The following is a 69,178-nucleotide window of genomic DNA, read 5'->3' as shown; positions in this document are numbered from 1 at the left end:
CGAACACCGGCTGCGTGGTCGATCTCAACGGCCTTTGCCCTTCCGAGCTCAAGGTCACCAGCGCCGACGGCAGAGAAGGCGTGGCCTGCAAGAGCGCGTGCGAGGCGTTTCAACAGCCGCAGTACTGTTGCAGCGGCGCGTATGGTACTCCGGACACTTGCAAGCCGTCATCCTACTCTCAGATATTCAAGAACGCGTGTCCACATGCTTACAGTTACGCATACGACGATAGGACCAGCACCTTCACATGTGCTGCTGCGGATTACACCATCACTTTCTGCCCCTCGCCTAGCACCAGGTATTTTTATTCATATTACTCATTTCTCCTTCACGTTCCCTTCCCCGCCTCTTTCGTTTTCTAACGTTGTGAGGGGTAAATAAGTTCGTACGAAGCCTGTCAATATGAACGTTGGGGGTTGGGGTTGTCTATTTTTTACTTTTTACTTTAATAACTTTTGTCCGTTAACTTATGGGCCAACTGAGCACAACGGAATATCGGTCATTAGTCAGTGTCAGGCTGTCAGTGATGGGGGATTGATGAACGGGCGTTTGGTTTGATAGAACAGCCACCACTACGCACGGCATCCTACCACCCGACCCCCTTTTTTTGGTAGGCAAAAGTCAAAACTAGCCTTGTTAAATTTTATTAAATAACTGAAGGTAAAAAGAGTCTTTTAGAATTCCATATGCGGTCAGTCTCCAATTCGAATGCAGAAGGAAAGCACCTCTCTGAATCTGGAGAAATAACAAAGATGCATTTCTACGCCAAAAAGCGTAGATCCCGACGCTCTTCAAAACCTAGAGATTCGATTCGATTCCTTTTGTTTAGTTAATAAATACTCGCAATCACATCGCACGCACTCCAAACTTGTCTCCTTTTTTACTTTTGCAACGGTCCATAATTTGGGAATTTGCATTTTAATTTTTCTTTAGTGGGTAAATTAAATTTACTGACGGTAAGTATTATTAATTGCAGCGAGAAAGCGTCTCAGGGACAGAACACACAGCCACAGCCTACAAATACTACTACAGGTACAGGTACACCGTCGTCTACAAGCAGCTCACCGGAGCCGATAAACAACACAATGGAATACGAAGGTGCCTCGTACGATCAAAGCGAAGCATCGTCGTCCACGCGTACTACATCACATGCAATTGCGGGTTTGGTTACCGTCGCGCTGGCCATTCAGCTGCTGTCGCAGCTCTTCTTCTAACTTCTTCCGTGAGGGTGGCCCATAACTTGGGCCCTCAATTGGGGACGTGGACCCTACAACTTTTTTGCACCAATTTTATTTTCATTATTTTTTATAGTTTTATATGGCATGGGCCATGTGAAATTGTTTAGTGGGGCCCATGTGACGTGGATTTGAGTCATTGATTGAAAAGCCCACCACCCGTCTGCTTAACCTTGTTCAGGAATTGAAGTTGCTTTCTTTAAGGAACAAGTTGTTTTGTAGGGGCACCCAATTGGATTGGATTGGATTAGATTAGATATATAGAAATGCAAAAAATTGTGGTAGTGGAAATGAAGCTAGAGCTCTTGGTTGGAAGGAAGGAATATTTTAGATTATTTTTTAATTTTTGGTCATCCAATTCTTTATGTTAAATGGAGGGTCGAAATTGGTTTGTTTGTATTTTTGGGGAATGTTGCTATACAAATATAGAGTTTATTATTATTATTATAATGTTAATTGCCCAATTTGGTAGGAAGAAAATGAAGCTTTTCTCTTTCCATTTGATGTCACTTGGTCACCAAGCATTGAAGCTCCCATGTTATTATTTGAATTTGACATTATGTATATGAAGCAATAATAATAAAGCTTGGATTGTTGGATGATGATGCTTTAGTTGAGATCACCTTAATTTCACAACAAATAATGAACCAGTCTGCAACTGCAAACCTATAATGAGAATACCTACGTGATGATGCCCTATTTAGCCTTGGTTCCAACTTAATTACTCGAAGATTAGAAGCAAAGGTGTAATGATTGAATTACTTTTTCTGTTGTGTCTCAGTCTCATCAATAAATAAATCCAACGACAAAAGAATATCACAAAAACAACACCATGCTGTCACAATTTCTCTCATCCACACCTTACCTCCTTGTCTTACTGTTTAAAAATGCTTCTCTGAAATTGACGCAGGCAGCTTTGGGTTTTGTGGATTCAATTCTAACAAGTGGCACCATTAAAAAAAAAAACTTTATTTCTTGATAAGAATATGAATATGTGTTAGCAACTTGAGCTTCTTCTGTTCTGTATATAACCCAGGTAGAGAGATTAAACAAAGACATCACTTTCCAAATTTTCTTTTAATTACGTATGCAAATGCAAAGATTTTGACATTCACTAGCTTGGAGCTAGCTCGGTGATTGTGTGTGTGTGTGTGTATTCAAGCAAAGATTCTTATGCGGCTGTTAGAGGTTTCGAAGAGGCCGCAAAAGGTCAGCATCAAACACATATATATTGTTCATTCATTCGTTCCTTGATGCTTTTGTCTTGTGTTGGTCGCGCATGGCAGCTTCCGTCAATCCACCACCAGCAGACAACAAGAATGAGAGTGCACCGTTCGTTCATGCATTATCTGCCTTTATTTTATTTTATTTAATGTCCATCCATGACTCATTGGAGGAGGATTTCATTAAAAACAAGGCTTATATTATATGCATATCTGTGCTGCTGATGTGCACAGTGCAAGACTCATGAAAAATGAGCGCCGCATATTCATTGATTTACAGTCTTCTTCACTTATCCTTATTTTCTGGTTCAGCTGCTGCTCATATACTCATTGTGGATATCATATGTAACCAATCCAACCAAATTGGCTTTATATATGTTGTTTGCTAATTCTATCCAACCAAACTCTACGTCTACTAGATTGTAGATTGTAGATTGTAGATTGTAGATTGTAGATTGTAGATTGTAGCTGTAGGCGCTCTCACAGATGATGGAAAAGCCATCTAATCCAATCCATTAATTACTGCTCTTTCACCATCAAGTTGGGGTTGGGGTTGGGCTGCAATTCCATGACACTTGCGCACTGCTGCACTGCATGCCAAATTGATTTGATCCTTACATGTATGAACCAACGTATTGTTTTATATATCAAGTTGAAAAAGGAGTTGGCTTAATTGAATTCCTAGTCATGATGAATGGGATGTTGGACCAAAGGGCAGGACAGCTACCACGCTTGGAAGTTGTAGGGGCTCAGTTTTGACTCATACAAAACAAAACTAGCCTTCTACTTAACTACTATCTCCTCCTGCCTCTCTTTTTTAATCTTCTTATATATATATATATATATATATATATATCCACAAATTAAAACTTTGATATAACTATATATAATTGGTTTCTGTTCCGGCATCAGTGTCATTAATAATGGAAACAGATAGAGCCTGAAATTTGCAGTGTGCATAATAGCCGCCCGAATATATGGAAATTAACAAATTGACGCAATTGAAGTGAGTGAGTGTGTACGCAGAACAGATGATCCTTCATTTTCAGCCCAATCTCTCTCTCTCTCTCTCTCTCTCACTACGAGTACGATTTGCTTACTTTATATTCGCCAGTGCCACACCCAATCATTTCAATGCGAAACTTGCGTCCATTCTTGACCAACATGTAACCTGTTGTTGGAAGGAAAACACCTTTTTTTTGTTCTTTTTTCTTTTTGGTGCGTGTATGTGTGGTAATCGCTACCTGAATCAGTGAATCTGCCTCGTATAAAGAAGCTTTACAATATAGGGGAAGAAAAAACAAGGGACTATGAGTGATTGATCAGAGAAAGTTGGTGGTCGTTTCGTATGCTAAATTGCTAAATGCTACTAATAAAATAAGCATGCATGTGTTATAAATTTTGATCATGACAATTGTGAAACAATATGCTACCTACTTTAGTGCGTTTATGGATAAGGTATTGGACTACGATTCCATTCCAACCAACAACAAAATCATTACTTTCTGTTTTTAATTTTAATTTGGTTTTTTCCTTCATATTTGCAAAACTATCAAATTGTATCCTTAAAAATTTTTTTTAATCACTCATGGTCTCTAACGTTAATATAGGTGCTCTTAAATAGTCCATCTGTCAACAGTTAAATCCAATGATATAATCGTTAAATCAATCAAAAATTATAAAATATATATATAGAAGCTTGTAACCAGGATTGGGGAAATACAAAAAATCAGGAAATTTGGAACATCCGTCGCAATTGGGCAGAGCCCAAGGCATATATAAGTCTAAAGTTGATCTGGAAATTTGACTTTTAGTGACAAAAAATATGAAGAACACCGTCGCAGAAAATGTTTAGCCATGAAAAATCTTCAAATTTCTGAGCAAAACAGCAGTTGGGTTTTTTGGGTTTTAGGTCCTTTTTTGAGCTTTAAATCATCTTAAAACATAATGTAGGCCACTTGAGACCCCCAAACCTAGTCCAAATCATCATAATAAGCATTATAAACCTGTCGGTGAAACAGAAGGTGAGAATTTATTTATGTTGGATGACTGCCAAAACCTTTGAAAGTAATAATATGTTGCACTTTGAAGTATGAAATTTTGCCACTACAAAATGATATGATGCTATTTTTATTTTTCTAGTATGATATTTTATTTGGTAGTCATGCTCTGCTTTTGATTTGATATATGTTTTCTTTTTATATACATCTTAGGTATCCATTGATGCAATCAAAGAGGTTAATGGTCTTAGGGGATACAATCTATGCTGGCAAGAAACTTATCATTCCATGAATACGTTCTGTCTGTGTCGTTTTCGCATAACTCATTTTAAGAAATTTTAGAGAAGCAATGCAGTTTCCCTTGCAATCTCGAGTCTCTTCACTTAAAAGCAAAGAGCAGGCATGGCCTTCTAGTTTCAACACTTCTTGTTTTGATTATTGGTTTGGCTGTACTGGAGTTGTAAGCAGTTTTCAGAATGACACATTGTGTTGGATATCCAAATATAATAGATTTGACGATTATATCCCTGGATTTAACAGTTATTTTGACATAGAGACTATTTAAGAGCACCCATATTAACGTTAGGGATCATGAGTGATACAAAAAAACTTTAAGAATGCATAATTTCATAAACATTAGGGACGTTTTGTGATAAAAAGCATTTGAATTTTAAAACTTTCTGTTTGACTAAACTAATAATTCCTATGTAATAATGGGCTCATGTAAACAGTCTACAAAACTAAGCCCATGAGCCCAAACTAAACTAGCTCATGAGCAATTTGTCTTATCTGCCCCAAAAGACTTGGGCCACTCCCTCAACCCAGTCAAATAATCCTCCAGGACCTAATTAAAAACCCAAGCTCAACTCTCAGTCTCCGCCAAATTCAGATCCACTATCAAGTATTTCAAATTCAGATCCACTATCAAGTATTTCATACTGTTGAGTTGAGACAAAAAGGCCATTCTGTTGTGAGTCAAACACATGGGCGGATGCAACAAGGGACAAGAGGGGTCAATTGACCCCTTGGCATGCCGGCGTTTGCTGTGGAGGTCGCAGGAGAACAGTTGCAGACCCCTTGGCCAGCAGCTTGTTGACCCTTTGGATGCACTGAACGTGCTCGATGAAAGTCCCCAAAGACAGAGAGAGAGGTTGGTTGATGGGTTACCGCGATGGTAACGGGTGTGTGAGTTTTAATTTTGGATAGAGAGAGAAAGAAAAGGAAAGACAAGGTAGAGCAGATCAAAAGGAATTTGTGTTGCAAACCAGAGGAGTAAAATAGTCACTGGAAGAAAGCCACAGACAGAGAGTTCGACATAAACAAAAGTGCCTAAAATTATTAAAAAATAAATGATTTATGAAACTATAATACAAAGTTTTTAATAAAGAACTCATCGTGTACAATTGAAATTTGAATGGAAACTATTTTTCTGTTTTTCTAGTGTTATTTTCTTCTAAAAAAATTTCGAAGTTTTTACGCAGTGACCCCTTGGCTCGAGAATCCTGGATCCGCCACTGGTCAAACATGCGTGTATATCTGTATATATAGCTTTTTCAAAGTTAGTCTTCTTTGATTGTTTTCTTCATTGTATTTTAAATAGAAAGAGATGATGGCAAAAGCACAGTTGCTTAGGGGAGAAGATATGTACGTACAAGGCCATTTCATATGTATGTTTGTATAAAGCTAGATATCTTGAAGAGGTTTTCAGACCCCCGAAAACAAAACAACAAAAGTTTTACGGGGGTTAGTCCTGCATTCCATACCATACCATCGCTTTGTCATCACACAGACAGCTGCCTTTTATTTTATTTCCACAAATATGCATGCAGCAAAGTAAAAAGAAAAGCAGAGAGAAAAGTATATTAGCAAAAAAGATACCGTATCTATCTGCATGCAGATGCATACCTACTTGCAGTATTAGTACAATGACTTATCAGCAAAAAGTCAGAAAGAAAAATGAAGCAAACCATGTAAGTTTGAGCAACATGAGGAAAAAGCCATGTCCCCGTCCAAAGTGTGGTGTGAGATTGTTGTGACCCCAATCTTCAATAAAGAAAGAAAGAAAGAAATGAAAAGGAAACAACTGCAACTGCGTCAAGTTGCTTAAAAGTACCAACAAATGAAACGACAGTCGTTGGTTAACACCCTGTGCACAATATGGGGTTGCGAATTCTTATCCCAAAATATAAAGGATATTAATTTGGTCCAAGATAAGATAACTTTCTGCTGTTAGTTCTTGCACATGCTGCAAATTATATATATATGAAGGATGGAGCGCAAACACCTTTTGCATTTGCAGCGTAGACATTCCACTTTTGCATGTCATCATGTTGGGTTTCTCCAATAACTTGATAACCTATATGTATAGGATTTCATCACTTTCGCATTTGCATGCATATACGGTCAAAAGATTTCAAAACCAATAGTTTTGTTTTTGTTTTTGTTTTTAACCACTAGTTTTGGTGTGCTAGGGATTGGATTATTATCAGCCCCAAATTAATATCTTACCCTTAGACAACATACTTTAAGCAACTTAAACTCTTTTACTTTATCCTCAACAGTTCTGATTATGAGTTAATAGGATGATTAATCAGCATTCTGTCATAATGTCCTTCTATTGAGAAATTTTTCAAATAATTTTACTTGAGAGACACCCTTTAGGGTTTCTTATGAATTTTTTTTTTCAACGATCTAAACTATCTATTTTTTAAGTCTACATGCATAGATCATTCTTGCAAAATATTAGAAAAATCGAAAACCGTTTTGACATCCAACAAAATCAATGAATACGGTGCTTCAAGAAAGTACTAAACCTTCAATAATTTAAGTGAGTGGTCAAATGATATCGGATTCAAGTGATTTTTAGTATAGATAATTTTTTAATAAATATCTACAAAATAAACGGTTTGGATTAGTAAAATACAATATAAAGTGGGTCCTACAAGGGTGTCCCTCAAAAAAGTTTATTTGAAGAATCCCTTCAATGGATCTATATATATATATATATATATATATATATGTTGAAGTTAAAAAGAAGGGAGATCATATTAATGCCATTCTCTGCAGCTAATTAAGCTAGCTGATCTATCATGATTCAATTTAGGGTTGGTGGTTGTGTGTTATTCTAAGTATGGTCTTTTGAGGTGGATACTAGAGATATTCTACAAATCGCAGTCATCATCAATACACACAAGCAAAGCAAAGCTAGGCAACAACATGTACGTCATTGCCCGAAAAGTGGTAAACTTTTTCCACATGCATGCCATCTATCATGTAGCCATTACACTTTGCCGCAGAACAGAACACTGTACACATATGCTTTGTTGACTCTCTGGACACCCAATACTAATTTACCAAATTTATAAGCTTTCTTGTCATTGATGGTAACTTACATTTGGCTTTTGGTATGCTCAAATTTCAATGAACCTTATTATTTTTTAAACTCTTTTGAGGGCACGAATTTAGTGAAGTAAAAACTTAATCAAATAAAAAAATTGTCAAAAAATATGTCAGAAGTGGGATTTGAACCCACGCCCTCTCTCGAAGACCAGAACTTGAGTCTGGCGCCTTAGACCACTCGGCCATCCTGACTATGCTAACCTTGTGATTTTTATCTTTATATACTACCAAATAAATAAATAAATAATTCGTATTCGAAAATCATTAAGAAAGACGCGGTTTCCAATCCAAGTTCCAACTGTCACATTTTCCAGCCAAATAGAGAAGGGTTAAAAGACAGCAGAGTCCCACAACGGAAGTGCATTCCACGCCACCATGTATGCTGTGACGTGGAGTTGTATCAGCAATGTCGGTTACTCCAAGCTTTTGCTTTATCAGATCCTAAACCCAAAAAAATCACCCATAAGCTTAAGTTAACAATTTTGTTCATGCTGACACACGCAACATAGTTTCATTTAACGAAAAAGAATCACACAGAAATAAACATGTCTATTTTGTTTTTAAAATTGTTTTGGGCGGTTGGAGTAAATTTATGAACAAAAAACATCAACAAACAGTACACGTGGCAAGCTGGTAAACACAAACAGCTATGCTCTCACCGTCCCACGTGCTAGGTTTCCCATCCTTGTGCAAAGAGGTCCTTTTCCAATGCAATCTCACTCACTCATGGTCATGGAGTACAAAAAATAATCCAATCACGGACGATTCAGCACTATTTCTCAATTCCACTAACCCTTTAGCAAAGAAACTTCCTTTTTCTTTGGCTACATTTGCATACACTACCATAATTTCAACATTATTTATTAATAGCTGGATTTTGTAATAATGAAATTGATTCAGAATGTGCATGGCACAATGAAAAATATATATATAACTACTATCTATTTGAGAGTATGTCAATAGTTTTGAAAACTTTCAACTTTTGAGGAATTATTTGTCGTGATTCGGTTCACTATTTCACCTAATTTCGGTGAAATGAATACTTAAAAGAATGTTAGATATACATGCATATGAGATTATGAGAATCTAATTCCACCTAGTAAAGTAAAGTTGTCAACCCTATAGAAATTTTGAGGATGCTTATTGACATTATTGAATCATTGAATATGGGAAGGAACCCAAAAGCAAGATTCCTTCAACATATACAATTAATGGCCGGAACACGTTTGTTAAGTGGAGCTTGTTCATACTTGATACATGATACATATACCAAATCAAATTATAGATGCTCGAATAAAGGAGAATAGGTCAGTTCAAAGAATTAAGTGTAACCCAATATTTATATTTATTTTTGGGTTATTTCGATATAGGTTCAATTTTGAGTTTGCACTATGAATGCAGTTCACCTCTCTTTTGACGTAGAATTAGATCCAGTGACTCAATAGGACATCCAAGTATGCAAAGCATTGGTCACTGTTTTTAAAACATTTACACATATTGTCATTGTACAGTCAATCCTCTGAATTTTATTAATTACTACAATTAATAAATTAATATCAAATTTCTACAATTAATCTCAATTTATCAAAAGCTTTCAACCAGTGAATACCTTATGGTGAGGTATATATGTCTTTGGGTGGTTTGATTTACCTACTTTGCAGGTTTGTGTATACCTCATTCATAGGTAATTTCATATGATATATATCTCCTCCATAAATAATTAACATTCATATGTATACCTCCTCCATAGATAAATAGCATTCATATGTATACCTTCTCCATAGGTAATTTACCTATCCATACCTAATTAACATTCATATATATTCCTAGTCCATAGATAATTATACCTCCTCTCCATCGGATTGTAAGAAGAAAAACAAAGAAGAAGAAAGAAGAAGATGAACAAGATGAAGAAGAAAGATTATAGGAATTTTTTATTTTATTTTATTTTATTTTGTATCAGCGCATGTTTATGGAATTTTCAAAATTAAAATGGATAGACAAGAAAATATTTTATAAATTCAAATCATAATTAACTAAAAGGTCAAATATAGTAATTTTTGGCCTAAAATTAATTTCTTACCCGTTTATGAATTGCAATCAGAATCAATAGTTGTATTAACAGTCCCGATCTCTTGGACTACAGGGGTTCAAGAGATTTGTGGTCACTTACCGTTGGATGTAAATTCAACGGTTCACTCACTCTTGCACTCCTTTTAAGAAACTTTTTTTAACCGTTGGATGTTACATCAAACGGTGGGTGACCACGATCTCTTGGACCCCTGTGGTCCAAGAGATCGGGGTTGGTTGTATTAATTAGCTAATTATTATGATATGAATCAGTCGATTTAAATCATAAGTGCATAATTGGAACATGAAAATAAATTTAAAAAGAAAAAATATATATAATTACATCATAAAATTTGAAAATGAATGTAATCCTATACGGCATTGAAGTCAGAGGACTTGAATTACTAACAATATATGTGTGGATTGTACCCAAATTCTATCATAAGAATTGGACGTATACCGAATTATTTATATAATCTACTTGATACAGGTGATTAGAATTAAACGAACCTCCCCTTTAATAAAAATAAATAAATAAAGAGAAACAGATGATTAGAAAGATAAGGAACAAGGATATTGGTGAAAATAATAGTAAGGATACATATGTTTAGCATGTCCCCATAGTGGTGTTTGGATGGATTATTTGTACTATAGGTAGGGGTAGGGTCGAGTACACTCTAATAAATTCAAGCTTGATTTGCCATTGAACTAGATCTTGGCAGTACATATCAACCAAATGATCTCTCTATTTTTTGCATCTGTTGCAGCCCATGCCCATGCCCATGCCTAGAAAACTATGAGATTATACAAAAATGACGTACGATACACAATATACTATAAGAAAAATTGATATACATTTATTTGGACATTGCTCAAGGAGATTGTGATACATATGCGAAAATAATTCATTTAAAAAAAAAAAAAATCTCCACACATATCTCAAATTCTGATAGGCAAGAGAGTAAGAATTCTTACTTACAAAGAAGAATATAAGTATTTTCCCATTTATTTTTGCAGCAGCTTTCCCTTGGATTGAGTGTTTGACCTACGCTGGAAGTTTCAGACCAAAAAAAAAAAAAAACCTACGCTGGAAGTTACGGGGCTCCTATATATTTTTGTAATTATACAAAGTGTTCCATTCCACCTTATATAAATAGTGACATGCAAACCACAAACCACACCAAATGAATCCCACACGATCCTACTTACACAATTAAGCATTACATACAAGTCACAGATTTCTTCCTTCACCCTCAAAATCTGTTTTCTATTCTGCATTCATTTCCATCTCTCTCTCTCTCTCTCTCTCTCAAATTATTAATCTTCTTATTCGAGTTTATAAATCCTCTCTCTGGATATGTAGGCTAGTCAATACAAGCATTCTTTCAGTACATAATCAAATATTCTCCAAAATGGATATGAATCTGATGGCCATCTTCCATTTTTCTTCTTTGTACATCACCCTCATTTTGTTTACAATTTGCAAAGGTACGTGTGTATGCATCACTCATTTTCGATATTAATTTCCTCAAGATGTTTCAAATTTATATTATTATCACATTATTTATGTTTAAAATTAAACATAACATTTCTTTTTTGATATATATATGTAATGTTACAGGCATATCGGGAGCTACATTTACAATCATAAACAAGTGCGACTACACTATATGGCCCGGAATTCTATCCAATGCCGGCAGTAGCAGATTAGACAGCACCGGCCTCCAACTCCAACACGGCGCCTCCCGTTCATTTCAATCCCCACCCAACTGGTCAGGCCGATTCTGGGCTCGAACCGGTTGTAACTTCGACCCCACCACCGGTCAGGGCACCTGCACCACCGGAGACTGCGGCTCCAACCAAGTCGAGTGCAATGGCGCCGGCGCTAACCCACCAGCCACTCTCGCCGAGTTCACGATCGGCGGCTCCGACAACCAGGATTTCTACGACGTCAGCTTAGTGGACGGCTACAACTTACCCATGATGGTGGAGCCGAGCGGCGGGTCGGGTAGTTGTTTGTCGACTGGGTGCGCAACAGACTTGAACCAGCGGTGCCCGGCTGAGTTACGGGTCGGGGACGGCGCGGCGTGTAAGAGTGCGTGTGAGGCTTTTGGGAGCCCGGAGTATTGTTGCAACGGCGCGTTTGGTACCCCCGACACTTGTAAGCCGTCGGTTTATTCGGAGATGTTTAAAGCCGCGTGTCCTAGATCGTATAGCTACGCGTATGACGATGCCAGTAGTACATTTACTTGTACTGGAGCTGATTACACCATAACATTCTGCCCTTCCACAACAAGGTAATTTATATTTTATTCATAATTAGTGTTATCTTCTTTCCCAATATTCCCGTTTTACTTTTTCTGCAACTTTTTTCATGTACTAATTATACTAATCTTTTGTGAGCCACAAGCCAGCAGCAACTCATTACTAGGAAAGCAGATTACTATTGATTGATTTTGATTGTTCTTCAATGTTAGAGAAACAGCCATAAATAATTCTTAAAGAAATCAGCTACTTGGGTTGGGTTGGGTTGGGTGGGTCTCATTTACATTTTCTCTACTTATAATTTGATTTATATGTGGTGCATGCAGTCAAAAATCTGCAAGTACGTCTCCAACAACAAGTAATGGGTCGGGGCAGACAACAACCACAACAAATAACGGGTCTGGAGGTGGGAGTGGGACGACAGCGGAGGTCCCTGCGGTGGTGGGAAACAGTAACAGTCCTCCTCCATGGTTTCCAAACTTTTTCACTGGAGACTCAACGAAGACCCTTTCTTCTTCTGCTCTTTACACTTCATTGGTTGCTTCCTCTGCCACTTTATTTCTCTTTCTTTCTCTATCGTTGCTTCATTCTTAGTCTCATATCCTATATAATATATATGCACGCACGTGCGAGCCTTGGAGGCTAATGAGGAAGTCCAGAGGTTGTAAAGTATAGAGAGAGACGACGATATAGATTAGATATAGTTTTAGCATAGAGTAGTATATAAAGATACAGTTTTTGTTAATATTTTTTCTTCCCTTGGCTAGTTTTTGAACGATAGCAATTGGTAAGTTTGTGTACGAATGAAGTATCAAAGAAAGAGCATTTTGAGATTGAGGCATTGCCATTATTCCAATTCATTCGTCAACTTGATGCAATGTCAGTAAAAAACAGAGAACTTGATTGCAATGTCAGTAAAAAACAAAGTGTTTGCTTATCTTTGAATCCATCTAGGTAATTTGGTCGGTGAAATGTTGGGCATCAGCTGCTAAACAGAATAAACTTCGCTGGAACTACAAGCTTTGCTAGTTCTCGTATCTTTGAAGTTTTTGACCCTGCGAATCGCAATGAGTGTAATTATGGTCCATCATTTCATTTGGTATTTTTGAAAATCTGACCAGTTCCCTGCTAAACTTAGATCGGAAGAATTGTTTGTGGCCCAGGGCCAGTTCCTTAAAAGCCCTAAACCAAGATGGAGTTTTCTTTTCGGTCCTATACCAGCCAAGATAAACTTGTCTAAAATCTGCATTATAAATCAAACTCAAAGACATATCACACTATACATTAGAGAGCGTGCGCCCGCGGCCTGCTTGTATATAACGCTGCAATTACTCAACAAGGTGAGGAAAAGAAATAGACACAGACAATTGATTAATTAAACAAACATTGTATTTGCAAAGAAAGTACATGGCATAGTCTCTCTGAAACTCATTAACTAGATGCTGGAGACAAAATTCTGGTTTATACGATTACAGTAAATCTATTACCTAATGTCTTTAACTTAACCAAATTAAATCAAAAAGTGCAAAGCAGCGATTTCCCGTTTCTCCAGAAACTGAACCGTGAAAGGCCAAAGCCCATTGGACCTTAAAGTATCACCCCACCCTATCGGCTATAGGCAACCTACAACTCATCCTTCAGTGTATCTGCATCAGCCTCAGGGGTAGCTGTCGCTTCATTTGCAGCAGTTTCTGTCTCAACCTCTTCAACATCTTCTTCCTCCTCAACTGCAACATCAGGGTTTATGTTTAGGCTAGACTTCACTGAACTGTAGATGCGGGAGGCAAAATCCTTGGGGTCTGGAAGATTGAAACCGCTCTCCATGAGTGCAGTCTGGTAAATAAGCTGTGCTGTCTGCTTTACGCTCTCATCCTGAAGAGCAAGCAAAAATATTGAATAAGATAAACCGGATTCACTAACAATTCAACAAATGGTTTTTTTTTTTCCTAAGACATGCTTTTAAACCCAACCATAAGAGTAGGGGTAGGCCTTGGCTCCTTTCAATTGCTTAACAGACCTGTGATAGCAATGTGCCTATTTATTCATGTAAACCACCTAAATGACGAACCATTTTGATTTCATAACAAAGACAAAGATCAGATCCCCAAATGAGACTCAATCAGAAATGAAACAATTTTAACCAATGAGAGAAATCCAGGTTACAAAGGTCAAGATTTCTTGAAAATATTTTGCAAGGAAGACCCACCAGTCATTTATAAATGTTGGAGACCATTTAAAAGCTAACACGATCATGAATGCACATATATCTTCTTCATATATGTTTCCTCCATTCAAATTTCTGAATATGCAAGTGAAGGGGAATAAGTCTCGAACATACCTCAGCATTCTTTACTACTCTCTCCCGGAGCTCCTTGATGATTGGGTGCCTTGGGTTAATCTCAAGGATCCTCTTGCCACGCATGTATGCTTGTTTGCTAGCATCTGATAAAGTCTGAGACTGCATGATCCTCTCCATGTTTGCACTCCAACCATACTTTGATGTCACAACCACACAAGGCGTGTCAGCCAAACGGTTGGACAGCTTCACATCATCCACATTGTCACTGGCAAGAGCATTCTTCCACCATTTAGTGAGTTCCTTGTATGATTCCTTGACTTCCTTGTCTTTTGAGTCTTTACCAAGTTTCAAACCCTCCTTTGACACGTTCTGGAATTTCTTGTCTTCATAGTCCATCAAGTATTGCATCAGATATTCATCAACTGGATCTGTGAAGAAAATAACCTGCAACAATAGATATAGAAGGTAAATAGAGAGACCCAAAAAAAAGCCCTTCCTCGTGACTCAAACAAGTGGGAAAGTAACAAATATCACCTATTTAAACAAGTGCAAAGATTGAATATCTTTTATATGTACCTCATAATTTTTCTTCTTAAGCCGCTCAATGAACGGAGATTTTTCCAACTGTTCTTTGCTGGCTCCAGTAATGTAAAATATGTCCTTCTGCCCAGATTTCATCCTTGAAATGTACTGATCTAGTGAAGTCAATTTTCCATCTGACTTGGTGCTGCCAGAGAGTTCAAAGTTGGTCATTCAACCCCATGAAGGCAACTATAAGGACATTTAGTGCTGCCAATAAAACTAAACATAAATAGTACCATAAAATATGTTTACCTCTCAAATCTTAGGAGTTTTGCCAAACGATTCCTGTTAGCCGCATCTTCAATGATACCAAGCTTAATGGACTTGCCGAATTCATTCCAGAATCTAGTATATTGGCCTCTCTTCTCATCATCATCACTGGATTTCTCAAGCTCTGTTTTCGCATCAAAATTCAATACAAAGCATAAGTGAACAATTAATGCAAACTTAGTAACTCTCCCCCCTGTTAGCATCAGTAACTTTTACAAAAAAAACAGCAAAACATGAAGCTCAAGTTGTTGGTTTTCAAGGGTTGGTATTAATGCAAGTTCAACTGGGATGCAGTAAACATGACATCAATGCACCACATAACAAATCGTACGCTCTGATTGAAAACTCCCAGAATTGTACAAAGAAACTGCTTGCAAATATTAACAAGAAGCAATTTTATGTGCACCATACCTTTCTTGTCTTTGTCATTGGACTCATCAGGATCTTCCTCAGCAAGTTTACGGATCATATCAAGGGCTTTCCGGATGAGCTTCTTCTTAATTGTCTTCAAACTGCTGTGTTGTTGAAGCATTTCTCGTGATACATTGAGTGGCAAGGTATCAGAATCAACAAGACCCTGATCATAAGATCATCAATGAAAAAACCAGATTTGGTAAGCATGTAAAAACCAGTTTTGGTAAGCATGTAAAAACCAATCTCATAAACCTAATTGCAAGAACTTAAACATATCCTGCATTACCTTCAAAAAATTCAGATACTTTGGCAAAAGCTCATCAAATTCATCTGATATGAAAACCCTTCTAACATACAACTTCAAGTTGGATTTATTGGCATTATAGTAGCTCTCATATAGATCATGAGGAGCCTTAGGAGGCACAAACAGGACAGCCTTGAATTCTACGTCACCTTCAGCGGTAAAGTGGCTCCATGATAAAGGCTTCTCATCACCAAAATCCTGTTGAACAGTATAAATATGTGCAATTGATGAATACACAGAATATGAAAGGTGATTTAGTTCCCAAAAACATTCTACAAGGTCATGCAACCATAAGAACATTACCTTGGAAAGAGAGTGATAGAATTTGGTGTACTCTTCATCAGTTACTTCCTTTGGATTGCGCAACCATATAGCCTTAACATCATTTAGAAGCTCCCATTCATAAGTAGTTTCTTTTATTTTCTTTGTCTTTGGTTTTTTCTCAGAATCTTCATCTTCATCTTCACTTTTCTCAGTTTCTTCCTCGGAGGATTTGCTTTCAGCTGTTCACAATCATTGGGTAAAAGCAGGGAGGCAAGAATATGTAAGAATATGCATCCAACCAGATGAAATTTTAATGCTTAGAAATATAATTAATTTCTGCTATCAGCACTAAAAGCTTTTACAATCATATTTGAGAAAAGAAACTGAATAATGGGTGCATACGTGATTCTTCCTCATCAGAGGACTCATCCTCATCGGCAGGAACCTCCACATCAACCTCTTTGCTTGCCCAGAGGTGGATGGGGAAGTTGATAAATTCAGAATATTTCTTCACCAACTCCTGCAAAAAAAATAAAACAATCATCAAATTATTATGGCACCATAAAACAAAAATAAGAACAATGCATCCAAGTAACAGAGATGAGAGCGTTATTGGTTATATAATAGGCATAATTAAGAAGGGAGTAATAGTTTTGTACCAGCACCCAGGAAAATGGGGAACCAACGTAAGTAAAAATTGAAATGAAATAAAATGGGGAACCACTTACTTTTAGTTTGCTCTCTTCCAAATATTCCCCTGCTTCTTCTCTAAGATGCAATCTAATTTCAGTACCACGTCCCAGTGGTTCATTATATGTATCCTCAGAAACTACAAATGACCCATCAGCCCTTGACTCCCAAACATGCCTGAAACACAAGAAATTTATATGATCTTCATATAACAGTTAAGGCGTACCCCAAGAAAACTGTTAGCATAACAACATCAATGAAAGAGTAACACGTATTTTAAACACCTACTGTTTGTCATCATTGTGTTTGCTGATGACTTCCACATTATCTGCAACGAGGTATACAGAGTAGAACCCAACTCCAAATTGCCCGATAAGATTGAGATCACCACTTGTCTGCATCTTCTCTACAAAGGCTGCAAGCAAAGTAAATACGAATTAAATCAGTATAACCAACACATAATTCCGCCGGAAATTTTCAGACTCAATATATAAAGCAATATATACCTGAAGTTCCAGATTTTGCTATGGTTCCCAAGTTCTTGATTAAGTCCTCCTTTGTCATACCTATACCCCTGTCACGTATGGAGAGGATTCTCTTCTCCTTGTCTAATTTAATCTGCACAGGTTATTTTTTAGACAATCCAACAAGATTCAATATCATATATCGCTTGGTATGCTTCATAAATTCAAAGCAACGCAAGCAACATCCACTAACCTGTATTTCGAGGTTAGTGTCATCGCCTTCACCCAAAACCTCCTTGTCTGTAAGGGCAAGGAATCTAATCTTGTCGAGCGCCTGAAATCAAGAAAAGTTTTCCGTTAGCATCGAAATCATGGCAGGTCAATGATAAAACATTGTACGAGATAAATTAGTGTCAAAGGTTTACATCAGAAGCATTGGAGATCAGCTCCCTGAGGAAAATGTCTTTGTTGCTATAGAGAGAGTGGATAATAATGTCCATGAGCCGAGACACCTCTGCCTGGAACTGAAACTGTTCCGCGTTGCTGCGGAGGGATCTCTTTGAGATTGACTCGGCCTCCCTACAGTGGCAGTAAGTAATACACATCTATTCAGAAACTGCTAAAGAGGCTTCAAATTCATAAAACTCAGATATTGGTAAACCTCTCACCTCTTAGCGACGTCAGAGTCGGTGGATAGCCCATTGGGAACAGCCCCGATCTTGTCCTCAACCTTTGGTGGATCTACGAGCTCCTCAGAACTACCCTCTGCATTGGCCTGTAATTTCCGACCTGAACAAACATAGATCCCCAAAACCCTAATCAATTTCAACTTCTAAATATGAACATCAAAATTTAGAAACATTTACTTAGAGCAATGCAGCATTGACTAATCAAGATCTATAGAAATGAACAGAAACAATAGATTATGAAAACCCTAGCTTACCCTGATCCGGCAGGAGAGAGAGAAGGCACAGCAGAAGCAGAGCGGAAGGGATCGTCCACTTCCTCATCTTACTACTCCAACACACTCGAAGAAGTTGTTCTAGTAACTTCGCTCGCTGAGAAAATCCGTTTCAGTGCTTACCAACGTATCCTAGCTTCAGTTTTTATACATAGCCCTGCTGTTTAGACGGAGAGCGTCATGTTAACGGCAACTTGACATTGGATTGGCCTAGTTTTGCCAGCGTGGCGAACCAACGCTTCTTGATTTGTTTCTGGATACGTGGCTGGATTTTATTGGGCCTGCTCTGTTTCCTTGACGTGGAGACACAAGGAATTGCGGACGGGCCCACCGACGACTTGAGATCTCCGGTCTGCTTGACCTATCCGATGAAGCTTGTGCTGCCAACATGTATGATCCTACGGATAGAGTTTACTTCTTCTACGTGGCAGTTTATTATTGGATTTTGTTTCGTCCTTGACGTGGATAAAATCCAACGCTCATCGATTTTTGATTCTTCTGCTTGAATCTATCCCAATTAAAAAAAAGGAAATTCACTATTACACCTAATATAATGGCTCAAATTATAAAAAAATTATATATGAAATGAACTTTAGAAACACACTCAAAGCTCATTTACAACATAACAAAGAGACCTTTAACTTCTTATAACTTACAAAACTGTCATTAATGTCTTAAAACAAGTCAAACCCCAAAACCTCGTAAAAATACCCAAAATACTGCATCAAAGTAATTGAATAATCAAAATTAAATTCAATAGGGTCAGCTGTCATTTTTTAGATTTGTTTATATAAATTAAATGGCATAGGGTTTATCTGTATTATTAATGTTAAGAATGAATATATGACTAAATATCTCTTAAAAGAATAGGATTGAGTAATGCTATTTAGACACACAATATTGACCACCTTAGCTGACCACCTTATGTGGCAGCTGAGGTGTCTTGCCATGTCAATTAATGAATATTGCCATGTGTGTTCTATTTTTTCTTTTTCTTTTTTCAATAATCCTTAAAAAACAAAAACATTAAAAATTAAAAATCAAATTAAAAAACCCTAACGTCCCTGGCAACTGGCCTCACGCCGTTCTCAATTCTTCCTCGCGTCTCCACAGCACTCCTTTCCTCCATTGTTGCTGCACTCTGATAAGAGAATCACTAGAATGTGGCTGAGAGTTGGAGTCCCCCCGTATTCTCTACTTTGCTTCTCTCATTGCCTCCCTTCCTCCACTAAATTTATCCATCCCCATCCTCCACTGTTGTTGGTGAGAGTTAAGAGTTTTCTCAAAAAGAATGAAATTTGCAGTCCTGGGCGATTGGGTGGTTGAAGAATGGAGAGGTTCACTTGTCTATTCTTCTCCAAAAGCCTATCTGACAGAGAGGTTGAAGATTGAGGTACATACCCAATTTTTAGAGTAATTTTGTTGTAAAAATTGTTGTACATGTTCTTAGTTTTTGTTTCTTGAATCTGCAATTTGTTGTAAAAACTGATTAGTGTAATTAGTTGGGTCTTGCTAGCATGTAGTTCGTGGGTACTGGGTGGCTATAATGTCACTGAATGTGATAATATTTGAATTATAAAGATCATAACACTTGTGATTAAATGCAAATTGTGATAGTTTATATGTAGTCTTTTCTTTTTATTGGTGCTGGATTGTTGCAGGAACTTTTTGAGGGACATTATTTCTGTCAGGCACAAAGGGAGGACTTCTTTCAGCGAGCAAAGCCTTACAATGATCATCCAACAATTCTTAGGTGAAAGCATTGGGCAATAGCTTTTCAATTTTGGTTTGATCTTCCTAGCTGTCCTCATCTTGGTTTCTACATCGTGCTACTAACATACCAGGAGAACCTTTAGAAAGAAAACTGGAGGAAAAAAAAATTAGGTTCTTAATTGACTTGGGAACACTTTTTTGGCAGTAATACTTATGTATTTTATTGCTTGGTCTGTAGGATGCAAAAACTTATGTATTTTTTTGGCAGTAATACTTATGTACTTTTTTGGGTGTGGTAATACCAGTTAGTTTCTTTGAAGAGGCAAATAATGCCCATTACAACTCAGTTAGTTTCTTTCAAGTTGCATAATGTTCCTCTTATTTGATCTCATCTTTTGATTATGATAAAAGCCACTATTTTTCTGCTGCAGGCTACCAGGAAAAGTTCTACTTCAATCCAGGTGACACTGGATTCTGTAGCAGTATATTTACACACAAGGGGTCGCTCAGGTGACACTGGATTCTGAAGCAGTATATTTACATTCTGTAATCTGAACGTTGCATAGCTTGGTCTACAATGACAAGGAAATTGAGTGATTTTACAAGTCCAAATTCTGCAACCCCAAGTTTTGTTTTTTTGTTTTTTTTCCTACAATTGCAGATAGGTTTCTCTGTCTTGATTGTAAATGCTCACTGATGAATAAGTGGCTATACTCATATATTTTTGTAAGGAAATTCATTGAATTATATGTTTTGGTTCTTTGGATTAGTATTGGCGTTTCTTTGAATGTGGTTCTTTCTGACTGGATGATAACCATCCTACTCTTAGGCAACAATGCAGGGAGGCCCAAGTAACTCTTAATAGAAATGCTGGAAGTAATTAGACAACATTGATATTGGAAGAATAACTATAGAAATTAATAATGATATTTCCAATCCACGAATGGACATGATTAACAATTTTCAGATATGCGTGAAAGTGCATACCAATTTTTCAATTCAATATACTTTTGTGATGACTGACCAAAACATTTTCACTCCTCCTAGTTGAAAGCGCATTTTTTTTTTTCTTCAAGAATCCCTGGTTGAAGGATGTAAGTAGATTGTGTAGGTCGATGCTTGCGGGTTAGAGTTAGAGTTGGTATTACTCAATCTCTTTGGAGGGGTATGAATATTTCCATTTTCGATATTAGTGTGAAATGGGTTGATTTCACTTATGAGCGTCTGCCTGAATTCTGTCATGATTGTGGCTATTTGGAACATCGGACGCTGGACTACTCTCGACCTTCTCTGGATCTTCGTGTGGGTGTGGTGAAACCTTAAAATAGTACTTTACACGCTACTTTGAAGCCTTTTGGTGGTCCAAGATTCCTTGATAGACAAACTCGGGATCAGTCTAATCTCGTTTGCAGTCATGGAGGACACGACGGATGTTGGTGATCATCGCCTTATTGTTCGTTTCTCAGGCGTGGATGTGCCATCGGTTGAGACGGTTGGTATCAGTTAGTTACCAGCGGTTGTCGCGTTCTTCTTGTTAACATTAAACAATTATCAGTCACGTGGATTTCTATTGCCTAGGCAGTTTCTTCTTATATTTTGGAGGACCGGTTTTCTGAGCCCGTTGGATTGGAGTTGGGCTTTTCTACCAAGTTTAATTTTTATCCTACACATGGACTTTTGTCTTCGAGGTTTTAACTAGGGGTGGGCACGGTTCGGTTTGGACCGGTTTTTGCCTCAAATTAGAATCGATCCGATACTATTCATGCGGTTTGGTTCGGTTCGGTTTTAATTAAAAAAATTCAAAAATCGTCCGGTTCGGTTTGAACCGGTTTCGGTCCGGTTCCGGTTCCAGTTCGGTTTTGAACCGGATTATAAAAATTATTTTTTTAAATTATTTTGTAATACAATTCTCAACTGAAATATTATTTTTTTACTTGAAAATTAACAAATTATTCAATTTTATATAATTAATAAATATTAAAGTGAGAAAAGAGAGATATTTTGACATTGAACTTGGATAAATATTAGGTTTTTTTTAGTGAAATTAAAAATATAGCATTAAATATAAATATATATTGAAATTATATATTTTTTTAGTTTCATCGGTTCGGTTCGGCCTGGTTCGGTTTTTGAAGACATGGAACCGGATCCGAATCCGGTCCAAACCGGTTCGGTTCGATTTTTGACCGGTTTTTGACTTTTTGGTCAACTCGATTTTTTTCCGGTTTGGTTCGGTGTGGTTCGGCTCGGATTTCCGGTTTGCCGGTTTGAGTGCCCACCCCTAGTTTTTACCATTTTTCATTGGTTTCTTCTGTTCGTGCTGGTTTCCCAAGTCAAATTTGTCCTTCGTCTATTCCTTTTCCAAGTTTTCCAAGTGGGTTTTCTGTACCATTGGTGGTGTGCCTTTCAATTCGGTGGTGGTTAGCCAAGTATAATCTCTTCATGCTGCTCGAGGCCATTGGAAGCGATTTCCGTGACTGAATAGTGTGGTTGAATCTTCTCTTCCCTTGTCGGATGTTACCAATCATGCTGTTCCCTTGGGGGCTCAACCTTCTAAGTCATGTATGGGGTCTGTGATCTTACATATCCAAAGAAAGCTAAGGTGCTTATGTCTCAGGAATTTCAAGTTTGGCTAGAGGATGGTCATTTATGGCTTTTTGATGTTTTGGCCAATGACAAGTTATTTTTTTATGTTTAATTTTATACTGGGTGTGATGTTGTGGTACTCTTTTTCCTTGACCGGATTTTCCTCCATTTGGGGATTTTTAAAAGCAAGGTTTTAACGAGGCCACTCTAGTTGTATTACTAAAGTCCAGTTTTTACTTTTTTTACCCTGACATTATTGGTTCAATAAAGTTATCTTTCCTTGATTTAAAAAAAAAAAAAAAGATTTAAGTAGCTTCTCACTTCAGTATAGAGTGTTTTTTTAAAAAAAAAAATATATATATATATAACAAAATATAGAAAAGGAATATTCAAATTTAATATCTCTTTTCAATAAAACATAGAGGTTAATATAGGTACTCTGTTTTATGAAGCAATTAGGCATGTTTACTAATCAAGAATCAGGATAAACATGAATTAGAGCATTCAGGAATTGAAGTCAAGCATTCCAATTAAGTTATTTACTAACTGTCATGAATTAGAATGAAAACAAAACGGATTCTCATTAAAACTATTTATTATTGTTAAGAATCAGAATCAGAATCATTTTGATTACCAAAATGCCCTTGCAAAACAAATCCAATACCAAATTGTTCAACTACTCACACAAATTTTCAAATGATAAATTTTTTTGTTTTAAACCAAAAAAAAAAATACATGAGAAAAGTTCTCTATTTTTTTCATTGTTGTTCAAGTTCTCTAATTTTATTTTATTTTTGAAGCTTTGTAAAAATAATCATGTTTTATAAGTTTAATTCTTACTTCCTAGTATATCTAAATATATACAATTGAGTTAAATATATTTATGTTCAAAGAAAATGGCATAAACTTTTTTTTTTTTTTTTTTTTTAACAAACTATATGAGGGCAATTTGGGTAGAAAAATATCCATTCCGATTCATCCATGCCCAACGATACCAATTCTCCCATCTTAAATGCCATTGCCCTTATATCAGGAATCAAAGTCATGATTATATGTGGGCCTTGCATCACTTTTCATTCCCAACATGCAAGTAAACAAAAGAGTGGTCAGGAATGAGACTCTTGTTCTTCTCATTGCCTTTCCAGATAAGTAAACATGCCTTTAATGAAGCCATTTGTTGAGAGTTGGGCTGGATTGGTACTCGATATTTAATCCCATATAATCAGTGGTAGAGCCATAGTGGGGTTGCGCGACCTCTTGGAAGCCATGGAAATAGGTTTGGAGGTCCTCCTGAGCTGGTGGTGTGACCCCTTGCAGCTGCACACCAGATGCTCGACTGAATGTAACCGCAACATCAGCGTTGTGCTGCGTGCTCTACGAAATTTTTTATTATTTATTTATAACTGCATGGGCAAAACGACGTCATTTTAGCCATGTAATGTTTTGAAAATAACATGGCCAAAACAATGCACTTGCAGTTTTGGGCCATGCCTTTAAAAAAAGACCCAACATTTCCCCGTCCAACCCATACCCGATAGTTAACCCTATCGAACCTCTTCCCCTAATTAGATTACTCTCCAACCCTAACCCCAACAAATCCTCACCCAATAGTTAACCCTCCCAAACCCCATCCCTTAATTGATATATCCTTTATAATTTTAATGAAATTGATATCCTAAATTAATGTTCTAAGCCCTAGAAAATTATTAACGAATAGTTCGTCTAATTGGGGTAATTGAAGTGCAAGAGCAAGATCGATTGAGCAAGATCATATGTTTGGGCTTAAGAAATGGGCTTCAGTTTTGGTGCTCCCAAGTAGCCCAAAACTTCCACTCCTTGGACTATCAATGGGCCTCGTGAATACTCGTAACCATCCATACCACAACCCGCTCAGCAAGCCCTAAGCATTTGCGTGGCTTGAGCCCACTTAAGCTTGTAACGTGGCTTGGCGCCAAGATAAATATTTTCTGCTTGGCATTGCATGTTATTTGGCATGCTTATGCTTGAGCTTTGCCATATTGTAATGGGCTATGACAGGGCCAAATGGCACTCGACAGGATAATAAGCACGGGTTCATGGAGCTAGTGTATTTTACGGGCTTGTTACGACCTTTATGCGTGGCGTGTTGCATATTTGCTTGGCGTGGCACATGTGCAAGCACATATGACGAACTCTTGCGTACTCAAGTCTAGTTTCTTCCCAAGTTAGGTGTCGTATTGGGCTAGAAATATATTTGAGCCCATCTGTAGATTTTTTGGGCCTCAACAATGAAATATTGACAATTGTAGTTTGTATTGCTAGTTTTGCCATGAATTATGAATAGAAGTACTATATATTTTTTTTATAGTGTTATTTTCTTCTTAGAAAAATTTCGACACTTTTATACTATGACCCTATGAGGTCACAATCCTCAATCCGCCAATGCATCCGTGGTTTATCAAACAAATAAAATCGATACAATAAATGGTTCTAACCAGCCATATCTGGACGCACAGCTATTGTTTCTCAAATAGTCTAAAAGAATAGCCGTTGTTTAATGTCGCATATTTTTTATTTTCTTTTTATAGTTTGTAGGGTGGGTAGAGGAGAATAATTAAAGTAATTGCAATATAATACAAAGAATGTCGCTTATATTTCACTCTAATGTTTGTTTTACGCCTAATCTTTGTGGTCCCAAAATGAGTATGGGTTGGAGGGGGAAATTTTGTTATGGATATACATTCTATTTGATTTATTTATTTATAATCTTGGAGCAGAATGAAGTTCTGTGTAGGAACAATGATATATAGCATCTTGTTATAAAACTAGAATAATCAGAGGATGAGAAGTACCACTGTAATATTGGGAGTGGAGTTATATTTCTCTTTGTGGTGTTTACACTGACAGAATTTCTCCTCAGATAAATTCCACTCTTTCTCTTCTCCCTGACTCTGACTCTATTCTCTTCTTTCTTCCCTCTATTCTCTTCTTTCTTCCGTATATGTTTACAAGCAAATATAATGCCTATTTATAGGCAAAGCAAATGGCTTTTTAAGGGAGACATAATGATTTCTTCCCAACATCATTATCCCATCTTTTGACTAATACCTTCTAGCTTTATCTTCATCTTTTGACTAATTGCCATCTAGTTTTACATATGTGAGCTTCATTTCTTTATAACACATCTGTATTATTTCTTTTTGCTGGCTGGAGTTACCAGTCGGACGGCATGAGTTATAAATACATACAAATGCAGTGCTCCTTTTTTGATTTAATTATGAGATAATAAATCATTTTAATTTAGTTAAGGAGTTTAAATGAGGTTGTCAACTATGAGCGATAATGAACCAAGGTTTGACTTTTTTTTTTAATATAAGCGATAATTTAAACTATAAAAGAAGAGAGTTTCTTAATATGCCATGAAAATTTGATTCAGTGACCAATAATATACAAATCAAGACTTTTTTTAACTGTGCTAGACCCATTGACACCAAAGTTTGACTCTTAATAAGCATTTCACTTACTATTTTACCTGGTTAGGGGTCAGTCAGTGCCACCACACACTCCCCAACCCCATAGGCTTGGTTAATTTTATGAAACTGAATCCGATAAAGATGAAATACTTTGAACCCTGCTTCGGTCGATGCCTCCTTTGGATCTCAAATATTGCCAGCCCTTTAAGCCTTTCGAGAGTGGTACACATTCATCCATGTCCAAGCTTGAATTCGTTGCATCTGATTATGCAAGGTGTATGATCAAGTACCAGACCTTAGAAGATCAATGTACAAGATATTCAATAAACATAAAAAATAAAAATAAAGACCTTAGAAGATCAATGCACAAGATATTCGTTGCATCTCGGGGCTTATTTTCCCTTCCCTTTTTGTTGGCCCCTAGCCCTAGTAGAAGAGTTTGGTCACCACCATCCAATAGGCCTATAATATTCACCATCGCACTTATACACTTTAATCCAACTTCATAATTAAAAAAAAAGGGAGGAGGAGACTTTAAGCAAACAACAACTATCCAAGCAAAATATAATTTGGTGTGAATTGCTCCGAGCCATGTCATGCTTACATTTGAGTTTCTCATCCACCAATCTTTATTATTAAGTCCTCAATTCAATTTTACTTCCAAAACTCTCCCTCTAAAAATCAGGTGGGCCAATGTCATTGTAGCTTCGGAGAAATATACAAGAAGATTGACAAACAAGATGAGAAGCACGTTGTGCAGCCAACGACGTCGTTGTACTGCCTAACATAACTCAAAATAGATTGTTTGGCAAGTCTGGTACAAGGACAACCAAGTAAAAAGCTACCATATCTCAAAAAGAGAGAAAGAAGTTGACACGTGGTATCATCTTGTTTGATTAAAAAATAGGCGAATGTACGACAACAAAGATGATACCTTCCACTTTCCCTTGCAAGAAACGCCCAAAAACTGAAGATAAGCTCAACATTCAACATTTGCCACCATGACAGCAGATCAGATGACAGCTGAGCTGACTGATCAGATTTGAGATACATCCATACGACTGCGTTTTGATCCTTTTAAATAAACTCCCAACATTCCCAAGAAGACGCATTCTTGACTTAAAACCCTTTCCAAGTTTTCAATATTTTCCTCCAAAAGCAGTCCAGATTTGCGTTTAGCAGAAGCAACCTTTAAATTTTGATTGATTCTCTTTTAAAAGTGGACTCCCTTTCATTTCTCTTTTAAATAGCCGCCACCCCAGACTTGTCAAAGAGCTAATAATTAGCAGATCAGTGTCTCTCAATTCTATTATCTCATTCTCAACAAGGCGGGCTGAGGCAGATGGCCGTTTCTGATGCAGTGGCTGGGAACTTGACGACGATCTACGTGGCAGTGATCACAGGGATCAAGGCGTATGGGGTGGTGTTTGGTCAGAGCTTCAGTGGTGGCTTTGTGCTAATCGTGTCCACCATCGTTGTGTGCCTTATCCTGATTGCGACTCTGACGTGGGACGTGTCCCGTAAAGCCACGTATGCAATCCGGCGCGACCATTCTGTTCATGTCCACGACATGTGCAAGGGTGGTATTTGCTGGCATGGTGTCGCTGTCCAGTCGTCGGCTTCTGAGGTCCGGCTTAGGCTCCCGCACCAACTCAGCTACGGCTCGTCGTTAAATTGATAGCAGGAATCTTGAAGTGGGTAAAATATCTCTTTCTCGGTCGTTGATGTGTTGATGTGTTGATGTGCTGATGCGTTGATGTGTTGATGTGTTTGCGTTTATCTACGAACGACGTACATGGAGGGTTTTGCTTTTTGGATCGAGTGAGGAATATGATTGTGTATAAATAATTAATGCGGACAAGGTAATGCAATTGTGTGTTATACTTATAAATAAATATTGGGCTCACACTTCTCTCTCTAATTAACAGTTGGGAACTGCAAGAGTCTGTTGTAAATTAAGCTTTGTTTGTTTTCCCTCCAATAAACAAATAAATAAAAGAACATTTGTCCCAACAAAATTACATTACTTAAAACATCTCCCATTTCAAAACATGACGGTGGCCATGGTTCCATTGTCTGGTCATTTTAGTCACAGCCGACCATAATCGGATCTTCTTCTTCTTTTTTTTCACTTTTCTACGAGTGTTAAGATATAAGATTGTACTAAATTTTTTGTTAAAACAGGAACATATACATTCGCGGGTGAGTCAGTCTGGTGATGGCAAATCCTGTCCTGATCTCCAATGTCAACTCGGATTAGATGTAATCACGCCATGCTTCCATTCGATTTACTTCCCTGCTAGACAAAGTGGAAAGTTTTTCCCAAAAACAAAGCCACTACTACCAAGCTCCCGTTTGATTCATGAGAAATGAGACTTATGGATGAGAAATTAACTACTTTTTCATGTTTTCCTCTAGGGCGGAACAAATGGTGTATATATGCAATGTGAGTGACTCATTTGTCCACTCACATCTCGCACTATTTATTCAGTGCCGGATAATTTGAGGGAAAAATAAATACCAACCGACCAACAATGAATTGGTATGATAGTGACACTAAACTTATGCTAAAATATTTACTATTTACATAACAAATCAAGGGTATTTTGGAAGGAGTGGCCTAATATTTTGTCAACAAAGAAAGAAAAACTAATACAACCCATGAACAACTATACTATAATTTGTTAGATGTGACATTATTAGAATTGGAAAATATAACTTTTGTGCACTAGCTAGGGGTGCAAGTTGGATTGAAAAATCCGATTCCAACCGATTTTATTTTGAAAATTTCCGATTTTGACAAATCCAAATCAATTTTGACATCTGAAAGTTTCGAAATCCGAAAATTCCGATAAAAATTATTGGATTGAATCTAGAGATTCCAACAAATTTTGAATTCCGAAATATATTGGGGTTTCAAGCTTGTACTACACACAATTACTAATTTTATGTTGAACTAAATATAATTTGATAACCAAATAAACATAGACAAGTTATTTTATATAGTATAACAATTTCTAAGTACTAGCATATAATAGTTTTCCAAGCTTATGGTATGAGTTTTCAACTTTGAGTCAATTTAAATCCTTCAAATGGTTGGGCATGTTTAGAATTTTGAACTAGTTTCTGAAAATTTTCAAAAAAAAAACACGAAATATGTAAGTTCCGAAATATTCCAAAGATTCAGAGCTTTTCGAATTGGAATGGGTATTGAAACTCCGAAGTATTTTGAAACAGAATTGGAATATAATTTTCATTAAGATTTTTTTTGGAATGGAATTAGAATCCCCTAATTCCCATCCAATCTTTCCGAAAATCATCCCTAGCACTAGCTCACAATAAAAATTGAAGAAATTATATGCCAAATCTCGTTGGGTTGGACTAAAATGTAAAAAATTAAAATTATTATATGTTGTAAAAAAATTTGTTTCCAAGGTTGGGCTTGGCTATATAGCCCAAGGAAGGTCAGTGGTAATGTATGGTCAGTTTGTGATTGTTGTCACTTTTAAAAAAGAGTGGTGATTTCTCCACTTCAATTTTATCCATTTACATTCTATTTTATAACTAAAAAAGGAGTGTAAGTGGATAAAATTGGAGTGGGGAAATCATTACCCTAAAAAAAAAAGTTGCTTATGATGTGATTTAAAAATAATTAACTGTAAAATAAAGCAGCTCTATGTTTGGTAAACAATATTTTTAAAGTGTTGTTAGTACAAAAAGCACTCTCAAAATTGTTTGGTAAATTTTAATATAAATCTATTGTAATTGTGAATAATAACTAAAATAGACATCATGTTGAAGTGTTATGCACTAATCATGTGGTGGTAGTGGTGGTGGTGGAGATGACGGTGGAGGTGGTGGAGGTTGAAGAGGAAGTGGTTGTGATGGTGGTGGTGGCAGATGAGGATTTTGTGGTAGTGTCAGTGGCAGTTGCGGTGCTGTTGGTTGAGTTGGATGTGGAGGTGAAGGTGGTGTCATTTTAAAAAATTAATGATGTTATTTTGAGAATTAAAAAATTCATTAAACACTCATCTATGCTTCTTTTGAAAGTAGCTTTGAAAAGCAACAGAGAACTTGCTTTTAAAAGATGCTGTCAAAAGGCTACTACTTTTAAAATAATCAAGATATTTTATTTTTACCAAATATTTTAGACTGCTTAACTTTAAAGCGAAGCATGTTTTAGGGAAAAAAACTAAAACAAAACACAATCCTAAACGGGGTCCTAACTCTACCTTTGGACAAAAACAAACCAAAAAAAAAAAAAGAGTTCAAATGTGGTCAAAGGCGCTTTCCCTACCGTGCGTATTGCGATATTTTTTACCACTAAAAATTGTTAATTTGGTATTGAATTCACTTTTATTAATTTTCAATGGTTTGTTGTTTTTTTAAATTTTATATACATTTTTTATTGCTAAAATCATATATTTTGCGTATTCTTTATACTGAGCGAGGGGTGATATAATTAGGTTTTTTATATATTAAAGAATGAACATTTTAGGGTTTGTTGGTTTGTTTACTTTGTTACACTCACTCATCTTATTGAAAAACCCTTTCTCTTTTTTTTTTTTTTTTTTTTTTTTTGGGGTCAAATTCCATTTCTCTCTTATTAGTTATTGCATTTACGGTACCAACCACCTTCTACGCCCATATAGACCGCTAATTGTTTTGTCCAAAAATTTGTTTGGGTCGAACATTGTTGTCCAATTTACATCATCAAATTACACTCCATCCAACGGCTCAAAACGCAAGGCAAGCAACCACCCAGCAACACCAAAGCGTTTCCCGTACACAATTGACACTCTCGGCGTACAGGTCCTCAAGAATCTAATCTGCAGCCCCCACTTTCTCCGCTCCTTCTTCTTTCGTTTGTCGTACAAGGTCTTTCTTGGCCGTATCGGACATCTTCAAAACCGACACGCAATGGCTGAAACTCCATCTCAGTCGCCACCACGATCTGTGCCGGAGGCGGAGACGGAGACGCTGCAGTACTGGTGCTACCACTGCAACAAACGCGTGTCCATCGAAACCCTCGCCAATCTGCCGGACATCATCTGCCAGGAGTGCAAGAACGGTTTCGTCGAGTCGATACCGGCTGTGTCGTATGCACAGTCGGATCCTCCATCTGAATCGACGGATCAGGTTGACGACCCGACTTTCGGCTCTCCCTTCCTCCAGGTGCTCCGTTTAATAGCTCAAGCGGCGCGTGAAGAGGACGCTCCACCACCGCTGCCACAAAATCCTTTGCCCGAGGATGATTTCTTCAGGATTGAGATGGACGGGTGGGACAACGACGAGGACGAAGACGATGCGCACAGTGTTGAGTTTCACAACCAAGGAGGTGAGGAAAATGAAGAAGCCGGGGAGGAAGTAGAAGACGAAGAAGATAGATCGGATAACGACGATGAAGAGAACCAGGAGGATCAGCAAGAGACCGATGAACAAGACGTGAGACGACGTCGTCGCGATGTGCTTCGTCTCCGCATCCGAGACATTGCGACCCGAGCAAGGACCGGGAGGAACCGGATTCTGGACTGGGCTGAGATCTTGATGGGACTGGAGGACAACTCGATCGAGTTCCGGCTTGAGGTACCCGAATCGGACCGATATATCGGCAATCCCGAGGATTACGTGGACGCAGCTGGCTATGAGGCTTTGTTGCAGACCTTGGCTGAAAGTGATAACGCTGGAAGGAGAGGGGCTCCACCGGCGTCCAAAAACGCCGTATCTGAGTTACCGACGGTCAAAATTGCGTCGGAGGATGAGGCCTTAGTGTGCGCCATATGCAAGGATATGGTGAATGTTGGTGAAGTGTCGAAAAAGCTGCCATGTGGGCATGGGTACCACGGTGATTGCATTGTGCCTTGGCTGAGTTCCAGGAATTCTTGCCCGGTTTGCCGGTTCGAGCTGCCCACCGATGACCCTGAATATGAGGAGAAGAGGCAGAAGCGAACTGTGACTATCAGTGCAGCCGGAGCTTCCGGTTCTGGTGGAGATAATTCGGTCTCCCATTGATTCGAATCGGTATCACTGTTTCTGCTATTACAACCCTCTTCCCCTTCTCATTTTTCCTTTTTCTTTTTGTATTTGTAATTTATTTACTTGCTTTTGTTTGTTTATTAGTTTAGTAGACGATTCTAAGAAGAAATTGAGATCTGTTTTCATTTTTTTCCATTTTCTTCTGGATGTAAATAATAATTTAACTCAATTTGCTGGTGGTATTTGCTCATGTTTAATTTTCTGCGTCTTATCATATATGCTACAATATACAAGGACTGTTTCTTTCTCTTTAAGTTCTTATTTTGTGCTTGAAAGAGTATTAAGTTCTGACTTACTGTTTTCCCAAAATCGTCTTGTTTAAACCCGTTGTTTTTGTTTTTTGTTTTAATTCAGAGACACTGCAAGCTGCAATTTTCTGATTCTGTGCTTTCCACAGTTGTAATGCATCTCGTGGAAGTGTATGCCCTTTTCATATTATTACCTGGATTGTGTGTTGTTTGCTCTGGAAGTGTATGGTCTAGAGTCTTGAAAATGGATGAAATGAATTTGATTTGTAAATTTGTGTTTGACTTCGATATGTATCGCCCCTCTTTGTGATGAGAGTTCTGTGTGGCGGGAACTTGTGGCTCCCTCTACCACCTCTTTTTAAAAATGTGATAATGGTACCCTTTTTATATAGATGGATGCAAGCAAGGGCTGTCAGGTAAAGAAATGCTTTGCTGAGTTGTGCTTAGGAGTTTGATTATGAATTGGCAAAATCCAATTGATATGATCTGCTTTATTATGTTTTGGTTGTGTGCTTTGCTCTGCTATGCAGTTAACTATCTAGGCATTTTCCATGTATCTAATGTAGTGATTAAGGGTTGTCTCCCATCTCTCCCTGAAATTGAAATTTGAATTAGAGTGTTAACAGTAAACTTCTTCCGCATTTCTGTTCAGAATCAAATGGCATCATCTTTACCATTTGTTTTCAAATAAAGCAAGGCTGGATATTCATGGATTTAAAAGTGCTGTTTCTTTATTTGGTAAGCATAAACTTCTTGTAATAAGTCTTTATTCTCTGTGCATTTGGTCATCATAAACGCCAATAGGAAAATATTATACAAGCTGAAGAACAATCGACTATATCTTTAGAATTTTGAATCGTCTGACTCAAATGATATCGAGCCAAAATAGAAAGGGATGAGATACTGCAACAATTGATGTCTGATATGAGAATGCCTGAAATCAGTCCAGCTAGACTGACAAATTGGTGGAAGAGGTTGTCCCTTAAGGTGAACCTTCCAATTTGATCATCCACTTGACTTATTTGAATCACGAAGTTAACTAAAAGGCATGTCTTGGAGTTTATAGCAGTCGGGGAAGGGTTACCAGGAATTTCTGTTAGTAGCTAATTGGCAGGCCGAGAGCATGTTGGTTAGTTTGCTTGTTTGCCAAAGACTCGTTAGTAATTGCAATGTCATTTTAGAATGTGCATGAATTTTGTTTTGATGAGGTGAATTATGCAGGATTAATCGTCAGTTTTGTTATTGATGGAAGGTTAAACTGCTGATCATCAGTATAAACGATGGTAGTATTTTCAACTAGGGTTCATCCTTGCACACGGTGTATTTTGAAAGAAGCGCAAATCATACAATTGATCGTTTAATTGACGCTATCACTTCAATCCTAGAGTTTACCGATGCAAATTATATTTGGCCACATTCAGTTGGGTGAGAAACACTATAGCTTTCACTTGAAATTAAAATTAAGATTTTTCGGGGAAGGTCACACGTCGGAGTTGGAAGTTATCCCGTCTTTTTCTTTCGGAATACTTGACCTCAAGTTGATTTGGTCGAATAGGAAGCAGCGAGGACAGTTTCTACTTGTACATATATAATGCAACCAAAGTCTTCTTTGTACCACATACATACCATCGAATTCGACGCCACGCGACGCCGGGTTTTTACAACAAAAATTTCAATTTCATAAACATTTTATGAGGATTTGTAAGTAAACATTTTGGTTCGTAATAAAACTGTTTGGTCAAAATTTCCTTACATTTAAGATAAAATGCAGCTTGATGAATTAATCATTTTTCAAACCGGAAAAAAAGGAAAAGAATCACTGCCTAAATGACATTGCAATTGAGAGGCCATTGGCCATGATATAAACAACTTCTTGCTTGGCCCAAAAAGCTTGTAAACAGCGTATCCTTCTCGTATAATGTATAGTCTGAGCGTGAATTAAGGTTAAGGCCTGTACCAAATCTTTTGGGTTGGGATGCTCTTCGTAGAAGGCTTTTACTTTGAACAACTATTAGAATATGAGCGAACTAGGGTTGGTCCCAGTTAAACTCCCTTCGATGGTTAAGTCGGAAGTGGTAGTAAGGTGGAGAGAAAAGAAATAGGGTTTTCATGTGAGTCTTTATTATCTTTGTCTATAGATAGGTGAGAGGTATTTATAGGGGGAGAAGGAGAGACAAAGATATTTAAGGAGGAGATATTTATCTTCCTTTCCCCTAGTAGGACTAGACCACATTAAATGACTTGTTCTGATCACTATACCATTTGACAGGATTGTGTGACGGAGTGACATGTGGCTTTGGATGGAAGGTACATTAAATGATCCATTTCCATCACCAACTTGTTCGCTTGGGGATCAAAATGTAAGGCGACACCTGGTCTTGGATGAGATGTACATTAACTGATCTATCTCACTTGCCAGGCTATTTATCAAATGGGTGGAGTGTTTGACTTGACAAGGGTCTGATCATGCATGTTGGTCATTGATGCGCCTCTGGTCGAACTCAGCACCACAGTGGTAGGGCCAGTGTTCAAATGCACCTTTGTCCCGTCAGATCTTGGCATGGAGGCCTTTTATCGACCCTCATGGGTACCAAGTTTGATCGGGTCGGTATTAAAGGTAACCTAGCCCAACTATGGTCACGCGGCGTTCTCTAATAGGCTCGGCTCACAGTGATGATATGAGCCATTAACAAAGCTAAAGAGCAAGCACCTTCCACTCCGAGTCATTCTATAGCGAGAGCCTTATATGGCCTTTAGATGAGGTCATATTACTGAATCGTTAGATTAGATTAACAAATTTGATCCAACGATTAAGAGACACAGCCACACCTACTATAAAATTCTTGCTTCCGCTTCAACCCTTCGTATTGGGGCTTCCACTTCACCACGTCGTCGTTTGGATTGTATTGCCCACCTTCTCTAAAACCCTAAGCCAATATCCATAAACCCTAAACCTCAACTCATCCCTGACCCCGCATTAGTTCTCCATTGCAATGGCTCCGAGTTTCGTATTCGAGCCCCCAAGCGACGAAGAATATTCCGATGCCGAAGAAGAAGAACAGCAAGAAGAACAACAGGAGGAAGAAGAAGATGAACAACAAGAAGGTGTAAAACCCTCGCGACCTCGCCATTCTCAATCCCCATGGGACTTTGCTGCGTACTCCGAAACAGTCGCCGAAGAACATGCTCGTCGAAGCACCACCTCCGTCGATTTCAAGATCTCCAAAGCCCTGCAACAACGATCCGTCCCAATCTCAGACCCCATTTCCGACGACGGTACTAGCTCCGGATCCGAGTCCGACAAACAGGTACCAACTAACACTTCTATTTCTTTTGATTACTGAAACTCTTTCAATAAATTCAATTATATAAAGTTTTTGAAATGAATCTTGTTTGGTGTTGGTTATTTAGGAAGATTATAAGCCAGAAGATGATGAAGGCGATGATGCCACTAATGTCAGTGACAGTAAGTCATTTTTCTCTCCCTCAGACGGAGCGTCGTTTAATGCAAATTCGTTTATGGAGCTCAATTTGTCACGTCCTTTGCTTCGGGCGTGTGAGAAGTTGGGCTATACCAAGCCGACTCCAATTCAGGTCTCCAATCCTATTCCGCTAACAATTCATTACTTGTTACTTTCGTAATTTCATACACATCGTCTGAGTTTACTGAATTATTGGGTTTTGTATGTAGGCAGCGTGCATACCATTAGCCCTGACCGGGCGTGATATATGTGGGAGTGCAATTACTGGTTCTGGGAAGGTAAACCAGTTCTCCTTTCAGTAAAGTAACCATTACAGTTAGGGTTAGGGATTGTGTTAGTCGCGGTAGTTGTGACAAAATTGTCTTAGTTCATGCAATGACTGATCTTCCTATTTCATCTCAATCTGTTAACGCTTTTGTTCCTGGAATATTTTCACAGACCGCTGCCTTTGCCTTACCTACTCTGGAGAGACTATTGTTTCGCCCGAAGCGGGTACCAGCTATAAGAGTCCTTGTTCTGACCCCAGCCAGAGAACTGGCAGTTCAGTATGTGTTATTTCTGTCCTTGGTTATTGTATTAAAACGTTATATATATTTATCCACCTTTTCTCCTATTTAGAGTGGATTACATTGTAAATGGAATTGGTTGACAAATTGGTAGAAACTTAAGTATGAGCTAGTCAATCTAATACTTACTATAATATCGTATTTTGTCTTATATTGGTTGTTCTGACAAGATTGCTTGCTTTTTGAGGGGTTCCCTTTGTAAAACATCATATAATTTTTCTCCTTTGGTCTTGCCTTGTTAGTTTCGATCTAATTTCTGGTCATGGTTTCAGGGTTCATAGTATGATTGAGAAACTTGCCCAGTTTACTGATATCAGATGTTGCCTGGTTGTTGGAGGGTTATCATTAAAGGTTTGATTTGCATTCATTTCTTAATGCCTTAATCGTCAGATTCCTGGTTTGAGGTTGGATTGCTTGCATCAACTGAATTAGGTCAAATATTTGTACTCAAATATGAGGACCTTGTAGCAAGCGCAAAAACTACATCGTACCTCTGAATGGAAAAAGTTAACATATTATGTGAAAGTGAATGAAATGATGATCCACATGAAGTGCATCTGCCCATGGGGATCATTACATAATGCTTGCCCACGAAATGTTTTTTTAATTGCTCTTTAGCTCATCTGTTTTTTTTTTTTTCCTTTCACAAAAATATCGAAGTAATTCCATGTTTTATCAGGCACAAGAGGCGGCCTTGAGATCAATGCCAGATATCGTTGTGGCTACTCCTGGACGCATTATAGATCATTTACGTAATTCTATGTCTGTGGATTTGGAAGATCTCGCTGTTCTAATTCTTGATGAGGCAGATCGCCTTTTGGAGGTTGGATTTAGTGCTGAGATTCGTGAGCTGGTATCCCCTTTCCCCTTTCTTAAAAAGCAGAATGTGCTGTTTTGTCTTACAATTTTTTTAAATTATTAAACAATTTCTAATCATTAGTGTATATGCAGATTCGTGTATGCCCCAACAGGAGACAAACCATGCTATTTTCAGCTACGATGACTGAAGAAGTTGATGAACTTGTCCAACTTTCTCTCACCAAACCAGTACGCCTCTCAGCTGACCCTTCTGCGAAACGTCCAGTGACACTAACTGAGGAGTAATTCATTTATACTCAATATTCCAATTTGCTCCGATCAATATTTTTTTTAACTATAATTCAGTCATGAGTCCATGTATGTTGAAAAACATGTTTGTGTATGAGTTATGTCATATTTTTGTCTGCATCATTTTGACTGTCATGTAGGGTGGTTAGAATACGACGAATGCGTGAAGTAAATCAGGAAGCAGTTCTACTTGCATTGTGTTCAAAGACATTCACTTCCAGAGTGATCATATTCAGGTTTGTAGTATATGTGTAAATCGCTATTGTCTTCATACTTCATAGTAAGCAATTGCTTTTAAACTCCCTTCCTCTTGTCACCTAATATCTTTTGTTAATTTTGTATTTTCTTTGGCAGTGGTACAAAACAGGCAGCACACAGGTTGAAGATATTATTTGGGTTAGCTGGCTTTAAAGCTGCTGAGCTTCATGGCAACCTTACTCAAGTCCAGCGCCTAGATGTGAGTAATTTGTGCATAGGGGAACAGTTTGTTATTTGTGTTATTTGTATAACGTGTTAGTGAAGTATTGTCGGATATATAATATTATAATGTAGAGAAGATTGTCGAAACCTGTTGGATATACGTTTGCTTTCCAGATGAGCTTTTTTTTTTTTTCTGTATTAATCTTTCAAATTCTTTTCTTTTATTGTTTATGTAGGCATTGGAACTTTTCAGGAAGCAGGGAGTTGATTATTTGATTGCAACTGATGTGGCTGCTCGTGTAAGAACAAATTCTCAATTTTTTTTTTCCTGTACATTAGTATTTCCAGGTGTGCGTCTCTTAGTCAGTAATTCCTGTGTGGCCAAACTTGGTAACGATTTCTTCCCTAGTTTTTCAGGCAATTGATTCCCTTAATAATAATAATAATATATTATTATACTCCACCACCCATCTATTTATCCCTCTATTGTCTTTCATATGTTTATTATTTGTGTTTTTTGTATCTGTGTATTTGGTGGGGAGTGGGAGAGAGGTGAATTTGTTGGAGTGTGGTCTCCTCTTCCCCCTTCATCTTGACTTTCAAGTAAAATACATAAGTTTTGCTTCCTTATGGAAATTAATGAATCGGTTTTTTATTTTATAGGGACTTGACATAATTGGTGTTCAAACAGTTATAAACTATGCATGTCCTCGTGACCTTACAAGGTAATAACTGAGACTCTTAACAGTTGCCATGTATTCATGCATTCACCTGTCCTACCATACACTGTTGCTGACTTGCATGTCCCATTTTATTGTTTGTGCATGTATTCTTCCACTTTATTCTTGTTTGTGCATCCTTGTGAGTTCAATCTCTTTTGTTTCTTTGTGCAGCTATGTTCATCGCGTGGGTCGTACAGCAAGAGCTGGCAGAGAAGGATATGCTGTTACTTTCGTGACAGACAATGACCGATCACTTTTAAAAGCCATTGTGAGCGTCATGTTTTTCCTTATTGTGTTCTTGGACGAGTTTCTTCCTTCGTCCTCAAGTTTTCTAAGTCTTCCAATTACTGCTTGTTGTTAAAGGAGGATCATGATTTCTGGAATTTACATTTTCATATTTAATGTAATTATTATTGTAACCTTTCTGTAACTCAGTGGAACTCAATTTGATAGGCAAAAAGAGCTGGTTCAAAGTTGAGGAGTCGAATTGTGGCAGAACAATCAATCACTAAGTGGTCTCAGATAATTGAGCAGATGGAAGATCAAGTGGCCACAATTTTTCAAGAAGAGAGGTTTCTATTGTTTCGTTAGGTTTTTACCCATTTAGTCTTCCCTAGAACTAATTAGATGCCAAATATATGCAGGGAAGAGCAAGCACTAAGAAAAGCTGAAATGGAAGCAAACAAGGTATTTAACACCACTCCGCCCTTGCTATATAATTGTCATATTTTTTTAGAGCGCAATAAACAATCAGAAGGTTTTATATTGCCCTTCTTTTGGGAACTTTGATGTTGCTACCAATACATTGTTTGGAAGGTTGATGCTACGTATATAATTGCTACTATGATTGTTTGTGGCCTTTCATGCAGGCAGAGAATATGATTGCACACAAAGATGAAATTTATTCGCGCCCCAAAAGAACCTGGTTCGTAACAGAAAAGGAAAAAAGGATTGTAATGAAGGCAGCTAAGGTGATTTATTGATGCATTTTTTTGGTCTTATGTTGACATGCGTTTGTTCAGTCATATACAATGTGGTTGATTTGGTTCATGGATGCCTGTTATTTGCATGGATTGTTTTATAGACTACAAATTTGTGTTATATAAGAAAGACACATTTGCAAACACCATTACAAATGCTTCCGATATGGCCACTTGGGAACCATTTGTATTGTTATCTACCTGCCGTGTTTTCTGATTTGATAATTCAATTTTCAGTTACCACCTGTCCTGTTCATTTGTCACTAGGCCCTATTGTATTTGTATGCGATATAAAGAACTTTATTATGCCCACTCTGTAACTTAACAGGGTATATCTAAACTTTTTGTTTCTCTTTTGAATGCCAAAATAAAAGTGGTCATTCAAATTGTAGTAAGACCAAATTAATCTTCAAATTTATTATTCTTTTCAATAAAAAAAGAAAAGAAACTACTCATATTGCTAGATAATCTTATGTCAAAGCCCTTCTCCAATATGTGTTTACTTAACAAAGTAAAGGTATGATGCTGTAACATTTTTTCCTCCTGCTGGCAGGCATCCAATGAAAGTGAAAAGCACTCTGGAATTGAGGTAATCAGTGCCCAACAAGCTGAAGACTTGAAACTGAAAGAAAAGAGGAAGCGGGAGCGTGAGGTGATATAATCCTGGATTTTTTTTTTAATTCTATTTTTTAATTAATCCAAGTTAAGCATGTAACATGGTAAGTTTGTGGAGCAGAAAAATTTGCCTCGAAAGAAGAGAAGGAAATTGGAAGCAGCCAGGGAAATGTTAGATGAGGAAAATCAAAATGAAAAGTCGGATGTATGTCTCTCTCTCTCTCTCTCTCTCTCTCTCTCTCTCTCACACACACACACACACACACGCCTTTCTCATTCGTTCCTGTGTTGTCCACATTTTGGTCAAATTAAAATAGCCAGAGTGTTCAGTTTTTTGTCATCTTAGTTTTGAGTCTTACTGTATTGGCCTGAGTGATCCTGCATGAGGGCCACACAGTCCTGGATCCCAGATACCAAGATTGGTCTGTGAGATCATACATATATATGATTAGTTAAATAATGTATATATATATATATATATATATATGTTTTGTTATGGTGGAATAATATGCATAAACAGAGAGGTTATCAAATAACACAAGCATTTGGTTAGTTGGCGTTTGTAAACTTTTTATGCTTGAGGTCTGAGGTTCTAGATAGTGATTATTTATTTTTATATTAATGAAAGAGCCAAGTGGGTTTGCTTGATCTGGTCCCTTCCATTTCCCTTTGTGAAAAGGCATTCCATGGCTAAATAACAGTTCGATTTCATCAGTATGATTTTCAAAATTCTCCTGTATGTGGCATTGCACCTCCAGGTAGGGGGTTTTCTTCATAAAGCTCAGCATTTAAAAAAAACTTCGATGATTGTATATATTAAGTAGATAGGTTAGAAGATGGTCAAAGATACTGTACCTCTATGTACGTGTTGTGCTTTTCTCTAAGTTTTAATGTAATCATAAAGCTCAACATTTGGAAAAAGAAAAAAAAACTTTTATGATAGAAAATATTGTGTAGTTGCGCACAGTGATCACTATGTAAGAAATTGCAGGGTAGTGGAAAAAGTAAGAAGGAGAAGACTGGAATGCCACTTGTTGATGTGGCTTACCGACGGGCAAAAGCTGTGAAGGCTGCAAAGAAGGCAACAGATGCTGGCAAGATTGTGAGGAAGCCTAGCAAGAAGTCTAGTAGTACTCCGCAAAGAACTCAGTCAAGGACAGATGAGATGCAGGACCTGTTCCAGAGCGACATGAGTCAAAGGAAGCAGAACAGAAAAAGCAATGGAGCCGGAAAGAAAAAGTCAAAAAATTCTTTTAAGAGCAAGTCAAGGTATGAATCACCTTAGCTTGTGATTAATATACTTGTTTCGGTTTTAATTTGCACCTTCTTGAGCATTGTATTTGATATATATATTCTACATTTAGTTAAATTTTGGATGCTCATTTCGGCTAACGAAAGTCTTGGAGAAATAGATCTGTGGTTAAGTCACTCCAAAACTGAGCTGAATGTAGAACATAAATTCTATATATAGATTGGCAGATGAGCGAGGACATAAATTCTATACATAAATTCACAGGAACATCTCATCCTGATGGGAAATAAATCATTTAGGCTCTTGTTTGGTTAAGCCTGGCAGCATGAATTGTAGTCCTTTAGGGTAGAGGTTTTGAAAAAATAAATGAAAGGTCCTTTATGCAACATTGAATTGTAGTAGTACTAGTGGCTCAAATGTTTGTATTTTCTAGTTTCCATAAACAAAGGAACTTTAATGGTACACTTGAGGACACGTATTAAGCCAATCCTTTATGGACAATACTTCCCTCCTGACCTTCTATTGTAGCTCAACCACAAAGTGAGATATGTCCTCTATATTTTAATTGTCAAAAGAGTTTTTTTTCCCCACTGTTACTGAACCCCTAGGTGTTTCACCAAAACAGAAAAAATAAAAAAATAAAAAAATCTCATTGTTTTGTTTTTCACTTCACGATTTTTCTCAACCTTTTTTGAAAAATAATAATTTTCCTTCCTCAGTCAAAAGGTAAGGAGGAGTTCCCCCTTATGGGTAAGGAGGGAAGTATTTATCACCTCCCCGCATGAATGATATTCATGTATATCTGAATTCTGTAATAATTCTTCTCTGTTTCGATTTCTTTCTTCAGGTACAAGCGGAGGTAGCTCCATCAAGCTTGCAATGAATCCCCTATACCATGCAAAGTGATTGGTTTCTTCAAAGGGGTACTGAGGAGCATCTGAGCACGTAACCGGTACCGTACTACCATGGTAGCAAGAGCTGGCTAGCTTGTGCTAGAAGAATTTTTAATGTAATTTAATCGTGCTTGGTTGCCTGTCTCATGTATATCTGCATTAATACAGTTAATTTGTTTAATTTTTTAAGCATTATTCGTATGTCTACATTAATAATCATGATTTGTTTTAATAAAACAGTAATAATCAAAAGGTAACTAAAATAGAAATTGATATTATGGTGGATCAGAAACAAATAACGCCTTTCATGACGTAAAGTGCTCCTGTTATATAAAATGCTCTCCTGGTAAAAGCAAGAATATGAAATGAGGCCCTGATATAATCCATAAAATAAAGTTGGTCCCCAATTTATGGGCTTGAATATACAATGTGGTCCCTCAATGTTGGAACAGAGATTCATGACGGCCCAAAATGAGGCCCAAATAATTTAATGGGAGCCCAATACCAAGCCGAAATATAGTAGCCCACAGCAAGGCCCAATTTTTTAAATCAATGCCCAACAATGTTATGACAGCCCAATGATGTAAAACTTGGCCCAATAAAGGCCATGAGATAAATGACTGCCCACTAAGAGGCCCAATATAGAAGCCCAATATGAGGCCCAATGAAATAAATGGTGGCCCGATAATAGGCCCAATTGTTTTTAAATTGCGACCCAATATATGACCCGAATACTTAAATGGCGAGGCCCAATATTATAAATGGCGGCCTAGTAATAGGCCCAAATGTTTTAAATGGGAACCTAATAATTGGCCCAAATAGTTAAATGGCTGCCCACAAATATGCCCAAATTTTAATAGCGGCCCAAATACAGAAATTGAGGTCCCCAACCCGGCCGGACTAATATAAGAATTCTATAGTGAGGGCCTTATATTGGCTCTTAGGTGATGTCTTTTTTTTTAACTGTTGATTAGTTTGATCTAACGATTAACAAGAAAAGTAAATTTAGGTTTTAGCCATAAAAAAACTTTCACTTTTGGAAAAAAACCAAAGCTTTTTCAAAAAAGACAAAAAAACTCTCAACTTTCAAACAAAAGACATGCAAATGTAAAGGATTCATTAAGAAATTCAAAAATAAATAAGGGCAATTTTGTCCATTTTGGCTTCTTTTAAAAAATTTCTCTCCTTGGGACTTTTCCAAAGTCTCTCTAAGAGAAATAACCTCACCTGAGGGCTATATATAAATCCCTCATTACAGAATGACTCCAGACTAATATATGCGGAAATCAGATATTTGGCCTATATCTAATCTGTGGAACTGGATAGTGGGCCAAAAACATGGCTAACTGCCTTCAGCCCACTGAAATTGGGCTGACGAGGCATAGGGCTGGAAGGACTCTATCAAGAGTAAATATAAATTTAGAGTGCTGCTAAACGAACCTTAAAATTAACTGAGAGCACCCTAATATTTAAATCAAAATGTAAAATAAACTAAATACAGCCTATTTAACTACCAAAAATACCCCTGATACATCCTAATACTCTCTCTGTCCACAAAAAATAAAAAAACATTCATCTCCCCATAATCCCTTTTTCTCCATACTTTGATTCTCAAAGTTTTTAACCCTATAATCTGGACAAATTGTTCTTTTTGATATATCCAAAATCTAACTAATGATACAAAAACATTCAACTGAATTCTTTGATATTGATCCTAAATCAAATAATGAGTAATACTCAGGAAGTGAATCACTCTTATTAAAATACTCAATTTTGCAGCTTCGGGGTTTTAAATTTTTTTTTTCCAAAAAACACAGTATTTTTATGCCGTCTGTTTTCATTGCCTTACTTGCTGATATAAGTCCCAATATGATTTGTGTGGCAACTTTTGTGGAGGGAAATTGGAGAAAACAAGTTTTTACGAAGGACTTCAAATATTATAGGAAATTTCTTGAATTGAAAGATGAGAAAAATGAAAAAAATTACACGCTTGAAGAAGAAGAGTGATTGAAAGGAGAATAGGTTCTACTGGGCTTGGTTTTACGAGTTCGGCTGTCCAAATGCTAAGATAGAGAAGAAGATAAGTGTAGGGAAAAAAATATGTGGTGTCAATATTTTAGATGGTTTTTAAATGATGTGGCATGTTTAAAAGAAAAATCAAGTAAATCAAGAAAAAACAAGCAGAGAATCAGCGTTAGTAGAGTGTACTTATTAAAATTACATTTGTTTCACAAATTAATATATCCTTTTTAATTATTTTATATTAAAATAAATTAGTAATTTAATAAATAATTTAATAATAAGATGTACTATGTTAATTTTAAAGTTCGTTTAACAACATTCTAAATTTAATCCTTACTTTTTTATGTTTCCGGTAAACTCACTTATTAAGAGACCCTCCTCGTAATCAACACTTAAATAATGTAGGAATTTGTTCCTATAATTTCTGTGATATACATGGAAGAAAAATTACAGCTACACGTACCAAAGTCTCCTCCTATGTTGCAAATGGCCTTCTATGAAACACAGAAAGAAAAAGAAAAGGTAAAAAAAAAAAAAACCAATAAATAAAACAAGACCCTAATTCTTCCTTCTGCAATTAATCACATAAATCATGTTACCTTGATAATTTCCTCCAACTTTATTCAGTTCAACTAAAGCGAATGAGCTCACCCACTTCTGGATCGCATGTATCAAACTACTTAGTTGGATTTATGAAACTGATCCAAAGAGACGACCGCCCGCAGTTAAAAATTTCTCATCTCCATGGTGGTTGCTGTTGCTGATGTCTGTAGCTAAACGGGAATGATTCCCAGCCACTATCTGGTTCCTTCCTTTTCCCACCAACGGTGGAACTTGAAGGAGGGGGTTGTGAGTTGTTCCTCAAATGATCCTCCATAGACCTGCCGCCCTGACCATGAATGAAAAGGTGCCTCAGGCCCGAGTCCCTATTGCCTCCCTCAACCATAAAGCCAGAATTCAGATCAAAGCTAGGAGGACGTGAGGGCCCAGCACCATTTAGACCTGGTTGTGCCGTCGCACTCAAGTTCATAATGAACGGTGACTGGGAAAATGGAGGCGGAACAACTGACGGAGACGCCATTATTTGAGGCACAACAGGAGCTCCTCTAGAATCCACCATGTAGGGGATTGTGCCACCAGGTCCATACATGGCTGAGGAGAACGACATGGTAGGCCCTGTTGCCAGTCCATTGTACCCAAAAACAGGAGAGTGAGTGTATGAGACCGTTGAACCCATGTCCAAAAGATTCCCCGTTCTTGCCATGCTAACATCTGCTGCAGTCTCAATAGCCTTGCCATTTGCCAGGGAGAGAGTTTGAGGAGCATCAGTTCTGTTTATCTCCACTCGAGTACCCATGATAGAAATAACTGAAGCATCCGGTTTAGGCCATCCATATGCATTTGCAGTTTGAGAAGACTTACCTGGTCCTTGATCTGTTGAATCATTATGAAAATATGGCCTGTCATTCAAATCAAAATTCCTCATAGAAGGCTGCATTGATGATGACGATGAAGCAGGAGATGGGCTGCGACGGCCATTCCGATTGTTTAAGAACTGTCCTTCCACCCTTAAATCCGATGGTAAGGCATCACCATCATCATCAATACGATTTAGATCCAAATTGGGCCTCCCTGATCTATTTTGACTCACTTCAACTGAAGATTCCCCAGAAGGAAGGCCAGATGACACTGGAATTTGCTTTCCTAAATCATCTCCACCCTCAGCCACATTCAGATCAATGTCAAGGCAATCCAGTCTCTGCTTTGAGCCATCACTGGTGGCCCCTGTAGAAAGATTCTTGTCACCATCTGAAAATCTGCGAGGAGATGCTCGGCGAAAAGCACTAGTAGCAGCAGATCCTTTCCACCCAATAGCCCCCTCAAACTGCAAAGGGGCTACAGGTAAACCAGCAGCTGCTACTGGCCTTGAAACAGGAATTGGAGTAGAGACAGGATTTACCGGGCGATCCATTTCATCAGAGCACACTTCTTGATTTAGATCAAAAAAATTACAAAGGATTTTTTCTGGGATAAGTTCGGGTTCTTGAGCTGCTTCAGTCACCTGAGAGGACTCCATGTCATTAGTGCATTGTTCTGGAATAGTGCCCACATTTTCTGAATTGACTATGTGGCCCTCCCTCTCAGGATTTACCTCTGCCGAATGACTTTGCTCAGTTGCCGCCTCCTTTGGTGAAACATGAGTGGGTAAGTCCTGTTCTCCATTTATAGAGTCTGGGCTATCAGCTCGTCTGAGTCCACCTTCTGAGATTTTCTCTGAAGATGAACTGCAGTATGGTTCTCTATAATCCACTACTTCTCTTTCTACTTCTTGGGCTACTTGTCGAGCAACTTCTAGAGCATCAACCATCCCATACTCATGATCAATATCGTCAGCAGTTGTCAATTCCTCACTTTCATCGCTGACATGCTCCATATCTTCATCAACAGCTCCCAGGTCAGCCATCCTGGAAGAAGTCTCTAAATCTTCTAGTTTTCCTGACATGCTAACATTACCGGACAAGTCATGTGGAGTGTTTGAACAGCATTCACCATCTTGAACTGTAGTATTGCAATGATTTACTGCTCTTGCATCATCCATCACACCCTTTGGATCAGATGCAGCTGTCCCTTCATTAGCAAGAGCAGTCAATTTTTGACAAGAATCGTCCTGGTTGGCATTAACACTTTTTTGCAACGCAGAATCAGTAGCAAAGACCTGGGAATTTGAACCATCAGCACCTGAAGAAACAACCCCTGGTTCCACCAGACCAGGCCCCGAAGAGATGTCTGTCACACCCAACTTCTGTGGAGAACTGTTGACTTTCTCATCCTGATTTTCATTTTTGGACAACTCATTTGATTTTGGAGTGTCGGAATGTCCATCAACATTGCTCAGCTTTGCTACTGGAAAACTAGAAGTTCCAATTGAAGTAGTTCCTCCCACAGAACATATAGAGGATTCATCTTTTATAGGACTTTCTTGAATAGGGTCCACGACAATAGCAGAGGCCAAAGGATCTGGAGATCTATCTTTGATGTCTGCGTTGTCTAAAAGTTTGTGGGTTGGGGACTGTTTGTTACTCAGTACAGCATCAGCACTTTCTAGTTGAAGATCGCCTGAAGTCCTTAATGGGGACAATTCATCTCGAGCAGGTCCTGATGTGTGATTTTCTCTGTTAGTACCTACTTCTGAAGTACTTTTTACAGCAGATGCCTTAGAATCTTCTTCCAAAATCTTAGAACTCCCATCATCACAGAGAACCTCAGCATTCTCAACATCCTGCTTCCAGCTATCAAACAGCAGTCTCGCTCGATCCTGAACCATTGTGCTTTTGTGGCCAAGAAGACTCTTCACGGTACTCCAGATCCCTGAAGATATTGACTGCTTATTGTCTATATGCAGCTTTTCAAGTGCCCGTAACAGAGCAGTTATTGACTCTTCTACAAAGCTCTCATTTGTATCATTACCTAAGTTTTGAGCATCTTTAAGCCATCTATCAACAAACCAGAGTCCATCTAATTGAATAAAAAGATCAAGACAATCTTTATTCTCCGTGGCGGCAATTGTGCTAGCAACAGCAGCCCACTGCCGGGTTGCATCACCCACATTATTCGCAATAGAATCTTTCTCACTCTGCATTACATTGACCAGCTCCTCAACTCGAGACGGGGCTGTGAGCCCATCTTTCATCTCAGTTAAAGTAAAGAAATCTTCGAGTGTCATGGTGCTTTACATAACATGCTTACAATTGAAGAAGTCCATGTAGAACACCAAAACTTTAATTTCCATTAAGAACTGCAGTAGGCTTTGATGACAATATTTGTGAAATAGCACTGCAGAAGTAACAAGACAAGTATTATGACCATCAAACATATGACATATAAAATCGATATTACCTTAATCACAAACAAGATCAAACTAGTATTGACACGTAAAGCATAAGCTTCAAGAATGCAATACGATACCTCTAATAAAGGAATATAAAATTATGAAGAAGCAAGTTAAATCCACTTATAATTTAGGAGCAGTACTTATAAACAAAATCATTTACACAAACTAATACCGATTTACTGATACGTACTGCAACAAAAAATATGAGATGATTGCCCTCTAATGGTCAGCAACACAGAATTAAACATTCTTAGAATATCAGGCAGTCAGTGCACGATGGCATGGTAGTATTTGATGATATTTACACCAATTTATAAAGTCCCATTGCCTATAAATGCAACAAAATAGTAGAACTTCATGGCATGTTAAGGTCATTCAAACCATTTCTTTTCTTATTAAACGTAAATCAAACATAACTAATCATTCTATAATTCTTGTATCCTTGTTAGGTGAAGAAAGAGAACATGATTATTTGAACTAAACTACAAATTCAAGTACATACACACATACATCTCATTGTGTAAGTATAAGAATTGAGACCAATTACAAAATCTAACAAGTGAACTACATATACTTGCCAGAGAGGTGAAGAGTAAATGTATAAAAGGCATTAGATAAATGTTAACTAAATAAACTAATACACAATCATTGGGTCAATATAACAGAAAAATTATGTGAACATTTTTACCTAAAGAAGGATAATATGACCCAGATGAGATTTTGTAAAGTAGAATATATATAAATTTGCTAAATTGGAAAGACAGCATGCCCGCAAATCCAATTAGTTAAGTACATTTAACACTCAAGAATTCAATGACCTCAAATAATTCAAAATTAAACGATTCTTTCCAATAAAAGATTTCGAAATAAAACATTGAAAAAGTATGAATATGAACTATATTTAAGTAAGCCCCAAATTATGCGTTGCCACCATTGCTTATTTACAACAACGCAGGGATAAGATGACAACCATTGGGGAGAGAGAGAGAGAGAGAGAGAGAGAGAGAGAGAGAGAGAGAGAGAGAGAGAGAGAGAGGGGTGTGCACCCCATTATGAGAAGAAGAAGAAAAACACAAATCAAATTTCAACTTTAATGATCCCTCACAAGATAATTTGTGTTTTATACTAGCAGTTCTTGTTTACGGGACATATTTTATCCCCCAGTCTCAGAATAACTACTTCTCTCTGAACAGAACTCTACTCCCAAAATCTAGTAGAACTGCCCGACCAATATACCCATATTGATGTTACACCCGACACATTTCTACTGCCTGTTGAATCTGGTTATACCAGAATTCAGATACAAGATTCACTTTTTTACATCCAGCATATACGAATCCTTAATCAGATACTAATCTGTCATTAGCCAACTTATTGAAAATAATATTAGTAAAAAAAAAAAAACTTATTGCTAGACTAGTACATTCCACCAGTCCGCACAAGTGCATAGCAGCCAGACAATGCATTAATCAATGAGAAGGTTTTCAAAGAGCTTTAAAAACATATAAAAGCAATTAGCACAAATGTTCAACGAAACTCATAAGAAATGACTTAAACTTCTGCTGCTAGGGAAGGAAGCGTGTCATAAAGAAGAGAAAATAGGCTATCTCACATGCACAACGTCTAGTGTTCTTAGAACTAAACCACAGAGAGTCATCCAATAAAAATAACTACAATTCATATGAATATTCAAAGTATGATGTTGTATACAAGCATACAACAGGAGAAAATGAAACTATGATGTCCAATAAATCATGAAATGAAAGTTGTACTGAAGGGAGAATTTTGCTTCACCACCAAATTTAGAATACATAAATATATAAATATGCTGATAATTAATAAATGACCATTTAAGAACGCCTATGATAAAAGCATCTCTTACATATCATGCAGAGACAAAGGTTTAACATAACATATTCCAAATCTCTTGTTTAACACGAGAGAGAGAGAGAGTGATCTATACCTGCCGCCTGGTATAGATAGAAACTTCTTGATGAGGATCGACAAATAAAAAGTACTCTAATCCTGAAACAACCGAACAAGCAATAAATTGAAAGCGCAAGTAGAAACTACAGGCATATAACATTAGTAGGGAAAACAATTACCCACACTCAGTAACCAGACAGTGAACCCTAGACTCAACCGCTATGCATAGAGTTCCTTTGATTTATTCAGAAGGAAGTTATAAAAACCAAACAAAACAAACAGCTGCGATTGCCATGTATAGAGAGTACCAAACCCTAGTATCCAAAATAGCGAAGTAAAAGCAAGAGAAACAAAATCCCACGCTTTCAGGGTTCGGCCGAACGAGAAGTGGTGTGAAATACGAGGATATGGAAAATTATAATCAGGATTATGAGAATTAATGCTGTGAGATATGTGCTTAATTAAGGCTAATTCCAAATTGAAATCGAATTAACCACACAACATCATAATGCGAAATATAAATATCAAAAATTACAATCAGAAGTGTCTTCTACTTTACCTTCATGAACGAATTCGAAAACCCTAGCTTTGACACAGTTCCAATAGAGAAGCTCCCCCCACTCTGTAACTCTCCTCTCTCTTTTCCCTGTGTGTGTTTGGGGCTTTCTCTCTCTAGCTCCTAGGGTTTCTATTCCTCCCTATCTTTCTTGGCAAAAACCCTCGGTTTGTTCTCTGTGAAGAAGCTCTTTTCGAACCAGAGAGAGAGAAAGATAGTCCAACGTTTCGTCCTCTTAGTTTTTTCTTTTTCTTTTTTCAGAAATTCTGAATTGTAAAATTTGATTTATTTTGTAATTTGTGGTGCTTTTAATTGGAACTGGGAAACTGCACGTGCAGCTCGTGCGCGGGGCGTGACATGGATTTGGATGGACCGGCGAGTCAGCTGGTCCGATGAACCGGTAACGTTGTTGTTTGTTCGTATAGGGAATAGGGAATATAAAATAGGCAGATAGATGGGTTGGGTGCACCGAAGAAGGAGAAGACCAAAACTGTCAATTCCAGCAAGCCCTTTTGTGGGGCTTCTCATGTAATGTAATTATGTAATGACTTCCGAAGAAAAGGAGTGGGGTGGACGTGGTCTAAACTGAAAACGAGACGGGGTTATCCTTGTCATTTTCATGGGGTCCGGTCGGTCCCCCCTCCGGGTCACGTGTGGTGCACACATGTGACTTTTGTGAAATGGTGGTTTTCCATTTTCAATGCTTAGAAAAATTTCATGCATCCTTCCAAAGTTATTGTCAAACAAGTCTCCCTCATCTTTATTTATTTTTCCCAATTGTTTTTTTTAATATTTAAATTCAGTTAAAATGTTCATTGAGATTAGGGAGTCGGAAGTTTTCTGTTTTGGTGTGAAAATCGCTGAGGAGTCATAATAAAACGCAGTTGCCTTTGGTTGATGGTAATTTATAAATTACAGTTGCTAAGTATGAAATGGACTTACTAGTTTATGTACAATGAATCTTCACCACCGAACATGTTTATTCTCATGCTAAACCAACAAAATTGGGACTGGTTGATTGCTTGCTTGACATATCCCAAGGTGGGAGAGCTCTTTCCAGTTATCGAGCGGTAAAGATAAATGTTTCTGTTTTTATTATTATTTAATTTGCCCTTCTTTAATTAAACCCTAGACAAGTAGACATAGACAACTTGCCTGCATATATTTATTTGATAGTGAATAAACCAGGTCTCTCGCCAAAATGGCATAAATTGCCTCTTCAAAAAATCACAATCAGTTTACCCAACCCAATGGTTACCAAACTATCTTATAATACCTCTTAATTATTTATTGGACTAGTAATACGCATCTTATCCTTGAGAATAAAGAAGCTCAATGTATTATTTTAGGCCCAAAAAAACAGCAACAAATAATAAAACAAAATTTAACAACTCTTGCTACAAACCAAATAATGATGTTTACATAGATTGAACAAATATTTTGTTCTTTAATTGAAGTTAATTTGAAAATATTCATACTTTTAACTTATCCACATTGCAATAAAAATAAAAATAAAAATCAAAGAGAAAAATCAAATTCATTCTATTGTTAAGATTATGATTGCATGAGCCCATCGCAAAACCCTAAATTATCTTTTTTTAGGAAGAATATGATTGAAGTGCCAAATTTGTTATCTATCTTTGCCATTTGCTGGCAAAACAACATGTTGTCCGCCTGCCAGGGATAAATAATTAAAGAGAGAATCTAATAATAGATTTCCTGTGAGTGATGGTATATGCTTAGGTAAAAATCATGGCATCACATATTTAAGGAGATGGTCAAGCATATTTAAAATATCGCCCACAGAAAAGACGCGGTAAACCACTGGGGAGAGCCTGAACCCTAAAGAAGAAAAATGAACTCACATCACATTCAAACTTGCACACCATGGTTTTTTAGCAGTCCAATTGACACATGTAAAAAAACATGACTATAACACAATCAAGTCAACGCAGGGGTTTTTATATACATATTTTTTGTATTTTAAATATTTTAAATTTTGTTTTAGGTAGAGGAAGGAGGGACGTAAATGGGTCGAAATTGAAGTGGGGAATGGGGATGACGTCGATGGACGACAGACCAACCCTGCAGCCCATACAGAGATAGACAACAGGTGACTGGCGCACTCAATTTGTAACATTATTTTGTGAAAAGTTAAATGGGCTTGAGAAGATTACGAATATAGGCATCAGATATTTTTATCAGCTTATTCATGACAATACCTCAGAAGGATGGATGATTTAGCGGAAAAGTAAGTATAATAATAACTTAACCAGGACTAAAAAAGTTTAAAGTCAAAATTTCCATTCATTAGTCATAAACCTTGAAAATTTATGGCATGATTAGCATTTCAATTTCAGTTGATCAATGGTTTTCAAAGGCTAGAAGATGCTGACCTCGCATAACATACAAGTGGGCCCATCGATCAAAAGACACTTTCAATGGGATCAGCGGGTAAAAAAGGGTTGTAAGTTGCAACTTGCAGGAATGGCATTGACAGGTTTTTGTGATAAGTTTTGTACATTCTTCTCGCGGGAACCTTCACATATGTATGACGATGGGTGTGTGTTGGCCCAAAACACCAAAAAAGGCCCATCCCAGGTGGCAACGCCAAGTGTGGAGCTCGTATATTATACATAATTATGTGTATGTATACACTACTACTGCTAGTACTAATACTAGATACGAAGATCGCTCTTGAGCAAACGCAAAAGAGAGATGCTACCCTGCGTTATTTTTCTTTCTTCAACACCTGATTTCTTCTTCCCACCCTGCAAAGCAAATTTGTTTAAAGCAATCTTAAAGAATTAACCCCAGAGAGAGAGAGAGAGAGAGAGAGAGTTTTACCTTTGGCTTCTCATCGTCATCCTCAATGTCCAAAGTACTGAAATGCCTTAGTAATAAGGATGATGCGGGCAAAAGTCTCCTGGTCATCACAACACAAAAAGGATTCAGAATAATTCATTTCATTAGCAAATAACACCAGAAAAAATGCGTGGCAGTTGATGAAAGCACCTTTTTGGTTTTTCTGCTTTTGTAGCAGTTGTTGTAACCCTCGGTTCACTGTCAGGAATACCAATCAATTCGCACTCTTTTGATTTCTCTGATTTTGTAACCCTTGGTTCACTGTCAGGAATATCAATCACTTCGCACCCTTTTGGTTTCTCTGCTGTTGTAGCACGTGTTGTAACCCTTCGTTCACTGTCAGGAATATCAATCATTTCGCACCCCTTACTTGACACAAGATCTTCTTGCGGCGACGTAGTAGTAAAATTCAATAACTCCTAGAAGAAACAGGAAAAATGATCGAGAGAGAGATAGAGAACTATTTGTTACATTCGAGCTTTCTATACAACAACGGAATAAATTAGCAAGTTGTTTCGGAATCTCACACCGCATTCTAGTGAACTCAGATCAATTTCCAAGTGCAAGTTATCTAAAAAGATATATATTTTTTGTAAAAAGAGAATGCTAAGAACTTTACCCGTGGTTTCTCAATCTCATTTTCAACATCCAAAGCCCTGCAATCCCTTTGTGATGGAGACGAACCAGGCGAAACTCTCCTGATTAGAACAACAAATACAGGCAAGAATTCAGGGAAAATAGACGCTTGATATGCAATCCTCTCAAGGAAATCAATCTTCAGCATATGATACCAGGCAAGCAGGCAACCACAAATCTAAAATGATATGATACTCTACTAACCTTTCCGATTCCCCCGACTGCAAAGCTTGGCAACAGGTATCAAGTCTACACTCACCATCTAGCAGGTCAACAGCATTGCACTGACCGGTCAATACAACATCTTCCGTGGATTCCTAGTTAATAGGAGAAAGAACCACATGCAAGTTGTCACACTAATTAAAGAAGAGTCATATGCAAAGAAGAGATAAAAGAATCAATAGACTGTAGCCATATACTGATGGCTGGAAAGGACTCTGAAAAACAACAAGATGAATTCTATAAAACGGGAAAAGACGATTGGTTGGAAGTAGCAACAACACATTGCTAAGAACAAGCTTGAAAAAGTGCGATTTCAACTCGACAGATGAAATAGTTCAAGGACTCTAACCTCATCCTCCCCACTGAGCATGTGGTCCAGCTCAACAGATGAACAGCTATCCTTTCTATGCAGTGACTGGGAAGAGTTCACCATAAAACCTGGAAGCCCTAAACTTGTAAACAAAAGCTAGAAATCATGTAAAATAATACCTAGTAGGTAAAAGTGTATCACATTGACCAAAAATCAAGATTGTGAGAGATTCATGTGTTTTGTCGTCAAAGTCCACAAACTACCACTAAACAAGACCCTTAAGAACATTTCAATGTAAAAGGCACGAATGACAGTGATTATTAACAATCAGATCATGCCAGAAAGTACATCATTACATCCCAAAAAAACCAATGGATTTTGATATTCGCGATCGCCTAGGGAGCTACACAAAATATAATGACTTTTTGTGCAGAATATTTAAATAAAGCGGGCCAAGTGCTAGCTGGCCCAAAGGCTTCAACTCAAATGCCCATGAAAAGAAAAGAAAAAAACTAAAAGCCATATAGTGTTTAATTTCTAACCAACCACTAAATCATTTCCAGTCCAAAGTGACAAATAGAACCCCAGAACAATCTCCAATTTGATCAATTCAACATGATGTATATTCCTGTATCTCTAAGAACAGCAGCATCTGAGAAATGTAGGTACCCAAATGTCCAGATTATATCCCAATCATAGAACAAGCTACAGTTACAACATGAAATGCAAAGGTAAAATCTTAAACCCTTCAAATCTAACCTGCTCCATTTGCACTCGAATAACTATCCCCCATTCTGACACATTTGGACTCACACAAATCCTCAGCACTATTTCCACTGCCAGAAAGGCTCTCACATGTCTGCTTTATATACCAGGTAACAGCTATGTTAAATTCCAATTCATCTAAAACATAAATTACTGTAGATTTTAAGAACAAAATCTTCTTTCCTGATAACTCGTACCTGATGATCCAGCTCATTTGGGTTTTCAAGTTCAAGACATGAAGCACCGACCTCACAAACATCCAAACTTTTCACCTAATATATGAGGAAAGGTATACCACTCAGTCCAAAGGCAATTTATTTTGCTTGAAATGAAGGTCCACAGGTTTTCAACATTTCATCTTAAAAAGGTAAACAATGAACTTAACATGCTTTTCACAATGAAATAAATGTTGGAAAATGCCCAAGGCCAAACATTGTATCAGGAAGGGAAAAAAGGAGTTGTGGGCTTAATATCTGCACTTGAGAGATAAAATTTTGATCCTTTGTTGGAGTGTATTCCCTTAAGTAGGCAGTCTGAATAGAACAGAAGTTTTAAAAGTACACAAACTCTAAGAGGAAATTGACAGTTAGGCAAGAAAAAATATGTCAAACCTCATCAACATTGATTTGCAGTGGTACTCTCTCGTGAAAATTCATATCCAATTCAACTACGCTGACCTCAACTGATTTTCTGTGGGAACATGCACAGGAGGACTTGATATCATTGAGCTCCTTTTTAAGCTCAATATATCTTGTACTTTCCGCCACAAGGCTTTCTCTGAGATGCTGGATTTCGTTATCTGCCATCTGCTTATAAAGTATAACCAGAGTTGATGAGTAGATTTTTTTGGCCAAAATTGATGAGTAGATTGAGCTAGTTAATTAATTGCAGAAATATGTATCAAAAGAACAACAAATCACTTCCCGAAATCTTTAGACTCTGGATTACCTTGAGTTTTTCTTTATACTGCTTCAAAACATTCCATAAAGCTTTAGCAAAACTCTGCATTATCTGATGGTTTCTCTCTCCTTCTCCAGAGTCAGCACAACCTGATTTTGAAGGTGCACAACCACTCATGTCCAATTTGCAGATTCCTGGCTCCTCTTTAAAAAAAATATATGCGTGTCACATATTCTCAATAGAAAATAAGAAAATTAGATCAGGGATCCAAGCAGTTGGAATGAGAAAAGAAAAGAATAAAACCCATATAATTTACCACTGCTTTTGAGAGAACCTTCCTCACAAAGTCCATTTTCAGCTTCAATGCTTTTTCCTTCATCAATCTGAAATCAAACCAAAAGGAAAAATGTATACTTGGGCCAAAATACTTTATAAAATTACAGTAAGTAAGTTTCAGCTTAGTCAATAAAATGTACACAATACGAAATCCAGTAGGATAGATGACCAGGAAAAAAGCAAATCAATGTTAGTACCAAAAATTAACATCTTATTCAGGTTAGGCTTGTCTTTAAATACATTCAATTGTAATACAGACAATTGGGAACCATAATCGATGTCATAGTGGTTATTTCTTATTCAAACTATTAAGCTTAAGCATAGATGCAAAGAATATTTCATAAACAAAAAAACCAAATGTAATAATCAATTTACAAAACCAAATCTAAGCTGAAATAATTTGTTTTCAAAACCCAATGTAAAACATAAAATTAAGCTTCAACATGCGCATGCATAAATACATATACAGACCAGAAACCAAGTCAAAAAATAAAGTCTAACTCCCTTAAGGTATCATTTCAATCAAGAGGCATCTAGTGTTCTATTTACAATGATGCAGTCAAGCAAAGTTTCAAGAAAGCCATAGTTGCAGGGAAAAAATGAAAGTGAAATGATTTTACATTTACCCTTCAAAGAAGCATAATGTCAAAATAACATCTAAAGCCACCAATCAAATTGGGACACAAAGTAAATATTAAATGATATTAAGAAGTGAAAATATAATTTAACCAAAAAAGACATACCAAGCAGGCATCAGAACCAGTAACTTTCATTCTCTTGTGCCGCTCACTTCTAGACAAAGCTTGGACATGCCTTTTGTTGTATGTGATATTTGATGGTTCTTCAACATTATTGTACCTGAATACATAATACAAAAAACAGTAACAGCTGATACCCAAAAAAATATAAATAATGAGTTTCTTGTGGGTTTGGGGAGGGGGGGAATTTACTTGATTTCCATATAAGGCGAGGCTTGTCTTAGCACGTAAGATGTATCACGATAATCTTCTTCTCCTGATTTCACTGTTAATATCTGCAAATTTAACAATTAAAGCATGTGAGATAATTTGAAACACAGCAGAACTACAAAAAAATGAACACTTGTTTTCAATATTCCTACTCATCAAAAATTTATGAACAAACTTATTTAGCCAATTAAATAAGACAGCATACCAATGCCATCCTCTTCTTGCCTTCCAAATACTCTCGCAGGTACTTGGTCAACTGTCCAAAGATAAAAGTCACATTCATAACATTTGATCCTAAGCAACTGGACTCAAGTTATCAAAAGACCTCCAAAGATAGCAATATTTCAGTGCCAATTAGAATATCTGATCTAACTTAAACAAGATCCCATTCAAAATGCTTAAGAGAGAACTATGTACTTATAGTTGCCTCCAACAAAGCCTTTAAATAAGGTCCTTAACAAAAACTTGTTTTGGTCATTAGATCAGATATGGACAACTAAGATGCACAACGGCAAAATGCGTCTCAGTAGCCCATATCTGATCTGTTATGTGTATATGTATAAATAAGCTATAGCCAAGTAAAGGACTAGTGACAGAGTAAATCAGTAAAGGAAAATATTACCAAAGAGTTCTGGAAGTGCTTCTGCAAAGGCTTCTTAGGGTTCTTCTGATGCTCCAATAAAGACTAAAACCACAAAAAATGAAAGGGAAAACGACTATAGACACACACAGATTATACATAGAGAGCGCTAGGAAAACAATAAGTGCCTTATAAGTCATCAAAAATAAGAAGGCAATAATCATCCAAGCAAAATGGTAAACTGGTTATGATCAAGTGCACATGAAGAATGAGGTATAGAAAACAAACTTAAGGCCACATACTCTCAAGCACAAGCCAAAGACCATTGATGTGTTGTTGATGAAATTACTTTCAAGCAATCTTACTCCCTGAAAATTAAAAAAAGAAAAAGAAAACCTATAAATTTCAACATCAACCAAACAGCTAGTTCAGTGAGAATAATTCAGTCACATGAGTGAAACCTGATTCCCAGTTCTTTTTTCTCTTTCAGCTCCAGCAAGATCAACAATACTAAGGACACCATCATTTGCTTGATCATTACCCTCTCCATTAGACTTGTCAGCAACACCACGGATGTTAATAATACACTGCGACCGGCTAGAAGCATATAAAGAAAAAGTTGCCATAATACTTGTATGATTGTAAAGAATTAATTGTCGAATGTAAGAAACCATGTAGAAAAATAGCCAAAATATAGAATACTTAAAGTCATTAATAACATGGAAACTCCAGTTAATGTAAAGAATTTTATAAGCTGAAGCACTGCCACACCTTGATTGGCTATTTGCATTTGTCATACCAGTTGCACGCTTTAGCATTGCCTGAGCAATTATGGACTCCGCCTGTCTAGCATCAGAAATGGCTATCTGTGTACAAAAATAGAGTAGGTGCTAGTTATTTTTAATATCCAACCACATAATATATAAAAACTCAAAAGAGTACTCAACCTCTTGTAGGCCTTTTAGTGTTAATTGCTGCATGCATAAATCACCTCCATTAGGAGATAAATCAAATAATCTCTCTCCTTTCCCCCTTTCAGAGCTTATCTCAAAAATTGATATGAAAAATGATCTGTGAAAGAATGAAGATGTCATACAAAATAAATCGAGTAATAATTCATACTAGAATCTCCCATCGATTTGATACTGCCTAATACCTCATAGACTCAGAATTACTTCCTCGAGTCTGCCTGAAAATGTGTTGAAGAGCAAGGGGCACCATACCGGGCTGCCTGGGGCACCCAAAAACCGTATGAGTTTTTCCAGAGCCACTAGGCCCCAATGCAGCAAGCATCCCACTTTTGCCCCTCAGAAAATCATCCACCAATGGCCTCACCATCTTCTCATACACCTCCTCCTATCAACAAAAACACAAATTCGACAAAAAGAAACAAAAAAAAAAATTAGATAAATTGTGATAATAGAAAGAAGAAGAAAAACAACCGAAAATGAAATAGAACTTTCAATTGAGTTTTACAGCACTTTCTCTGTAACCAAACAAAACATAAAGGAGAACTGAAGTCTATAAAGGGAATAAAGAAAACCTGAGAGGAATCAGGGGAGAAGACGTGGGAAAAGCCGTCATAAACCTCCGTCTTTATGCGGTTACTCTCTTGCAACGCTAGCGGTGGTGATAGCGTCACAGACTGTGGATTATTGACCCTAACACAGACCTCCGCATCTTTGTTCTTCTTGCTCTGCAACGCTCGTCCAATCGCCGATTTCCTCTTTGCGGGGTTTTGGGGCCAAACGTTTTTGAATCTCGGCTTTGAATTCCGATCTCCCCCAACGCCACCGTGCAGAAGTGGCCGAATCCTCAGAAAAACTCTCAGGTTCTCTGACACAGGGTCTGCTTTAGCGATGTCCATGGAGAGAATCTCCTCGGTTGGAAAAGACCGTACTTTGGCCGCATCCGCGGAAGGCATTCCCGGAGCTGCCGTGGCTGGCGTTGGAGGAGGCCTAGCCCTCCGGTGTGGGTTACGCCGGATCGTCACCGTGTTTGGACACGGTGGTGGACTGTTGATCTCCATATTCGATGCGCCGGTGCTTGCTTCGTCTCTGCTGTGCGCCTATCTTCTGCTTTGCACTTTAGCGCTAAAATGGAGCGTGTTTAAATTGAACACAGCCCTTCAAAAAAGCAAAGCAAAATTACAATTTTCGATTTTCGATTTTTTATAATTTTATTTAATAATAAATTTGAATTTAGAATTAAAAATAAATAACTTCATCCATTTCCTATTCTTTTCAAATCCTATTTCCACAAATAACCATTGACCCATTTAGACTGTACAGACCAAAGTTACAGTCTTTTCTTTGCATTGCAGAACACCTCATTTAATGAATCATTTGTAACAAAACACTTTCCTGCGACAATAAGACATGAAAAGATAAACTATAATTGCTAGAGCAATAACATATGAAATCGAAGCCAAAAAAAAACTTGTTTCATCAATGGTAAAGCCACTAACAATTCAATTGTGAAATTATTATAGAACAATGCCAATATGGCAATTTCAGTCCTACAACCATACATGTCACACCTCCGGATCGGTTCCGTCGTATCACGATATTGTCCGCTTTGGGCCCCCCTCTCTGCCCTCACGGTTTTGTTTCTGGGAACTCACGAACAACTTCCCAGTAAGTCACCCATCCTGGGATTGCTCTAGCTCCCAACTCGCTTAACTTCGGAGTTCCTACGACTCCGAAGCCAATGAGCTCCCAAAAGGCCTCGTGCTAGATGGATGCTGGTGTGCACATATAAGGCACATCACCCCCTCTCCGTTGGTTGATGTGGGATCTTACAATACAAATTTGACATCACAAAGTCATTCAATATCAGGTGTAGTTCGCACAATTCTGTGCTCATTGGTTCACAAGAAACGACCAACTCTCTAATTACAATGTTGTATGGTATGATTAAAAATAACTTATTGTTTTGAATATTAACTTTATAAATAAAAAACATCAAACTCGTGGTTGTTGTTGCAACGGGTGAGTTAGCTAAAGTTATTACCTTAAAATCTAATGATATATATTTTTTTACTTCCATTTTCTATAGTATTTCTAGAAATAAAATTATATATTAAATTATATAAATCACGCTAGTTCATAATTTCATTGACTTATTTTTAATACGCTTTGTTTCTTTTTATACAAGCGATATTTGTAAAGGGATGAATCAAACCTAGGATCTCAAGTGCATGGATAAATGCTAATTTCAAATAAGGTTTAATACAAAACAAATACATATTAATGAAACCAAAAGGCACATATTATAAAATGAAAGTACTGATTCTAAACTCTAGTTTGTATTAGCTATTTGTGGCTAGTGATTTTTTTGACTGAATTATGAATGCATTCCTAGAATTTCTCAACCTCAAAAAAAGTCAAATATATAGGTTTGATTTTTTTAATACCCAAAATTCTCCCTATGCTACAACCCACCTTAGTCATTAAGGTAGTTCAGCCAAGGTAATGCATTCTAACTCTCTTTGAAGGTGAAATTTTGAGTTGCACGGCAGCCGCGCCCCTCCCCTATGAGGGTGGGTGGCTTCCCCATATTCTATCTTTCTCTCCTTATCTCCCTTTCTCCTTTCCTATTTTTCTTTCCCTCTCTTCTTCTCTCCCCAGATTTGTTTGGATTTTGGGTCATCTTGCCCAGATCTATCTGGATCTTGTCTTTTGTTTGTTTGTTTGTGTGTTTTCTGTTGTAGGTTCTTGGTAAATTTTGTTGTTCTTAGATGTGTCTTGCTGTCGTTAGGATGGTTGCGGTGTGATGTTTTCTTTGGTTTTCGTTGTGTTTTTTAAGTAAGTACTGCAATCCACCGTAAACATCATAATTTTGTTGTAGCTTTTGGTATGGGTGGGCACGGTACGGTATTGAGCTCATACCGCAACCGATATCGAAAATTAAAACCGGTATGGTACAATATGGGATTATCGTTTGCCAAAGTTGGTACCGTACCGTATTATGCCAAATCGATATCGGTACCATTTCGGTAGCTAAATGACACAACTAAAAAATGCAAGACAAAATGAATAAGACAATAAAAATAGGTACTAAATTTCATAATTCATTCATATGATATTCCCATGAGAATCCAAAGCTTCAGATTGAAGCTTGAAGACAAAACACAACTTTTTTAATCATAATGTTGGCTACCCATATTAAATTACAACATTTTCTTATGTGTGCAAGACATTAATTATGGGGGAAAAAAACCCAACTCAATTGCAGAAATGGGGAAAACAAAAATTAAGGAAATGAAATTTACATCAATTAAGCCATGAAAATGAACTTACAAAAGAAAATTACAATTCATAGACATTGATAAAAAAGAAGAAGTAAACAACACTACCCAAATCCCCGGTAGCCTCAAGAAATTCTTCTTTTTTATCTGTACAAATTTACAAAACGGGACTTTGGAAAATCTCCTTTCTTCCTTCACAGTTCATGACAACAACTATATGTTTCTATTTGAACATGTTTATATTTCGATATGGTACGGTATTGACTGGTACCAAATACTTGATACCGCTACCATACCGTACTCTATTGATATGGTACGGTACCGATTATCTTCTCATCCCAAATGAAACGATATGAAATCTAGGGGTGGTTGCGGTTTGGTAACTGCGAATTTTTCTCCGAACCGCGAACCGTAAATGGACCGACTATTTGAGTTAAGGTGATTTTTGAAACCTCAAAAATCGGTCGGTTATCGTGAATTAATGGTTTAAACCGATTTGAATATTTTAGGCCTAAATTAGACAATTTTAGATCTTTAAATATGGTCTTTTTGTGTCATAAAAATTCAATCTTCCACACTTTTAAGCCTAGGTTTGATGCTTCTTTTGAAGCTTTTTGAGTTCAAGCATACTTTAATAAAAAAATATAAATTCACAACCTCAACTTCTCAAGCATTCACAACCTGAAGAAAAATCCAATTCAAAGTTAAAAACAAAAAGGAGAACTCAAGTGCAGGTGGTGGTGAGTGGATTTTATTATAAGAAGAAGCCCTTCTTTATGAGTTGGAGTGAAGGTTGTGTTTAGGGTGTATCGGTTTGTGTTTGGGGGATTAGATGCATTAGGTGTGTTAGAGTGGCTAGACTCCATCTATAACACAACACAACACAACACAAAAGCAACAACATAAAAGCATATTAATAATAGATTAAACTCAACCAAATTAAAACACAACATCTAACTACTAAAATGCAATTTAAAAAATATATATATTTGCGGTTTGCGATAACCGCGAGTTGCCAAAATCACATACTGCAATTGCGGTTCGATTTCTAAAACTGCAATTTTCGTTTGGTTTTTAGCTATTGCGGTTCCAATGAGGTATAATGTCGGTTGGTTTTTGCGATTTTTCAGTCTAAAATGCCACCCCTAATGAAATCGGTATGGTTAATGTATGATTTCGGTATTTCAGTTTTAGATGTCCATCCCTAGCTTTTGATCCACTCACTTGGATTTTGCTCCAATTTAATGTTTGGAGTTGGAAAAGTGATTGCTGCCAGTTTGTGTGGGATCGAGTTTTGCCGGTGCAAAATAAGAGGTTTAGCCATGTTGGTGCTATGAGTCTCTTTAGTTTGCTGGAGAGGATGTGGTGCAGTGTCCTTGTTTATGTATTTATTTTAGTCTAATAATTCTTAGAAACTCAACAGGAGTTTGCTGATGTTTGTATTTAGTGTTCGAATTTTCGATGCAGATTTGCCGTTACTACCGTTGGATGGTGGATTTGTATTGTATGTCTGAGTACAGATGCTTTTGTCTGCCGAATTGAAGGTTTTAGGTTTTTTTTGGCATGCATAATTTTTTCTAGATCCAACCAATTTATTTGTGTTTAGTAACTGGATATGTTATACTTATATTTGACATTGCGGCTACTCTGTACTTTTTGTTATGTATTATCAATAAAATTACTATCGCTTTTAATTTTAAAAAAGGCCAAAGTAATAGCCCAGTGTGATTTATTATCTTCTTCAAGAGTCATTACAAGTTACAAGAGAATAAATAACCAAACCGAAGCATCATATTACATTACACTAGAAAGTTACAAGAAGAAGAAGAAGAAAAGACGAGGCATATATTTACAGTGACAAAAGGAAAATGGATCCGTTTCAGTGAAAAGCAATAATATATTTGAAACCCTTCTCCTTTTTTTTTTTCTTTTTTTTTTTTGGGTCTGAAAACCCTTCTTCTACTATACCGTGGCAATGGCATTGGCAAATACTTTGTTACGCACTCACTCACAAACTCTTGGCACAAAATTATTTGAACTTGGTGGGGATGCTGCGATTTTATTTACTCAAAAATATTAGTAGGCGCTAAAGGTTGAGAAGGCTTGGAGCAGAGCGTGGAGGATTAGTGAGCATGTGAACCACTTCCCTCATTGTTGGTCTTGCGGAGCTCTCATCCTCCACGCACATCATGGCAATCTTGAACAAGTGTATCACCCCTGCCAGTGGGTACCCACACAGCCTTGCATCCACCACTGCCAGTACTGATGCGGCATCCGACGGCTGAGACAGTTCTGATGTTGTTTTCCTCACCCACCTTACTATGTCCACCCCGTCTCCGAAATCACCCACCGGCTTCCTCCCGGCTATTAGCTCCAGCAGAACCACACCGAAACTGTACACGTCGCTTTTCTCGTCCACTTTCAGTGTGTAAGCATACTCTGTTCACACCAAAAAACAAACAAACACACACACACAAGTTCATGTTCATCCCACTTGAAAGTAAAAGTCTAAGGCCTATTCATGAGCCCAAAAACAATTCAAAACTTCTGGTTGGGTCTTGAAGGAGAAAAAGAATAAAAGTTGGTACCTGGGGCTATGTAGCCATAGGAACCAGCAATGGAAGACATGCACTCGGAAGCACCAGCATCTTGCAAGAACTTAGCGAGCCCAAAATCGGCAACATGGGCCTCCAAGTCAGAGTCCAGCAAGATGTTATTGGACTTGACATCCCTGTGTATAATCAGAGGTGAGCAGTCATGGTGGAGGTAACACAATCCCTTGGCTGCCTCCACAGCGATCCTGTACCTCCTCTCCCACTGCAAATGCCCTCCCTTTGACCCATGCAACAGCTCCCCCAGGCTCCCATTTGGCATGTACTCGTACAACAGCAAATTCGTGTCCTTGTTCGACACGTACCCCAACAGCCTCACGATATTTCGGTGCCTGATTCGTCCCAGCGTTTTTATTTCCGCCGAAAAACCGTGATCGTTACAGTTACGTCCGGTGCCCCGCCCCACTAGCCGTTTGATTGCCACGTCAACGCCGTCTGGCATGGACCCGCGGTACACAATCCCAGCACCGCCTTTGCCTATGATGTTCTCTTCCTTCAAACACTCCAGCACGTCCTCGGCTTTGAAATCGAGCCGTTGGAAGGCGGTGAGCCTCCAAGCCCTAGATTTCTGCATCTCTCTCCTTCTCATTCTATACACGGTGATAAACAAGAATAGCAGAACCGTAGCGAGTCCAATTACGACAAGAGCGATCCTGGACGAACCAAACGCCTTTTGGTGTGGAAACGACGGGCACTGGACGTGGCGCTGCGGGGAACAGAGATACGGGTTTCCAGCAAACGACGTGTCGTTGAAGACCATAAACTGACCGCCGGTTGGTATTTTGCCGATGAAGTTGTTATCGGAGAGATCGAGCGTTGTGAGGCTGGTCATATTGCGAATTTCATTGGGAATTTCGCCCTTGAGTTGGTTGCTAGACAAATTGAGAATGCTCAGGACTCTCAGCTTGGAAATGTCTCTCGGAATTTCCCCAATCAGATTGTTTCGACTAAGATCAGCCAAGGCTAGAGAGGAACACTGAGAAATTGAAGCCGGTATTTCACTGCTGAGGTTGTTGGCGCTGATGTTGATCTTCGACAATGACTTCAGATCAAATATCTCCGTCGGAATTTCACCGGAAAATCTGTTCATCTCCAGGGAAAGAGTTTGCAAACTCTTGAGATTTCCAATCGCCGGCGGGATTTTCCCGGAAATCCGATTCCGAGAAAGAGTGAGAATTCCAAGTAAGCCCCCAGACATTTGCTCTGGAAGTTGGCCAGACAAGTAGTTATCATTGAGCTCGATCATACTTACATTAGGCAAACTGAAAATGCCAGCAGGAATAGTTCCAGTGAGAGTGTTTTTCATCATTCGAATTTTGACGAGCGATTTGCACCGGCCGAGTTCCTCAGGAATGGGGCCGAAGAAGTGGTTATCCATCAGGATCGCCGTCTTCAACTGCCCTCCTTTGCACAAATCCCGAGGAATCAACCCGGTGATGTGGTTTCCGGTGATATCGAGGTCCTTGAGCCTTCCGTTCCGGCCGAGATTCTCCGGCAGCTCGAACGTGAAGTTGTTCTCCCAAACCTGAAGCACCTCCAGATGACGAAAATCACCGACGAACCTGGGAATTGGGCCGTAGAGATTGTTCTTGTACAAATTGATAAGCGTGATGTTCTTGAGCTCTGAGAAGCTCTGGGGTATCTCTCCGGTGAGATCGTTGATGGAGAGATCCAAAGACATGAGGCTGACCAAGCGAGATAGTTCCGGAGGTATGCCGCCGCTGAGACGATTTACCTGTAAAAACAGAGAGTTCAAATTCTTCAAAAGGCTGAGATTGGTGGGTATGGTGCCGCTGAGGTTACAGCTGGCCATGTCGAGGACCTGCAGAGAGCTCAACGATCCCAACTCCGGCGGAATTCCGCCGTCGTAACTGTTAAAGTAGCCGACGTACATTTCCTTGAGATTTTTCAAACGAGCCAAGCTCGCCGGGAACCTTCCGGTGAGCCAGTTGCCGTTGAGGCCTAGATGCTCCAAGCTCTGCATCTCCGAGTAAGTCTCGGGGATGTTGCCGGTGAAGTAGTTCCCGCCTAGTTGGAGATGTTTGAGGTTTTTGAGATTGACGATCTCCAAAGGAAGTGTGCCCGTGAAGTTGTTGTTGTAGGCGTCGAGAACTTGGAGCTCCGTCATTTGGAGCGTGATATTGCCGGGGAATCTGCCCCTGAAGACGTTGTTGGAGATGTTCAAGTGCCTGAGAGCGGTGAGGTTGGCCATCTGCATTGGAAGCCTCCCTGTGATGTTGTCTCCGGCGATTGTGAGGTTGACGAGCTTGTTGAGGAGCCCAATCTCCGGCGGAAGAGTGCCTAACAGAGGCTGATTGGAGACGTTGAGAGCAACCACTCGGAAGTCGCGGTCGCACGAAACTCCGGAGAAGGAGCAGTGAGATGAGGGAGACAAGGACGAAGTGTTCCAGTCCTCGAGGCCTGAACCTTTGGGTCCAATCATGGCGGACTTGAGTTTCAACAGTGCGTGAAGGTCACTGTATCCTCCGCAGGCTGAGCACAAAAGGAAAATCATAAAGCAAATGGTGAGAATCTGGCAGCAACTGGAGCTTACCATCTTTAATTAATGGTGATGTTGGTTCCTTGTTTCGTTCTTTCTGCTTCTGCAGATAGCGTTACTTGTATATATGCGAAGTTGAGCACAATGCAATAATATGGTGGTGGTTTGGCCTTTGGGAAATTGGGAGGAGAATCGAAGAAGTATCAGCGTCAAAGTTGAATAATAATTATAATAATGGATAAACAAATGGAAAAACTGGGAAGTGATGAGAGTGGGAGAAAGCGAGTTGCATCTTGCATGAGGGAGGGACGCTTCTAATTTCATGTCCTGTAGCAAGCATAGCTATAGGGGTCTGTCCGTCTGTCCGTCTGTCCGTCTGTCCAGTAAGACCGGGCAGTTTGGGTTGCGGGCCCCACAGTACCCTACTCAGTTCACGGTGCTAGACGGATGGTTAAGTCTCTGTGTGGACTAGAGCGCGCCTTGTATATTCGTACAGGTACCGGGCCAGACTGAAATGGACGTTGAGATTGACGGCGTTAATGGGTTGTACTTTTTCCTCTCTCAATGGGATAGGTGGTTGTTTTGACGGCGTGATGGGGTGGTCGTCTCAATGACAGATACTTGATAATATTGCTGGTGGCAGTGGCAGAGATGTCTCTTCTCGTCCCTGCCCTCCCGTGTCAGCTTTCACCAGTTTTACTTTGACGTGATATAATTTCTTCCTCCTTACTAATCCCAGTATTATCCAAGTTTACGTTTTACTAATCCTTGTTTTTTTACAAGTTTTAGATTCTATGTTTCATGGTCAGACAGATATCAAAGTGATCAATCAATAATATGTCTGCTATGTTTTAAATACATTTTTGTTTGCATGGCTATTAGCTAGGTAGCTAGCCTTTTGGATTTTAGTGATATAAATAAATGTGTGTTTTTTTTTTGGGCCAGTGTTCAGAAACAAAGGTGTATGCGGATGCTACCTTTCTGAGAAGTGAATGGGCTTGGGGCAATGCTGGGCCCAGAGTAAAGACACTGTGTGTCTTTTCCCAGACGGTCAAATTTCCCTCTGACTCCATTTGGCTGTGAGCTAAAAAGTCCACTCTTCCTCTCTGTCCTTTCTTCAGCCTCCTTCACCGATATGGATCCTTGTGTCATGGATGGGCCATGCATGGGGATCTAGATTGGTAATTTGACCCCTTATTTATCTTGTTAATGTGAGTTATGAATTATACTGTCATTGTGTTGTGTTGTAGACGACTTTGGTTAAAATATACTTATACTTGTTTGACGACTTTATAAGAAAGTTGGCTTTTGTGGATATGGAGCTCTT

The 69,178-nt window shown here is 38.0% G+C and overlaps 9 protein-coding genes and 1 non-coding gene across 16 annotated transcripts in view; 5 read left to right on the top strand and 5 right to left on the bottom strand.

Moving 5' to 3' along the window:
* The window catches only part of LOC117612233 (thaumatin-like protein 1), a 2,639-nt gene extending 954 nt beyond the window's left edge, over positions 1–1,685 (top strand). Inside the window, exons 2-3 of the mRNA XM_034341000.1 lie at positions 1–298; positions 977–1,685. The exon at positions 1–298 is cut by the window's left edge and continues 396 nt beyond it. Coding sequence (XP_034196891.1) covers positions 1–298; positions 977–1,214 — 536 coding nt within the window. The 3' untranslated portion in view covers positions 1,215–1,685. The remainder of the gene's footprint in view (positions 299–976) is intronic.
* A 6,280-nt stretch (positions 1,686–7,965) lies between these two features.
* On the bottom strand, positions 7,966–8,049 carry TRNAL-CAA. The gene has a single exon. It is a non-coding gene; the product is annotated as a tRNA-Leu (tRNA).
* A 3,040-nt stretch (positions 8,050–11,089) lies between these two features.
* Positions 11,090–13,101, top strand: LOC117614125 (thaumatin-like protein 1). The gene is made up of 3 exons (XM_034342863.1): positions 11,090–11,415; positions 11,549–12,224; positions 12,519–13,101. The coding sequence occupies exons 1-3, from the start codon at positions 11,340–11,342 to the stop codon at positions 12,784–12,786; spliced, it is 1,020 nt and encodes a 339-aa protein (XP_034198754.1). The 5' UTR covers positions 11,090–11,339; the 3' UTR covers positions 12,787–13,101.
* A 432-nt stretch (positions 13,102–13,533) lies between these two features.
* On the bottom strand, positions 13,534–18,596 carry LOC117614038 (endoplasmin homolog). Its single transcript, XM_034342748.1, has 15 exons — positions 18,423–18,596; positions 18,148–18,268; positions 17,905–18,058; positions 17,733–17,813; positions 17,522–17,633; positions 17,304–17,430; positions 17,054–17,192; positions 16,728–16,845; positions 16,365–16,564; positions 16,044–16,259; positions 15,755–15,920; positions 15,326–15,467; positions 15,068–15,218; positions 14,531–14,935; positions 13,534–14,064 (listed from the first exon to the last, which is right to left on the bottom strand). Exons 1-15 carry the CDS (start codon positions 18,487–18,489, stop codon positions 13,816–13,818), a joined length of 2,448 nt encoding a protein of 815 aa, XP_034198639.1. The 5' UTR covers positions 18,490–18,596; the 3' UTR covers positions 13,534–13,815.
* Positions 18,597–27,473: 8,877 nt separating this feature from the next.
* LOC117616466 lies at positions 27,474–28,209 on the top strand (the record flags this gene model as incomplete). Its single annotated transcript, XM_034345794.1, has 1 exon — positions 27,474–28,209. A coding segment is annotated over one exon (396 nt), but the record flags the coding sequence as incomplete, so codon positions are not given.
* A 2,623-nt stretch (positions 28,210–30,832) lies between these two features.
* LOC117616052 (E3 ubiquitin-protein ligase CIP8) lies at positions 30,833–32,427 on the top strand. Its single transcript, XM_034345254.1, has one exon. The coding sequence runs from the start codon at positions 31,112–31,114 to the stop codon at positions 32,201–32,203; it is 1,092 nt and encodes a 363-aa protein (XP_034201145.1). The 5' UTR covers positions 30,833–31,111; the 3' UTR covers positions 32,204–32,427.
* Positions 32,428–35,354: 2,927 nt separating this feature from the next.
* On the top strand, positions 35,355–42,713 carry LOC117615203 (DEAD-box ATP-dependent RNA helicase 28). Its single transcript, XM_034344244.1, has 19 exons — positions 35,355–35,783; positions 35,887–36,069; positions 36,167–36,235; positions 36,396–36,502; positions 36,796–36,874; positions 37,203–37,376; positions 37,475–37,623; positions 37,771–37,866; positions 37,985–38,087; positions 38,287–38,349; positions 38,714–38,775; positions 38,944–39,040; positions 39,226–39,344; positions 39,417–39,459; positions 39,642–39,743; positions 40,306–40,404; positions 40,489–40,572; positions 41,359–41,636; positions 42,467–42,713. The coding sequence occupies exons 1-19, from the start codon at positions 35,469–35,471 to the stop codon at positions 42,480–42,482; spliced, it is 2,238 nt and encodes a 745-aa protein (XP_034200135.1). The 5' UTR covers positions 35,355–35,468; the 3' UTR covers positions 42,483–42,713.
* Positions 42,714–44,913: 2,200 nt separating this feature from the next.
* Positions 44,914–51,326, bottom strand: LOC117636342. Of its 3 annotated transcripts, none has more exons than XM_034370811.1 (3): positions 50,912–51,326; positions 50,390–50,451; positions 44,914–48,368 (listed from the first exon to the last, which is right to left on the bottom strand). In XM_034370811.1, exon 3 carries the CDS (start codon positions 48,256–48,258, stop codon positions 45,271–45,273), a length of 2,988 nt encoding a protein of 995 aa, XP_034226702.1. In that variant the 5' UTR covers positions 48,259–48,368; positions 50,390–50,451; positions 50,912–51,326; the 3' UTR covers positions 44,914–45,270. The 3 variants fall into 3 exon arrangements, with proteins under 3 accessions (XP_034226702.1, XP_034226710.1, XP_034226717.1); XM_034370819.1 differs by lacking the exon at positions 50,912–51,326 and adding an exon at positions 50,532–50,627; XM_034370826.1 differs by lacking the exon at positions 50,390–50,451.
* A 1,869-nt stretch (positions 51,327–53,195) lies between these two features.
* LOC117615652 (kinesin-like protein KIN-6) lies at positions 53,196–60,578 on the bottom strand. 5 transcript variants are annotated; one of them, XM_034344768.1, is made up of 21 exons: positions 60,034–60,578; positions 59,647–59,846; positions 59,438–59,561; positions 59,262–59,356; positions 58,952–59,087; positions 58,793–58,858; positions 58,533–58,595; positions 58,116–58,166; positions 57,893–57,975; positions 57,686–57,800; positions 56,923–56,989; positions 56,655–56,809; positions 56,318–56,512; positions 55,904–55,978; positions 55,701–55,800; positions 54,981–55,078; positions 54,614–54,726; positions 54,393–54,471; positions 53,924–54,192; positions 53,756–53,834; positions 53,196–53,679 (listed from the first exon to the last, which is right to left on the bottom strand). In XM_034344768.1, exons 1-21 carry the CDS (start codon positions 60,517–60,519, stop codon positions 53,587–53,589), a joined length of 2,742 nt encoding a protein of 913 aa, XP_034200659.1. In that variant the 5' UTR covers positions 60,520–60,578; the 3' UTR covers positions 53,196–53,586. The 5 variants fall into 5 exon arrangements, with proteins under 5 accessions (XP_034200659.1, XP_034200660.1, XP_034200661.1 ...); XM_034344769.1 differs by having other exon boundaries at positions 54,981–55,069; XM_034344770.1 differs by having other exon boundaries at positions 56,655–56,800.
* A 3,914-nt stretch (positions 60,579–64,492) lies between these two features.
* On the bottom strand, positions 64,493–68,145 carry LOC117613814 (receptor protein kinase CLAVATA1). Its single transcript, XM_034342438.1, has 2 exons — positions 65,328–68,145; positions 64,493–65,178 (listed from the first exon to the last, which is right to left on the bottom strand). The coding sequence occupies exons 1-2, from the start codon at positions 67,906–67,908 to the stop codon at positions 64,826–64,828; spliced, it is 2,934 nt and encodes a 977-aa protein (XP_034198329.1). The 5' UTR covers positions 67,909–68,145; the 3' UTR covers positions 64,493–64,825.
* Between the last annotated feature and the right edge of the window lie 1,033 nt (positions 68,146–69,178).

Source organism: Prunus dulcis, chromosome 1 (genome assembly GCF_902201215.1).
Source record: "Prunus dulcis chromosome 1, ALMONDv2, whole genome shotgun sequence".
NCBI classification, from domain to species: domain Eukaryota; kingdom Viridiplantae; phylum Streptophyta; class Magnoliopsida; order Rosales; family Rosaceae; genus Prunus; species Prunus dulcis.
The sequence above is the reverse complement of the archived record's forward strand: the minus strand, read 5'-3'. Positions and strand labels throughout refer to the sequence as shown.

Excerpts from the sequence above, each read along its gene's own strand:
- LOC117615203 (XM_034344244.1), top strand. The coding sequence starts at position 35,469 with ATGGCTCCGAGTTTCGTATTCGAGCCCCCAAGCGACGAAGAATATTCC. Across the intron at positions 35,784-35,886 it reads GATCCGAGTCCGACAAACAG|GAAGATTATAAGCCAGAAGA; the intron begins GTACCAACTAAC and ends TTGGTTATTTAG. Across the intron at positions 39,041-39,225 it reads GATCACTTTTAAAAGCCATT|GCAAAAAGAGCTGGTTCAAA; the intron begins GTGAGCGTCATG and ends TCAATTTGATAG.
- LOC117615652 (XM_034344768.1), bottom strand. The coding sequence starts at position 60,519 with ATGGAGATCAACAGTCCACCACCGTGTCCAAACACGGTGACGATCCGG. Across the intron at positions 56,513-56,654 it reads AGTATAAAGAAAAACTCAAG|ATGGCAGATAACGAAATCCA; the intron begins GTAATCCAGAGT and ends CTTTATAAGCAG. Across the intron at positions 55,801-55,903 it reads CAAATGAGCTGGATCATCAG|ACATGTGAGAGCCTTTCTGG; the intron begins GTACGAGTTATC and ends TATATAAAGCAG.
- LOC117636342 (XM_034370811.1), bottom strand. The coding sequence starts at position 48,258 with ATGACACTCGAAGATTTCTTTACTTTAACTGAGATGAAAGATGGGCTC.
- LOC117613814 (XM_034342438.1), bottom strand. The coding sequence starts at position 67,908 with ATGGTAAGCTCCAGTTGCTGCCAGATTCTCACCATTTGCTTTATGATT. Across the intron at positions 65,179-65,327 it reads CTATGGCTACATAGCCCCAG|AGTATGCTTACACACTGAAA; the intron begins GTACCAACTTTT and ends TGGTGTGAACAG.
- LOC117614038 (XM_034342748.1), bottom strand. The coding sequence starts at position 18,489 with ATGAGGAAGTGGACGATCCCTTCCGCTCTGCTTCTGCTGTGCCTTCTC. Across the intron at positions 16,565-16,727 it reads CTCTGATGAGGAAGAATCAC|CTGAAAGCAAATCCTCCGAG; the intron begins GTATGCACCCAT and ends GATTGTGAACAG. Across the intron at positions 16,260-16,364 it reads TCTATCACTCTCTTTCCAAG|GATTTTGGTGATGAGAAGCC; the intron begins GTAATGTTCTTA and ends ACTGTTCAACAG.
- LOC117614125 (XM_034342863.1), top strand. The coding sequence starts at position 11,340 with ATGGATATGAATCTGATGGCCATCTTCCATTTTTCTTCTTTGTACATC. Across the intron at positions 11,416-11,548 it reads TTTGTTTACAATTTGCAAAG|GCATATCGGGAGCTACATTT; the intron begins GTACGTGTGTAT and ends GTAATGTTACAG. Across the intron at positions 12,225-12,518 it reads TTCTGCCCTTCCACAACAAG|TCAAAAATCTGCAAGTACGT; the intron begins GTAATTTATATT and ends TGGTGCATGCAG.
- LOC117616052 (XM_034345254.1), top strand. The coding sequence starts at position 31,112 with ATGGCTGAAACTCCATCTCAGTCGCCACCACGATCTGTGCCGGAGGCG.